This window comes from Molothrus aeneus, chromosome 15 (assembly GCF_037042795.1).
Source record: "Molothrus aeneus isolate 106 chromosome 15, BPBGC_Maene_1.0, whole genome shotgun sequence".
NCBI lineage: Eukaryota > Metazoa > Chordata > Aves > Passeriformes > Icteridae > Molothrus > Molothrus aeneus.
In genome coordinates this window covers 9,358,791-9,430,879 of record NC_089660.1, presented here as the reverse complement: position 1 = coordinate 9,430,879, position 72,089 = coordinate 9,358,791, and the positions used below count along the sequence as shown (strand labels likewise).

Genomic DNA, 72,089 nt, shown 5'->3' with positions numbered 1-72,089 from the left:
TCTGTGATTGCATGGCAAGGTCCCCTGGCCAGGCAGTGGCTGCTGTGTTTGCAGGATGCAGAGGGGGATGCTCTGCAGGAAATGTGGCTCTCAGTGGAATACAGCTCCAACCAGGATTTGACAGTGACTCTCCTGAGTGCTGCTGATTTCTCCTGGCCAGCATCACAGTATCCTGGCCCCAGTGCTTGGCCAAGAGTTTGGCACAGAGAGCTGCTCCCTAGGGCTGCCATGAACAGCCTGCAGGCTATGCCGAGCAACTGCTCTTTATCCTGGACTTCTTTATCCCAAAGACTCAAGCCAGAATCTTGAGTGCTCAGCTGGCTCCTGGGGACACCCTCTCCACTCCTCCAGAGCTGGGGAGCCACTGGTCTGCACGTGAACCTCTCTAAATCCTGGCTGCCTGCTCAGGAATGGAGATACCAGCTTGGCCCTGGGCTCATAAAGCAGATGAAGCCTTGCCTTGCATTTCAGAAAGAATGTCTTAACACCAGCAGGACTTTGCTGGATGCTTTTATGCAAAACCTCCTGTTTGTTTTGCAAAAGATGGGAGGATTCAGCTGACTTTAAACTGGGCTAAAGTATGTCACTGACTTTTTTCTTTTTTATTGTATTTTTTCAGTGTATGCTGGCTCCTAAATTTACAAAGTATTTTTAAAGGCCTCCTTACATAAGCATATTTAGATGGTTTAAATTTGTTCTTAATAAGTGGAAAGATTTACTAAAACAGGCCTGATGTGATGGCTTGGGAGGGATTATTCACCACTGATGCCAATATATTCCAGACAGCCTGAAGAATTAAGCACTCTGGGTGTCGAAAGCAAGCTGAGCATCACCAAAAACTTGTGCTAATGGAGCTCTGGTCTGCAAGGGGCAGGAGTGTCAGGAATGCAGTGCAAACCAAGGGACTGCATGGAGGGCAGAGGCAGGTAAGAACAAATTTTGCATTCTTATGGGAGCTTTTCAAATGATGATGTAGCCAAGCTCTGCAAAGAAATCTGTCTGATAAAGATGTGAGGCTCTGATAAATGATGGGCTACAACTGCATTCCTACCAGGTGCTTCTGTCACTCACTGAGCAAATTTATTGTGTTTTATTCTAAAGTGCATTGGATTCGAGGGTTAGGAATTTTCCTCTGACCCTCTTATCCTGCTTGTGGTTTCACTTTTCTTTAAGGAAACAGATTTAACCATTTATAAACAGAATTTACTAACAGTTTTTCATGACAGTCTCTCAGATGGGAAAGGATTCCCAAGGAACTGCAGACACTTCCATAGGGTCAGTCCATGCAGGTAGCACTGGCAGGATGGCACTCCCTGTGAGGAATGCTTTCCAGGGAGATCATTTGGGCATTGATGTGTGGAGAAAGAGCCAATAAATTATAATAAATTATTATATAAATTATTAACAATAAATTATAATTCCTTCTTTGGAATTCCAAAAGAAGGAATGATAGGAATGATTCCCCAGGATAAAGTATGGCCAAATATGAGCAGGATGTTTTTTTTGTAAAACAGACAGGCTCAGCTCCATCTGATGTACCTGCTTGGGTGAGTCTGAGTGCCCTGCAGAAGGCAGAGGTGTTGACTCATATCAGCCCTTCTCTCTGATCAATTTTCCTAAGTGAGTATTTTCCTAGATCATGTTCCCCTGACAGCTGTGGAGCAGCATGAAGGTTACAGTTCAGTAGCCCCAGCTTTCCTCCTTGTGGCCACCTGTTATAATGGAATATAGATTGTTAAATTCCTATTTAAAGGTGAGCTTGATATATGGGGTTTTTTTTCTGTAACAGTTATAAGGATGCTATATTTTTGTTAATGGAGAGAAAAAAGGCTCATTTAATTGCAAATTAATAAGCTCATCCAATGGCAGAGCCTTGAAAATCCTTTTTTAAACCCAACATGGATATTAATTTATTTCATTTATTCTATTTCCTGTTACCCTCTTTGGTCAACTACCATTTCCATTCCAGACCATGCATGACCCTCACTGTCACACCGACCCAAATCACACTAAACATTCAGTTCATCTGTTTTGTGCTAAAGTCATTACCAAAAATAGCTGACATTTCACTGGCAGTGAAAAGGTGTGTGGGTTCACTTCCTTTACCACGGTCACCTGCATGCTTTATTAACAAGCAGGTGAAAGCCAACATTTCAGGAAGATACTGCAACTGCAGGCACCAGACTTGGGGGATGACTGAAATATTTGTCTCCTGTTAAATGAGTGGGTCATAATAGGGGGCAGAAATGTGAGGAGGAGCCTCCCTGGGAGTCCTGAGCAAGGCCATCCAGCTGACTGCACATGAACAAGGCTGGGGATCAACAACATCCAAAAGTGCTGCTAGCAGAATTGCTTCTTTTTTATTTTTGAACTTCAGAAATCAGCAAGTCTGAAATGTGCCAGGCTGAGGTCCAGGTCTTTCTGGGATCTGTGCTAGGGTGTTTCTAAGAAGACTGTAGAAAGTTCCACTTGGCACATCCTGCTGTATGACATAACTAGTGATCAAAGCACAAATTCCAAACCTTAAGCTTAACATCTTTCCTTCCACAGCTATAAAAATCAAGAACAGCATGAGGTGCTAGAGGCCTTACCCCAGGAAAGTAGTTCTGCACACCAGAAACACTGATTTTTTTTTTTTTTTTGGCAGTTTTTGTTATTTTTGTTGCTGGTGTGTTTGTGAGGAATGGTTCAAAGATGTCTTGACCGCTCTGAGTAAGAGGTGACTGCAAGATAAACACTGACATAATTTTATTTCTATTTTTATCTATCAAATAGTCACCTTTGAAACCAAGGCATGGAAAGTTTTGGCTAGGGAAATGGCACCAATCTCAAGGCTGGAATCTCACTTTTGCTACACAAACAGTTCCCCCTATTCAAAATTAGCAGCTTGCTTGGGCTTCCCTACAGCTAAACACTAGCCAGGAAAGTTGGGATAGCAGATGCCCATTGGAGTACAATAATTTTTAACACCATACAGCATGCAAGAATGTCAAGATCCTGGTTTCAGTCTGGAGGACAGATACAGCTGAGGCAATTTTGTGCTGAGCTCCCATTCCCTGTGTTCCCATTGGCAAAGCAGCCTCATGGTGCATGGTGGAAGACAGGCTGCCAGGGCTGGGATCTTTGTGTTTCAGTGTCTCCCTCTTTGGGAGCTAAAGGCTTCAGTGGTACCTAGTGGGTCTGTCATAATTCTTGGATCTTCCTCTCTCCTTCTCTTGTGAGCATTAAAAACATTTATTACCTTAACCTAACAGCTAAATTACTTTATTTTACATTATTTCTTCATATAAAATTATTAAGTCAGAAGATCTGATTCACGTTTGTCTGCTATGTAAATCATCTCAGAAGGGAAGTAAATTGCACTGCTATTGTCAAGTCCCTGGTGGTAAGAGACATTCAGCCCAACCTTCCCTTAGGTATTCCTGTAACCCCTACATTGCAGGAAAATGAATTGGCCTGATCCATGTGAAGCAATTCTGGCAGGGAAAACACTCAGCTGAAAGATATGTTTTAGCCTTTTGGATATAATTTCAACTTTCAAGATAACTGTTCCTTTGAGGAGCTCTAACTATAAATTCCAAAGTGCCCGCAAGGAGTTGGGTAGGAGCCAAAAATGCCAAGTTAGGGGAAAATAATTGTTTTCAAATGGTGCCAAACCTGCAAGGTCAGCAGGGAACAGAGAGGCTGTGCTGCTGGATGGAGATAGCCCTGAAACTCAGGGCTGTGAACTCTGTACACTGAACAGAGCCTAACATCTCAACAGGGTGTTTGACTGCTGCAAAGGCAGAAGGGAACTGGCCTGCGCTGGTCTAACTCACATGGCAGAAATGATATTGAAAGAGAATCTAAAGATGTGGGGTACAGACACGGTGAGCAGTGCTAAAGCTTTGGCTTGTTCTGGTTTCATTTCTCTGAGGGTGAAGAAATGACAGATTTTGTATTTTTTAAATTATTGCAATGCAAATAATTTGACAGCTTGGTCTGGAGGTTTTTGAGTCGTGAAACGTTGTTTGAAATTGTGCAAGGCAATACAATAATTATACAGTCAAGCATGTCTAAGGATGAAGGATACTTTGTGTAGAGGCTGTGAATTTGCCACTGGTGTGGCTCCAGATTCCCCCCTGCCTTGGACAGATTCCTGCACAGTGTGGGAGGGGTACCCAGGCTTCAGGAACAGCACTGCTTTGAAACTGCAGTTGCAAGTCATGAGGAATCAGCTTGAGGGAGCCTGGTGATTACTTTCTAAGGATATCTACACATTAAAAAGTATGCCTGGGGGTATAAATCAGCATAGCTCTGCTGGCTGCAGCATAGCTGCATCCATCTCCTCCAGCTGAGGATCTGGACAAAAGTACTCCAGCAGCACAGAGGACTGAAAACTACCAGAACACCTTTAAAGCTCATGTGCCAGCACACAAGAGAGGCATTCAGCTGTGTGGAGTGGACTTCTTTCATCTGGGGCAGTTAAAGAAGAAAAGTGAACTTTAGATTCTCACAATTTTACTGCATCTGTTAAAGCAGTATTGGCTTTCAGCAATGAAATGAGTATTCAGGCCAAGTGTCTCTGCAGAATTTCGGGCACTCCATGAACGGATAAAATTTCAATTGCAGAAACAGGAGAAAGTACCAGACACAAATGTACCACGTATTACATTTAAGGGAAGACAGTGAAGGGCAGGTTATACCGTGGGAATAGGCAGCAGCTGGTGGCTGACTCTGGTGTTATGACTAAGTCATCGATGAGGCCACAAAAAAATGAAGAAAATTAGTAAGTGAGGGCAGGCTGCCCTTAGGAAATCCAGGAGGGCTGGTCTGCAGGCAGAGAGCAGCCCTGCCCTGGGCTCCACACTGGCTCCCTGCTCCCCGGCAGACGGAGCTGGCAGCAGCCTGGATCACTCTCTGGTGGCCCCTCGGGCCAGAAGGAGGAGGTCCATTGGCAGCCCAGCCAGGGGACAGAGCCAGCTCCCCGTGCCAGAGCTCAGGTTGCTCCATCAGTGCTGGGGAAAGCGGGAGCAGGGCCCCTGGAGCAGCACCCGGGGCTGCCAGGAGCCCCCAGCCAGAGCCACTCACCTGTCTGAGCATCCTGGGCTCCCAGGGCTGGGCACTGGCGTGGCTGTGATGTGGCTGTGTCACTGTCCCACCTGGCCAGAGCTCCTTCAGGCTCAGTGTGGAGAGTTCCTGGGCTCACCTGTGCTCCAGCAGCTCCTGTGTCTGCAGCAGCTCTGCCTCCCCCATGCTCAGGGCTCACTGCATGTTTCTTTTCTCTTCCCACTGCTGGTCTGGACAGGGCTCCTGCTCATCCTTTCAGTTCATTAAAAGGGCCTCAGCCCCTCCTCTAGCATCTTAGAACACCGGGCAGGGAAGGTCAGCAGTGGCAGGGCTGTCAGGCAGAACTGGAGTAGCCACTGCACCCTTGTGTTGACAATTACCTTCTGCCTAGGTGAGAATCTCTCAGTGATCATGGGCTCTTCTGATTTTCATCAGCTGGAGAGCTGCATCTTTGGGATTATCCTCTCAGCATCTTTGCCTACCCCTTAATGTCACAGGCTTTGGCCTGTTAGTCCACTTATAGCTTGTCTCAATTCCAGCCTTGTCCTCCTGCAAGGGTAACTCACAAATAAAGCAAAGTGGGAGTTGCCATGTTAATGTGCTTTCCTTGAGCCCTTGGGGAAAGGTCCTGAACATGATTTCTTCCGCTTGGATGGAAAGAGGAATTTCTGTTAGAGCCTCCATGAAATTACAGTCTTCTATTTTTATGAAATGTAAACCAAAGTAAATATTACCTTAGAGTCTCCTATTCGTGTTGCAATAAAATGAGACACTTCCTTGGAAATAAGTTTTAAGACATGAGTCTTGTAATGTTGGGGTTTATTGGAGTGGAGTTCACAGCTGACCTGAGGTCTGGAGGGTTTGGAAGCAATAGTCTGTGTGAACTTCCCCTTCTCCAGCACATGAGGTGCAAAACTGGCCAGTTATTCAGAGACTTCCCCACCCTTCGTAAGCTTGTGTGCTCATATATCTCTCATGGTACATAAAGAATGACATATTGCAGTGAATCTGCTAAGAATAGCTTGTAAAATACATCATTATATGAATCAGCCTCATTAGAAGTCTCCTTCTCTCATGATTTAAACCAGACACAGGAATGGAAACCAGTTAGTTTTTTTTTTTTTTTCTCTCCTGCTGGCATGTTGTACTCAACCAAATGTTGAAACAGAAGAAAACAATTCTCTGAACTCAAGGCCAGAAGTAGAAAGTAAGTACTGCATTACCCTGATGCCTTTCTGGCATAATTAAGGTCTGGGTGTTTCCCTGGATGTATGACTTTCCAGCTTCATTAATAAAATATTATGTTGCTCTTCTGAGCAGCACATAGCTGCATTCCTCACATACTCCCAATCCCCCTGACTCAGGACCCTGTAACACCTCACTTTCAGCATCCTCAGCCATTCCAGGCCTTTCTCCCACAGCTGCTGCTGTTTATGGAGGGGATTATACAACACGGTGCCTGTGATAGCAGGAGACAAGGCTGGGCGACCCAGGAGGCCTCTCCCAGCCCTTTTTTTCTGCAAGGACTTGTGCACCAGATGCCACGGCTGTGTGACTCAGACCTCATTCAGAGTGCTTGTCTGCTGGTGCAAGCACTTGCCAGTTAAGGCAGTGTTTGGCTCTGACAGGGCAGACGCAGCCCCAGCAAAGCCCCCGGGCTGGCTGCAGCTCTGGGCTAGTGGCCATGTCCTGCAGGACTCATGGAAACAAAGGGATGGCTCTGTGTTCCAAGGCACTGAAACAAAGTCTTTGTAGAGCTCACTGACAAACTGCAGGTACAGCAACTTTTTATTGTTTCTCTCTTGTCACTTCAGGGTTAGAGAATGTTGTGTTTCTTGCTGTTTTTTCTTTTAAACCATGCCAACACACGCCCTCCACAGCACACTGCCTTATAAACCTCTGGCTGCACTCCTCTGAATCACACTGATTTTTTAATTAACCATTGTAAGATCAATTACTCAGCTGCCCTTGGTTGCTCTGGCCTCCTATTGCTTCCAACCATGTAACCCTGGTTCTCTCTCCCTGGTTAGCTCTGCACTGTGGTCTTGTCACCACGGAGCCTTGTTGGCTGAACACCACCATGTGTTTGTCTCCCACCCAAGATTTTGGGCCAAGGACAACCCCAGGAGGCTTGTCAGAATCAAGACATTGTGACTTTGCAGGCAAGCTGTATTTGTCCTGAGCTTACTTGTTTGTTAGACTATGTTTTGACTTTTGCAGAAGTAGGTCAGAAACACAGTCTGGATGAATGTCACTTGCAGAGGTGATGAGCAGCTTCTGCTCAGGCCATGGAGGCTGCACAGAAAGCACCACTGCCTGTTCCAAAAGGCTTTAAACACTGACCTTCTATTGTATTTGCTGGGAAATGCCCCAAGGAAGGCAGGAATGATGAATCTGACTCCATGTTCTCAGAAGGCTAATTTATTATTTTAAGATACTGTATTATATTAAAGAATACTATACTAAACTATACTAAAGAATACAGAAAAGATACTTACTAAATGCTAAAAAGATAATAATGAAAACTCATTACTCTTTCCAGAGTCTTGACACAGCTTGGCCCTGATTGGCCAAAGAATCAAAACAACTCACAGCAGAATCCAATGCAACAATCACCCGTGGTAAACAATCTCCAAACACATTTCACATGTGAGAACAACACAGGAGAAGCAAATGAGATAAGAATTGTTTTTCTTTTCTCTGAGGCTCCTCAGCTTCCCAGGAGAAAAATCCTGGGCTAAGGAATTTTTTCAGAGAATGTGAATGTGACATCCTTCTATCCTGCAGTGTCCTCAGGCTGCTCTGGAGCTTGCAGTGCCTTTGGTTGCTGCCAGTGCAGTCACTTCAGTGCACCTGGAGCATCCTCAGGCTGGATTTCAGCACCACCTTTGCTTGGAGCTGATGGGCCTGCTGGGATGGCCACAAAATAACCCACAGAGAGACACAGGCTGGGAGTTCTGCCCTAGGGAAGGAAGATTCTTTGGCTCTCCTGTGCTCTGCATATCTGTATTTTTTGTCAGTATGAAATACAAATCCCTGATTTTCCTTCTGCCAGGGTTTGGATGCTCTAGTAGGTGATCAGTAGATGGTGCAGAGGGTTCAGCATGGCCCCAAGATGAAGCAGTGTTTGCAAATATCTGGGTTTTGTGCAACTGCACCTCGCCCAGTGGCATTTCAAGGCATAGAACAAGCACATTTTCTCTTTATTTGTAGACTTGGTCATCCTTATCCACACATTTGCCTATGTGTCATGATTTGAAGGAATTATTTTTAATAGCAATTTACATAACCTTCATGCCACGGCTGCTTTTGCTATGACAGAAATGGGTTTACTTTTGTCTCTCTCTCACTTTGTTCATCAATAACCATTTTACAAGGCCTGCTGTGATTTTTACCTTAGGGCTGTGCATCCTTTGCAATACAAGCCTTGTCTGCTGCCCCTCAGATTCAAAAGTGAGGATCTGGTTCCCAAAGCTGGGATTTCACAGCTGTGCTCTGACTGGTTTCCTATCAGCACATACAAAAGCAGTAAGCACACAGCAACAGCTCAATACCCACTTCAAACCTCAGCTGGAACAACTGCTGTGGTATGAAGTTGTTTTGTTAACTTCTCTGGCTAATTGATAACATCTGCACCTCACCACCCTTCCTTGCCTCTCGAGCTGCTTTCAAATAGATGGACAGATAATACTGTGGCAGGTCTCTGTTTCTGTACCAGTGATCTATTGTTACACTTTTAGAAAATTGGGTGAGAACTGGGGGGTGTCTTCGAATAAAGCCTCCTTTATCAAGGCTCCTTTCACACAGCCTCCCCTTTTTCTTTTTCACCTACCATGTTTTCTAAAGGTGGAAATTTACACTTGGGCTTTAAAATATTTGAATTAACATTTATTTCTCATTAGTTTTCATTTTCTTCATATTACAATAGAAGGATCAGGAACTGGTATATGTGGTATTTTAGTAAATAAAATCCTTGTATTCAGGATCACTCTTGAAGTCTGGTAATACAGATTGACACCATATAGGTCCCAAGGAGACATTATGGTTGTAATGGAAATATCATATATCTCATATCCCAGGTCTGATATATCAACTCAGCAATAAAAAGAAACAGGATATTTGCAACTATATTTTAAACAGGGATTTTGCTGTTACTATGAGAACATGGATTACTTAGAAATTTTGGTGAGAAAACTCCTTAATGGTTTCATCAAAGTCTAACCCCATGAGATTTCAGTTCTCTCACTGCTATTTAAAATAGCTGTTAATGCAGTGAAAATCAGAAATAAATGAGCATGGTTCATTGGTGCCTGCATGTACACCCCTGAGCAGGGTCTCAGTGCAGGTCAGATGGTCTCTTCTCTCAGGCTGCAGGATTGCCAGGATCATATCTGGGTCGTGTCTGGAGACATGTGTGCCCTGGGATATTGTATTTGTGGGGTGCCCCAATGAAGGCAGGAATGATGAATCTGACTCCATGTTTTCAGAAGGCTAATTTATTATTTTAAGATACTATATTATATTAAAGAATACTATACTAAACTATACTAAAGAATACAGAAAGGACACTTACTGAATGCTAAAAAGATAATAATGAAAACTTGTGACTCTTTCCAGAGTTTGGCACTGATTGGCCAATGAGTGAAAACAACTCACAGCAGAATCCAATGAAACAATCACCCGTGGTAAACAATCTCCAAACACATTCCACATGAGCAAAACAGAGGAGAAGCAAATCAGATAATTATTGTTTTCTTTTTTTTCTCTGAGGCTTCTCAGCTTCCCAGGAGCAAAATCCTGGGTGAAGGGATTTTCAGAGAATGTGAATGCCACATTGTGACCTCTCCCCACCTTGACACCTTTCCCTTTTGGCTGGGGAGAGGTTCCCTCCTCCCTGTCCCTGCTGGAGCTGGGGTGGCTGGTGGTTTTTATCAGCCCTGTGGTGCTGCTGAGCTGGCTCTGGAGATGTCTGTGGTGTGCAGGGAGCTGATGTCAGCCAAGCCTTGAAGGGTTGATGCTGCTCAGCCAGGCAGGAGAGCCTCGTGAACTTCCTTGTAAAAGGAATTTCTTAGGATTCAGGGAGACTTGTGTTACATAAGACTTTGAAAACAAGATTTGACATAGGATAGGGCTATCCCCTTTATGAAGTCCCCACCAGAACCCACATGCTGCCATGAGCACTGTTATTATTGCAATTCTTTTAGTTTGTGCCCTTTCAGCACCACCAGCACCTACGAAAAAGATAAAATCCCAAATACAGATATCATAACTTCACCTAATGCAAGCTCAACACATTTGGTCTCAATCTGAGTGCCTGGACTGGGATGAGTTCTGCAGGGCTGTAATAAAATAAATATTTTCCTGCACTGGGAACAGCTCAGGGAAAGGTTCAATGTCAGGTCAGCAAAGGGAGCTCTTTAACCATGTTTTGCTAGACATGGACCATATCCTTCTCTAGGAAACTGTCAGAGCTCCACAGGGGCTGGTGGATGGGAAGTGATTGAAAGAGGCACTCTTTCACACAAAATAAGCACCTCTTGCTTATTTTAAGTGTTGGATTTCGTTTTGAGCAAAGTTAGGCAGTGGGTACAGCCCCAGCTTGCAGCAATAAGAATGTTTCCACCACAAAAACAAAAATTATTAGTGAATGAACGACTTTTGGTTGGAATTCCCTTTCCTTCCCTGCTCAAATTGGATTACTTGCAGGAACAAAGGGAACAAGCAGCCCTGCTGCAGCAGATCAGTCCCAGGTGAGTGAGGCTGAGCTGCTTAACAACTGGCAGTATAGGGAGAGCTCCTTTAATTGTTTTTTCAAACAAACCTGACCCCCCTGTTCTGCCATTTTAATGCAGGAAGCAAGGGAAATGTGATCCACAGGTGCATTATAAAAGGGAAGGCAGAGGAGCTGGGGAAGGAAGCTTGCCTTTTTCTGCAGTGTGAGACAGTGCCTGAGTGCTTTGTGTCATTGCACATCTGGTGCAGAAATAACCTGAACATCAGAAGGATTTGTTAAGGTTAGTAGCTTTCTATTCCTTTGCAGACATGTTGTTTTTTGGTATACCACAGATGAGCAAAAAGCCCCTCTTGCTGCCAGGTCATTCAAAACCCATTCCTAAGAGATTGTGCCTCACCAAAATTCCTGGTGTCAGTACTGCTGCAAACTCAGGATAGTTTCCTTTCAATTTCCTGGGAACTGATTATGAACTCTGGAAATAAAATGCAGTTCTTTGGAAGGGGATTCCTTAGATCAAACTGGTTTATTGAGCAACTTTCCTAAAGGTTGATACTTTTCTAGCTTGAGACTAATTAATCTCCAACTTAAGCATGCATTTAATTATTGAATGTTCTCTCTTTTGTACTAGACAAGAACATTTTTTTTTCATTTCCAGGCTCATACCAGCCCATGCAAAGGTTTTGAACAAATTCAAAAAGAGGACTTTGAGCAGAGCTGGAAATGAGTGCAGGAGCTTTGGTTCAAGGTACCTCTGACTAATTAATTATCCACTGATGTGATTCAGTTTCCAGAGAGATCAGCCATACCCAGCATAAGCTAACCAAGCTCAAAGCAAAGGTATTGGATGCACAGTTGCAGACCTGGCCAGCAGGAAAGCCATTGTGGGCTCATGGAAGGGGATGATGCTCCACACCTGGGCTTAGCTATTTTGCTACTCATGTAAATTCAGCAAATACATTCCATGTGCTCTCCCACCACTTGGAAAAGCCTAATTCTCCTTGTTCAATGAAAGATGTATTTATTGAGACACTTCAGAGGCCACTCTAGGAAAAGCAGGTGGTTCTCATGGTTGGATCTGGATCACAAATGAAGAGTTTTGCAGTATTTTCAAGCAAAGATTGAGTTTTTCTGTTTTTGTTTGCTGACTGTCAGTGAGAAGGTGATGTGTCCTGGCCTTGCAGAAGTTGGTTAAGTGAAAGTATTTTTTATGACCATTGCCATTTTCCCTTTAATTTTGGAGCAGCACTAATCCCTCTCCTTTCAGGGTGTGTCAGTACACTTACAGACTATGATAAGTTGCCCAGCATTGAAGGTTTTACAACCTTATGTATATTTTTGAATTTTTTTTGGGACACATATAGATCATGTTAAAAACCAGAAGTCCATTGTTCAATCAATCAAGTTAATCCTGGTGCTCCTTGATAACTATAGCTATCACATTTCAGAGTGATTTTATTGGATATTACTGGGATTACTTGTAGTAGCCACTCAGTCTAGACAGGGGTTTCTATTACAGAGAACACAGACAAAAGGGTAAGAAATATTAATGCCCAACATCCATTAACCATGCACAAACTGCATATCAGAGAGTGGATCCTGTTCACTTGGCTGGGGGTCTCCCTCCCTTTTGTTTATCTCTCAGAAGACCACTGGCTTCTTAATTAAAAAGAAGTAAGTCATCTTAATAAAGGAGTAAAAAAGTAAGGAGCTGCTTTAAAAAATTACCTCTTAGAGCTAATAAAAATTAGAGACCTTTCAATCAACTGTCCCAATACTGAGAGGCCTGAGTATTTTGCCCCAAAATCTCTGGGATGTCTTTCTCTTCCCACCTTTTTGTGAGATGGAAGCAGTCATGGTGATCTTGCTTAGAAACTGGGATCTCCCACAGTCCTGTTGTGAGAATTATGATGGAATGAACCTCCACACTCACCAGAGCTGGGTAAAATCATGCTGCCCTGGTTTCTGGAACAAAGCCTGTGGAATGACAAGAACTCCAGGAATGCTGTGCCTTGAATAAATGTGATGGGGCAGTGATGTTGTTCCCACTATCCCTTGGAAGACAGCTCTGCTCAATTAGGACTGTTGGCTGATTAAAATTAGACCTAGTTAACGAGGCACTGAGTGAGGTAATGAAGTTAAACTCCAGAGCATTTAAAAATCTCATTTTATACTACTCCACATGTTCACAGAATCATAGCATATGGGCAAACATTGTACTTGCTGCCTAAACTACTTGTGTCACAGTGTATTTTGGATAGGACATATTTCAGATTGTTGTCAAATTGCCCACCATAACATGAGCTCCACCAGGTCTTTAAGAGAATTTTGGGAGTCAGGGGAACAGTAGAAAACTCAAACACTGCTTGCATATGGCTTGCTGTCCTGCATTCATGCACCCAAAGACCTTGATGTCCTTTTGTGCTTCACATCCTTTTGGGATCAAAAGTTAATGAGCCTGTTGTTGGCAAGGGTGTGGGATCATGTAGAAGCAGGAGTCAATTTTTTTTTTTGTTGGACGGCAGGAATGAAAAACAAATTCCCTAGTTATATAAGAAGCTTGCAATTATTTCAAGATCCCCTTAATTCCTGGGTCGTGAGGTCGGTTATGGACTATATAGAGACATAAATCAAGATTTCCCTTCAACGCTGTAGCTTGGTGTAGACTTGGAGAAAATGCTCTGCATGCCAGTGCTCTCAACCCCCTTTTCCATCTGACAGCTGATGTTGGTGTGTTTGAACATGCTCTGGGGGCACTGGGGGCTGAGTTAGGGTTGCTCTCACTATGTTTGTCATGCAGCTCCTGGGGCCCAGCCCTGCTCATCCCTGATCCTAAACCGGCCTGGGACCGGAAATCTCCTCTGCTGTTGGCAGGGCCCAGCCATGGCTTTGGTGGGTCCCCGTTGGTTTACATCCCCATTTTATAAATGGAAATGCATCATGAAGCTCCAGATTTATCCAAGTATGAATGCCTGATTCTCTGGGTTATTTTAAGCAGCAGTTATGCCCTTGATACACTTATGGCTATTACAATAAGTTACTTGTACTAAACCTATGGAGCTGGGCAAAGAGTTGGGGTCCCTCAGGTTTTAGACTCAGCTGTGAGCACTTTTTCCTCTGTTGATTGTATTTATCTTGATCCAGCAGCTACAGGTCAGCTTGCCCTGGCAGATCTCATCCCTTAAACTTTCATTTCATGGTAATAAACCATGAATTGCCAGGGTATTTCTCAATGTAGTGTCAGAAAGGAGAGAGCAGCATAAATTTCTGCCCTCGTTTCCAGGAACATTATCTTCCAAGAAGAATTATTGTTATAACTTCAAGATCACAGTATACAAATATATATATATATAATTTGAGGGAGGCTGTTTCTAATAAGCATTGTCTCTAGCCTGTGGTTCACTATGGTTTAAAAGTTCTCAACTTTTTGGTCAAACAACAGCCTAGAACAATATTTTTAGGCAAAGATAATGCTGGGCAATGGCTGGGAGTTTTGTGGCTTTCACCACCCTTCAGAGGGCTTGGGATAATGTGTGTACTTTTCAAGAAAACAAAAAACCCCACCCCCAACATGGAAAAGCTTTAACTAAAACATCATCCAAGATAACTTACAACTTTCACTTTGATTGTGTTTGATTGTGTTGCTGATGTGAGGGTTCTTCTTTTCTGAATATAACTGGACTTTCTGAATCTCTGTTTGCTTAGTTTCTTTTCTTCTTTTTTCATACTTTCTTCTGGTACTTTCCTGAATGCCACTCAGGTTCTTGCACTGATTGCAAACTGAGCAATCAGTGGTGCTACACCAGTGTCATTGATTTTGGATCAAGCATTTTTCTTTAAACTTTGTCGGAGATGTGAATGTTTTGGAAGTTAGTGAAGGAGGCATTTATCCATGGGAAAGGCTGGCTGCTGCTGTTTCAGCCATCTGGCTGGGAGATCCTGATTGTCTTCCTTTGACAGGTTTTGGATGGCTGTTGAAGATGGAGATGTTTAAATGATAATTGATAACATTATTCATCTCAGCGATTCTCTTGGCTATGCTCTTGCTTTAACATTAGTTTTTAATAAAACTTGCCACTTTAAATTTCATTTTAAGCAGAAAAAAAGTTTTTAAAGTTTCAGATTTGGAAGCTTTTACAGAGCTTAATAAAAATTTGCTTGGGCAAAGCACAGTGGAGAACTGCATTGGTACTGATGGTTTCCATTTAAAAAACACATCTCTTTTGTTTGCTGCATCTTGCAGCTGCTGAGATTCTTTGTCTTGCTTCCTCTAAGTCTTTCTCTTGGCATCTCACAGGCATCAGAGAGGGGGAAAGTGCCTCCAACACTGCCATTGCAGAGAGCTTGATTTTCTTCTCTCTTGTGTGACTCAGACCTTTGTATTGGTGTGGGGACAATCTGGACAACAAGAAGGGAAGCTGGGGAGAAGGAGATGCTCTCAGTGAATTGGGATGGTCGAACACCCCACCATGCTTTATAAACTCTTGTTAGATATTTAGGCAGCAGGATGGACAAGTGCAGCAGTTTTTCATGTAGGAGAAACAGACCCTTAATCCTCACTGCTGCTCCATGACCCTCCTGTCAGGTAATGGGCAAAGAGCTCCCAGGAAAGCTGGTTGGGACAGAGATTGTGTGTGTTGGGCTGTCTGTGAGGTTCTGTAGAGACAGGAATGACAGTGCTCTGGGAATCCTGCCCTGCTTTTGGATTTGGTATTCAAAGGACAGAAAAGCAACAGCAAAACAACTCAGAGAGTAACACAGACTACTCCAGGAAAATGATTTAAGGGAAAAAATAATTCACATGTAAATGTTCTGGATAAAACATCTGTCTGGGGAGTCTGGGATCTGACTCATCCTGCTGTCACATTCCTGGATGTCCCTTGCATCTCTAGGAAGAAGGAAGGGAAATAAATAAAGTTAATCTCTTGCCTAGCTAGTAGCTGTATCTCTTTACCAGCTTAGCACTTCTGGGCTGCATATCCATGTAGGAACGCCAGTTGTACTTCTTTTTATGTGTATTGACTTAGTGAAGTGCAAACATGTTAAAAAGTTCACTTTCTCCTTTATACGAGTCTATAAAAAAGCTCTTAAAAACGGACTCATAGTGTTTCAATGAGACAAATGAGTGATCAGCTGAGACCCAGCAGTGCTTTCCAATGGATTAGGTGCTTGTGTGAGAAATTCTAGGATGCTAATCAGCCTGGAGAATTTTCATGCCTCCAGCACTATGTAATGACACAAAATATTGCAGTGCCTCCAAGTTATAATGGGACAGGCAAGGGGGATGCAGTCATAGGTATCATTCCTGATATTTGATTCCAGCTAGAAGGAGGCTTTCAGAAGTCTCTAGGCAGCAGAGATTTCTTATGCATTTATGGACACTGGGGTAAAACTAAACATATCCACACTAGCCTGGAATTTTTTCTAGCAGCTATTTGGACACAGTAATGTACAAAAATAATTATAAACACATGCACAAGTAGATCAGTGTGTGTATTCTGTGCCTGCCTTTTGGAGGAATCACACATTAACATATTTTCTGCATTTTGCAAATGCACTGCAAAATTGCAGCTCAATAAATGGAACTTTATATGTTTGCCTAAACTGATGACACCAGTATAAAATAAAGATATTTTCCAGTTGGGATTTAGGAAGCTGTAAGACATGACAGAAGTGTTCATAATTAGACATTTCAGCACAAATTTGAATTCTCATGGAGTTGATCCAAAACCAGTTCTCCAGCAAAGCATGTCTCTGTTTAAACACTTACTGTGGAAGGGATCGATCCCACTGCCAGAGCAGTAAAACACAGATTTGCTGTGATAGCACAGAAGTGGGTCACAGTTTACCAGAAGGAATCACTTACTGTACAGAGCTGTTAGACTTTATTTCTGTACATTTGGAATTTCTGAGTTATGTCCTGTCACAGCTGCAGGCGTGCAAGTGCTGTGTTTATATTCTGTGTTAGTCACTGAGAAAATAAAGAAGAAAAAAAGAGGGTATTTCTTCAGCATGAGGGTGCTGAGGCCCTGGCACAGGGTCCACAGAGAAGCTGTGGCTGCCCCATCCCTGGCTGTGTTCAAGGCCAGGCTGGGCAGGGATTGGAGCAGCCTGGTCTGGTGGAAGGGGTCCCTGCTCATGGCAGGCTGTGGAATGGGATATCTTTAAGGTCCTTTCCAGCCCAAGCCATTCTATGATTTATTCCTTTCTAGGTGTGGTATTGTTATTTTGGGAGATAAAGAGTAAAACTGAGGCTTTTCCAAACAGCCCTCAGGATGGTTGGCTCTTTACAGGCTTCACTGCATTAAAGGATGCACCTGAGTTGGTGCTGAAATGGTTAATTAATAGCACAGGGCTGGGAAATCAGCTTTCTGCCTGGCACAACTGCTTCAGGAATCCTGCCAGGAGCCAGTAGCTGAAAGCCTCACTAAAACCAACAGGACAACACTATTAAATGCCTGGAGTCTTAAATGATTTGTGGTTTGTCAGGGTGACACGCTTGTGGTCTTCATGGAAGTGCAACCTGAGAGACATCCCTGCTATGGAGAGAAATGTGTAAATAATGCAGCTTGTGAGTGTTCATGTTGTCATTACAAGAACAAAATTTTATCTGCATAATTACAAAATTATATTCTGGTAGGGATTCTTATTTAAGCCTGTTACATGCTCCAGTAAAGCAGAAAATCCCTTCCTGAGCACCGTTAATAATGGAGCATTAAGAATACACTGTTTTCTTTTCTTGCTTTATATACATCTATTTATTTTTAAAACAACTGTTTTCTGGTGCTTTCTAGGATTTCTTTCCTGGGTGCTGGAGGGAGCATTTCCCTGGAGCTGGCTGCAAGAAGGAATGTCTGTGCAGCCATATCTGGTAATGTTCCTGTGCTTACTGGGACCAGCCCTTTCATCCACAGTCTGCAGCAGGGCCTGGCACAGGGAATTTAGGTGAGCAGTGGAGTGGGCAAGGTTTGTCAGCTCTGAGGAAAGTGCATGGCCCAGGAGAGGTTGATCATATTCATGGATTTCTTTCTGTAAAGATTAAACTGAACTTTATTATGGAAAAATTAATGATATTTAGTGGTGGGCCTGGCAGTGTTAGGTTAATGGTTGGACTTGATCATCTTACTTTTTTTTCAAACTTATAATATGTGGTTCTGTAAGATGCCAGAGGACTAAAATATCTCTCATTTTCCACCCTAACAATCTTATTAGCAGAATTCAGCAAAGTGAACATGTCCTGAGGGATGCCCCAAGCATTAACTCACACCTGGGCAGTTCCACCTTCAGGATGGAGGGCACTGGGAATCCTTCCTGGGGGCTGTGGGGGCTTTTCAGGACGTGCTGTTATGCAGGGTCCTTGCAGCTGCTGGGGAGTGGCTCCTCAGGAGGCCCCACCAGCCATTTCTGATGCTCAGAGATCCAGCCCTGCCCTCTCCACACCTGGGCAACAAAGGTGCTTCATCATCCTGCACAGTCCTGTGATTGGGAAATATTAAATAATGGGTTTGGGAAATATTAAATAATGTTCTTTGAAAAGAAAAGGGAAGGAAAGGAGTGGGAACCCCTCAAGGGGAAGCAGGTGAGGAGGGAGGGAGGAGCAGAGAGGGTAACTCCTGGCAGTGAAGCCTTCCTGGGGGCAGCCCCACACTCTGGGCAGAACCTGCCTGGCTTGCTCCTTCCACTGGTCCTGCTTGTGCACAACAGGACAAACAGCCAATGATGATAAGAAAAGGTCACTATCAATCAGGTTTTGCTTGTTGAGTCACTGGGAATTTGTGTCTGGAAGGGCTGAGGAGCCTCCTCTGTTCAGTGCTGCCTGCAGCTGAGAGGGGCTGGCTGGACAGGGAACAGGGAGCGTGCTGCCATGGCTCAGCAGGATAACCCAGACCTGCTCCATGGATGTATCACCCAGGAAATGCAGAAATGAGCTGGGATTGCCAGCTGTGTTAAGGCACAGCAGTAAATTAAACAGTGGTAAAAAGAACCAGGGTTGACCCCTTTCTGGGTGCTTGCAGGACTGGAAGTGTAACACCAGTGTTAGTGCCTTGTTATGGACGTGTGCATGCTTGGATTCCAGGCCAGTGGCTGCACTGAGCAAACATTGGTGTGGGTGGGAGCAGGGAAAACATCTATTTTCTTGTGACAGTACAAAGGATGACTAATTACACCAGGAACAGCTGCAGTGCACTTGAAACTACAGAAGATCAGCTGATCCCTACCATGCTTCCCCAGCCAACTGGCAACACCTGAGCCCTGCCAGGTAAAAACCAGGCTCTGTGCTTTGTCCAACTCATTAGAGCTCCACTTGGAGAGAAGTGAGCAAGAAACAAGCTTTGCTTCACTGCTTAATGTTGCTCAAAAAGAAAAAAAAATACCTGGAATAAATATTTCAGTCCAAAGCAATATTTACTTGGGTGCTTAAAACTTTGTAAAATGCCCCGAAGGTCACAAGACATTCATCCTGCTGTGTATTTCTCTTTAAGAAGGTGCTTGTAAGTACTACTGGAGCACATGTGTGATGAGGGGTTGCCATGGCAAACAGGTTTTGGCACTATTTAAGAGAGAGTTTTATTGCACAGCAGAATAAATAAGCATGTTAAAGCCACATACAGTAACTTGTTGGCACATACATTAATGCTCCCAAGGGCTGCAATAACTTAAGCACCCTCCCTTTAAACATTTTTCAGTGTTTTTTCTTTTTTATTGACTACATGCATTTAGTATTAGGGCTAGGAATGTCCCATTTCCACCCTCTTTTGAAGTGAGTAATTGAGGCAAAAAAAGAGGACTGTCTAATAAATCATAAAGGGGCATTGTGCACAGACAAGAGGGGCAATTTTCCCATTCCTAGCATACATGAGGATAAGCCAGTGTGAGACCTGTCTGTGAGCTAAATCCTGACTTTCTCCCTCTAGACACAGGAGTAGATTGGCGTGTTTATATTTCTGATGGAGCCTGAATAATCAGGAATAGTTTCACACTGTTTTCTGAGTTTCTGTCGTGCCAACCCAGTCTGCTCCCACATCACAGCAGCAAACTCATTACTTTGGCTTTACTCTTTTAGGAACCACCTGCTCTGCTCCCAGTTTGGCTCCCAGTTCCCACCAGTGAGGAAGGCTCATTGCTCCCAGTGCTGAGGAAGTGCTGCAGGGAGGCAAGAGGCAAATCTGTGCCTGTGAGAGGGCTCAGGTTTGCGGTGCTCTTAAAGGTGAGCATAAATTACATTTATAATGAAAGCTCTGGTTTAAGAAGAGTTATTAGTGCATTAGTCCGGGCTGTATTAGCTCGGAGGGCTGGCAGCCATGCCGGAGGTGTGACACTGGCTCCCTCTTCTGTGGGAACCAGAAACTTTTCTGGGTTGGAGAACTTCGGAGCCGCCAAAAGCAGATGAAGCCCCCAAACCTCCCCCATCCCTCCCACCTCGGGACGTTGCTATAAATCACATTATTGCAGATGTGATCAGCTGTGAGGCTGGGCACGGCTGCCTCCTCCCCTGGGGAGGGAAGGATGGCCAGGGAGCTGCTGGGAGCTGTGCCTTGTTCAAAACTGGGAGCTTGGTGACTGTGATGGACCCAATTCCCCCTCGTTTATTGGGGAAGAGGGGCAGAAATTACATCTCGCCCTAAAAGGAGAGTGCAGGCAGTGCTGACTCCCATTATAGTCAGAGGAAAAATCTGGATTACATATTCCCTATGGTTTTAGGATGACAGCTGTAACATATTTTACTCTTTTTGCCTCCTGCCTCATCACCAAGATTACTAGAGACCCTTCAGTAAGGCTTGGACTGATCATCAGAGCCACTTGTTTCTCAGGGCCAGGCTGGATGGGGCTCTGAACAACCCGGTCTAGTGAAAGGTGTCCCTGCCCATGGCAGGGGGTTGGAACCAGGTGATCTTCCAGGTCCCTTCCAACAGAAACCATTCTGTGATTCTCCTCTATGATTCTAAACTTTCCTGTGCACTCAGCAATCGCTGAAGCATGCTCAAGCCTCGGGAAACAGGGGAGGAAAAAAGAGAGTTCATTATTGTATGAAAGGTACATGTTTGTAATATTGCATACTGATGGGTGCATTATGAATTGCAATTTGCTGAATAGGAGGATTCCTGCGGGAGGGACAGTGCACAACGAAAAAAGAAAGGCAAAGGGAGGGAGGTGATTTTTATGCCTGTAAAGGTGTCTCCTGGGCCTACCCAGAGTGGAAGATATAGCATTTCCTTCTAGCTGTTTGGATTTGTTTGCAATTAAAGTCTAGTGGAGCTGTCAGGGGCTGTTGACAAATATATTATAACCAACTTAGGTTAAGCGAGTTACTTAAAATTAATCCATCCCTGCACAACACTCCTGTTTCCCTTCACAAGAATGTGCCAGGAGGAAGGAGTGCAATCCTGACCACATTGGGAGAACCTCCTCAAGGTGGAAATTTGCAAATAGGGCTACTGTAGTATGTAATGAGAAGCTGCAGGGCTTTCAATTATCCCACATAGTCTGTCTCTTTGCAACTTGACTGACAGCTAATTATGCTGGTGCCATTTTTTTGGCAGTGGAATTTAATCTCCCAGATGGAAAGCAAATCAATCTGCCCATTGCTGCAGCTGAGGCATACTTTGACTCAACTTTAATTTATTCTCCTAAGCCTAAGAAGGTTAGTCATTTCAAGGTACAAAAATATCAAATTTCTTCCGTTAACCAGGCTGGTGAAAAAGTGGGGAAGAGTTGGGATTTTATGGGCTGTGCTGTGAAACGTCGTCGCTCCTTCCTTTGTATTAGGAAACAGCAGCATCATCTCCCCTTGATTCCTGCTTGTGGAATCTAACAAGGAAGAAGCATTTATGAGCAGGTTGCTAGTGATAATGGTTAAACATGAATTGTGGAGGCATTAAGTGGGATTCTATGGAGGAGCAAACTAAATCTCTGAAGAACTCGACACAAAAAGGGATCGGTGGCAATTTTCAAGCGCTTTAGCCAGTGTGCAATAGCCTGGCTCCCTTTGGGTTTCATGCCAGGGATATAAATACAATCCTCCTACTTACCTGCACTCTTCAGGCCTATCAATTATGCTGCTCCTTCTGAGTTGCAGTTACAACTTGAGGTATTACTGTCCTCTGTAAAACCAGCACAGAGCAGAGTGTGTGACTGGTTAGCACAGGCTGCAGACCTCATCTTTGAGAACCAGCACCTGCAGCTCCTGCCAGTGCTGTTTCTCAGGCTAGAAACCCCGATTTTAGCTAGGATCAAGGGGAAGGGAGCTCACAAAAACTTGGTGCTAATGAATGTTGGAAACCTAGAGCCTTATTTTTCTGTAAACTTTTGCCTCTCTGGTTGTTTCAGTCTGAGTATGGTTCTGATGTCTTATCTGTGTGTAATTGTTTTCCCTTTTGGACTGCTTTCACTGAATTCTCTGGAGATGTTTAAGGCCAGATTGGGCTCAGCAACCTGGTCTAGTGCAAAGTGTCCCTCCCCAGCACAGAGAGTTGGAAAGAGATGATCTTTAAGGTCCCTCTTAGGACCTTAGTCCCATCCTAGGACTCTGATTCTACTCTGGTTTTTGGATTTTATACAAACAGGAAGGTTTCTGATTCCTCTTCTTACTGAAAAAAGCATTTCTAAAAGTGCTTTGCTTACACCTAATGACTTCAGTTCCAGTCTTCCTCACATTTTTACAGAACTACAGTCACTTCAGTGACTTCCTTAGTACGCTTGGTGGCTGAAGGATTGCACAATCCTACCTAGCTATTAACACCTATCTTTTTGTATTTCCATATTATCCTTATGATTATGTTGTATGAGTATGATACTGCTCCCAATGGACTCTTAAATTGCATTTCCCAGTTGTGATAAAATCTTGTACATGGAAGCATTTTTGGTGACAAATCTCTGGGATTGTTGTCCCATTGGTGCATTTGTTTACCCTGCTGCACACCACTTCTCCAATATTATGGTTATGAGGGCTTCAGTTATTAATCTAAAACTATTTTTTTAATCCATGATTCATTAAACAATTAGAACAATTATTTGTTCTCAGCTATGCTGTAAGTTTAAGTGCTGATGATAAAATGTAGTGTCAGACCTGAAATCTCTGAGTCAAGCACATGGAAGCAATGCAGTCCCACCTATTCTTTGCCTGATTGCCTGAAAATAGGGAGCAGTGGGATCTCCAGGATGCAACAGGGATCAGGACAGGCAAAGTCTCTGCCATGTGTCCATACCTCCTGTCAGGGCATCCTTGCTCAGCCACCTGACTTCTACTGACATGAATTGAAAATGCTATTGGCCACAAAATGCTTTAAACTCTTTTACCTTTTTACTTTGAAAGTATTGGAAAGTTAGAGAATGTCTATTTTAACTGATGTGCTCAGGTAAAACACAGAATGAACTTACCAGTAAGAGAAGAAGCTGTAAAGGCACCTCACTGACACTTTTTCCATGTGTTGTCTTCCCAAAGTGTGATTTTTATTTTGGATTGTTTTTTTTTTTTGGCAAGTGAAGCTTGCGTGTTTAGCTCCAACAAGCAAAATGCCACAGAGATTCCCAAAGTAAAGTCCTGGCCCCAGTGCACATGTTAGCAGGAATTTCTCCTCTTGTTTTCCTTGTTATGAATGTAACCTGATATGTTACTTTTTAGGTTCTTGAATAGGTGCCATAATCTACTCAGGCTGCCTGAGGTCAAGACTGTTCTGGGATCTCTGGCTCTCCTGATAGAGCCTGCTGGATTTTGGGACCTTGGAGCAGCACTCCTTGGGCTGTGGGAGAGGTGGGTGAACACAGATGGCTCTGGGCTCTTGGAGGAGGAAGAAGAAGAGGATGCTCTGGTGTTTGTATGGAGAGAGAATATGGCAATGCCCCACATGAGACCAGCTCCAACACTGCAAATGATTCTGGTTTTGCTTTTTCCTTACAAAGGCACCAAAATCCCAGCAAATAAAGATGGCACATCACAGGTGAGCCCAATGAAGTCAGCCAAGCTTCTTATGGAGCCCACACCTAAATAAGGAGCTGAGATGTGAGAACAGAAGAAGCAAGTCCATGTGATTTTAATTACAATTTGATTTCCTTTAGGATTTTCTAGTTGAAAGGCAAAAGTTGGCCCTCATGGCCTGGTGCAGTGTGAGTGAGATCTGTTAAATGCCACTGGAGGTTGTACTTTCAACCACCTAGAAAATAAATTGGATAAACACTTTAGTTGACATTAAAACCTTCAGAGTTTAAAATAGTGAGATCTTATACAGCATAGTAAATTCTACACTGCTACCAGCTCAGGATTTTTGTTATCTGAATGGTCAGTGTGATGTGTGCTCTCCTGTGTTAAAAATCCCCTCCTGTACTGAAAAAAATCAAGGCCCATTTCACTCCCAAGTTAGCTGCTCATGAGAGTTTTTTGATATTTTTCAATTCTTTTAGTGACATCTAGTGAATCTTGGGGAAAGTGCAAGTTCAGCTGAACTCCGGGGATCGATCCAACTGCAGTAGCAGATGCTTCACAATTAAATGCCCACAGTATTGCACCTTATTTCATTTACTGTCCCTTAAGCTGCTGTCTAAGAAATGCACAAAGTGCATTTTGGCCATTAAAAATTTTAAAGTTTGAGCTCATATTCTGATCAAACACTTTATGCATTTGAAGCACAAAAATAATTTACTCTGTTCCTTTTAACTTTGGGTATGTATTTAATATAACTTTTATTTTATATTTTTAATTTTCCCTTCTGTTATTGGTGCCATTGCTCCTCTACACTTGAAGGCTTCTACAAAAAACACCCCAAGCTTTTGCAGGAGTTCAAGCTACACATTTTCAATATTTGGTATTTCTGAACTTATTGAAAAGTCAGATTTGGTCTGCTTGTTGTTCTGGGCCAATCCAGACTGGATGTGAAATACTCTTTCATCAGCAAATGAAGTTTTCAACAGAGATGGAAAACGTATGCCTCCTACCTAGAAATCAGCTAAAAACTTCAAAGGAGGAGCTGCCTCCCTCAGAGCAGCATCCACATGCAATAGCTTTTAACAGTGTAACTTCTTTTTCTCAAAGTACAAACCCAAGTGGCTTCCATAAAGTGTATGTTGGTATGGATTTCAGCTGTGCAAAGGACAGGGCCACCACTACAAACAGGGCTCATAAATATTTGGAAAAAATACAAAGTAGCTTCAAACAGGCCAGCATTAGATGACTGGAAAGAGTTCAAAAAATCTTGTGCCTTGCTTGATCTAAAAGGCTTCAGCCTCCCAAACTAAAAAGGCAATTAGAGCAGATTCTGAACGGGATCTGAAGTAACAACTGGGAAGGGTGAACACTATCTGGAAAAATCCCAGGTGTGAGTGTCACTGAGCACACTGGGAAGATGCCCAACATATCCAAACAAACTTCCAGGTCACTGATTCTGGTTTGCTCTCATCCCTCTCACAGCTAACTTTTCAGAACTTAAAAAATAAAGATTTAAAGGAAAAATCAATCCAAGTACACCAAGAGCAACAGTTCAAACATTTTACTAAATCAATTCACACAGTTTCAAAATTGTAAATATAATTAAGGACAACAGGGTTTCTGTATTTTTTTTCTTCCAGAATCATTAAGACAATAAACAAACACAAATTAGGTTTATAGCATCTGTTCTTTTAAAAAATGAAAGGAACGCCACTTGATGTATTGATAAAGCACCACAACACAGTTACAAAATAGGGTTGGCCTGTTTCTTTCACAAGTAAAAGACTACATACTCCTAACAGCTTCCTGCTTCAATTCATACTTCATTAAAATAAAACTATAAAATCTTCTAGATTACACTAACTTCAGACAATGCCTGGTATAACAGTGCATTAACAGCAGTAATGCCAACTATCAGTGCCAACATAAAACAGTTTAGAGAGGAAAAACAAAACAAACAAAAAAATCCAAAATAAAACAACAAAACCCCCACCTTTATTTTTCCTAGATGAGCAAAATTTAAAATAAGGGATGCTCTGCCTCACAATGATTTAAGGATTTGGGGATGCTGATGGGTGGAAGAGGGGGCTGGTACTGTAGCTTTCTAGGCTTAGTTGGCATCTAGCTTGGCCATTTCCTGCACGTATATCCCTATACTCTCGCTGTCGAAGAGCACGAAGTACACCGTCTTGATTGAAGAGGACATTGTAGACACAAAATAGCTGGAGATGGCTTTCAGGATCAGCTGAGCAGCTGTTTGCTTTGGGAAGCCATTTCTAGAAGGAGAGAGAGAAAAAAAAAAAAAAGAAAATCAAGACTTGCTGAACCAACTTTTGATGGTTTAACCTCCCAGGGAAGGCTCCAGCTTTTCTCCAACACCTCACAGCAAATAAAGCTGCAAAGCCAGTGTTTACAGTGTGAATTAGAAGTTGTTGATTTAGGCAAGACTTAAAATGCTTAAGCAGAAGAGAAGCATTCCTAAAATATGAATACAGAGTCTACTACACACACTGTTGGGTTGAACCTCATGATACCTGATGGGTCAATTATTCTTATTTAACAGGTAAGTAAACCAAGAGCCTGCTGTGTTCCAGAAAGCAGTGCATGTGTTGGAGCTGCAAAATTAAACATGTCCTGAAAGCAAAGCAACTGTTAAAGAAAAGTAAAAAGGGACAGAGAACTTGATATAGAATATGAAACATAAAAAAAAACCCAAAGTACAATATGGTCTTAACACTACTGAAGGTAACTAAGCACAGGATTTTACAGGACCTAACCTGACAACCTTTCTTAAAACTTCTTCACATTTTTATGTAGGAATCTTTGTCTGAAAGATTCATCTATTCTTAAAACAAGTCAAGCACAAGCAGAATGCTATGAACAAAACTATCACCTGAACTTTATGATCTGAATTTTATACACCAAGGCAAACTCCTGGAATTACAGCTGGTAACTGCTTGGAACCTGACCTGAACTTTGTTGCTGTGTTACTCCTGAAGTACTGCTACTCACCCAGACCATGGCTTTACCCTGCCAAATCCTGAGCCCTCCCCCAGCCTCGTGATATGCACTCCATAGTCAGTCTGAAGGTGATGGGACATGACCACTCTCTTAGGGGTAGCACCCAAAAGGAACCTGAAAGAGCCTGTTGAACATCACCTGGTTCCTTGATGTGCACTTACAGATATCTGGTAGTTAATACTCCCCATTATGAAGTGTGCACTATTAATACTACAAATAATGTACAGATTACACAGATGGATGAGTTTCTCAGCATTTCCTGAGCAGTTCAAGGAAGGTGGGCTAAATCCACCTCTGGCACTAACAGGTGAACATTTCTCAGCACTCGCTCACTGAAGCACCACACTGGTAGTAAAATGCTGCTGTAATCTCTCTCTTATTTCGTGCTGCAACACACCAAATGTGAAGGGCAACTGCCTGTGTCCTGGCCCACTTGCTGCACATTGCCTTATCAAAAAAACGTTCTCAGAGAGCGATTCTATGCCAGTCCTGCCTGTAATGTGATATTATATGTGCTGTCTTGAAGATAATGTTTGTGGTATCTCAAAAACGGTAGCATGAAATAGCTCACACTGTTTTTTCTTTTTTGAAAATGCCTGATTTTTTCTTCTATTGAAAAGGAGAAAAAAAAAAGGAAAAAGCATTGTGAGGAAAGCCAGTACTATTCCAAAGCCAAATGAGCTGGTCAGGGATAATCAGCTGTGTGGGAAGCTAATCATCTGAGAGCAGTTTTGACACAGGAGCTGCTTAGGAGTGAGCAGCTTCCACACCTGGGTACTTGCAGGTTACTTTTGAGAGCTGCATCCTGGCATACAGTGCAGAAATCTCCCAGGAACTTTGCTCCTGAACTGTCATGCAGGGCAGCATCAAACCAGGGACACACACAGCTTCTGAACTGTTCTCAGGAGCCTCTGAAGTCACACAAATTCCAAGTGTTCTGGCAGGGTGGTCACACCAGGGCACATGAAAGAAGAGTGGCCTGGTGAAAGGAAGGCACAGTGCCAGGCAAGCTGATAACAATCTATTGCTCAGGACACCTCTCCCAAAAGAAACAAGAGAGAGCAGAAAAATCAGCAGGAAGGTGCTGGCCTGATGGCCATGTGTGGGCTGCAAGAAACAGAAGCCTGATGCATTGATCTATGGGTCTGAGTTAAATTCTTGTGAAAAGGCAGTTTGGGACTTTAGCCAAACCAGTGTCAATTCAGATCAAAGTCAGAGCATCAGAATGAAATCCCTTCTCAGAGGATGAGTTCATGTTCAATCCCTAACTCTCCCTTCCCTTTTCTCCTGCTGGCCCTACCAGACTGAACTCCAGGCTACCTCTGAACAGAACCCAAGTTGTGCTTTCCATAAGTTGGCTGTAGCTGAGCATCTGGCCCAATGAATGCTACAAGTATGCTATTTTATTTCCCCTCGTGATTTATTTGAACTGCCCTCATGTAATCCCATTCCTCAACTATAAAAGAGAATGAAACTGTTTATGTGGGTTTATTGGGTGATGTCTGCTTGACAGATGCCTGTACTAGAACAGCTGCATACATGTGGTGTCTTTGGCATTTGTTATCTTTTAAAGCTTTACTTTTTTCTTTTTTAATGCTTTTGACTTCATAAAAACAAGTAGAGAGTATTGTCAGAATATATTATGTTCTCTCCAAAATTAACTTACACTTGGAGTATCTCTAATTAAGGAGAAAAAAAAAAGGAAAAATACATAACCTCATATATTACTCAAGGCCTTTTGATTCCTCTCCATGTTTTAAAAGCACCACTTTAACTGGCTCAAGTAAGAATGACATGTATATGCCAAGGGGAGGACTTGCCCCAGATCCTGCCTGTCAGTAACCAAATTTCAGAACAGAATATGAATCCTGAGGATTGTTTAAGACTTCATCATCTTCCAGTACCAATCATCTACTTCACAACAAGGGCTGGGAATGGTTCTTTGCTGGGAGCTATCCAGAAAAGACAGGGCTGTGTGAAAGATACTTTACAAGGTCCCACTTTTACATAACCAATTCCACAGACACTCTGCACTCTCCACATTATTCCATGGAGGAATAGAGTTTCTCTCAGAGAGTGATTCAGAGCTTCTCTTTGTACTGACCAGCCTGTGACCCTGACAGCTAATCTAGTAAGTTAACATGAACCCCCTGCTGTATTTCTCTACTGTTCTGCAAAGTTTGCTCAAGTTATCTCCTTAAAATGATACCTATGCAAATTAACCTTAGCTAGAGAGTTCTATCATGCAAGTTGCTTAAATTTAGCATCCTCATGAAACTTTTATTTCTTGTCATTCACCCAAAACCTCAAACACTGTTTTCTGCCTTAGCCCACAGAATATGCAAGAATTAATTTAGTGTTGCAACACAGCACAATGGGAAGAATATTCTTGTTGTACACCAGCCAACTTCTTTTGTGGTAAACTCAAGAGGGTCAGTTGCTCAGGGTTAAGAGACACAACTGTGTAATTCAGCCTAGATTTGGCCCTTGGCCTTCCTACTGAGCCATCAATGAGGGCCAGGTGTTCCCAACCTCCCTCTGCACCCCAAACCCAGGAGCCTCAGACTAAAGGTGCAGTCAGTCTGGACTGAGACTCTGAGACTCTTAAGAACATGATCTGACTTTCAAAGGCACTGAGCACACAGAGCCAGAGGACCTGAACTTTAGACTGAGGCTTTCAAAGACCTTGGCAAGGGTTTTTAAGGTCCTTTTTTTAAATGAAATAGTCCCATGATGTAAACTCTATGGAATTCAGCTTATGGATTTTGGATAAAAGCTTGAAGTGACTTTGCAAATCCTGAGAATCAAGGCACTTTAGGTTTGCTGCTTAAACAAACACTAAGCCATGTCTTCAGGCCATTGTAAGACAGGTAAGTTTCATTATGCACTAAAATCAGGCAAAAGAGACCCCTTTTCTTCATGTTCTTTTCCACATCTCCAATTTATATGAATGAATTGATTGTCTGAAAGAAGTCTTTTAACATTCTCTTGAAAGTTCAGTTTATGCTCTTTATCCCATTTGCATGCTTTAAGATTTGCAGGGATCACTATGAGATCTGCCAACACTCAACTGGTACTCAGGAAAACACTGCAGGCTCCAAGCACTGCCTGAACAAACCTAGAAGAAATTCTTCTTTTAGGGAACTGATTCAAACAAGGAAGAAAAAAGCCAGCATTGTAGCAATGTGTTTTGTACATGGGAAGGGACTGGAATACCAGATGGCACTTAGAGAATGGGACCTATTTGGCATCAGGTTTGCCTGACAATCTTACCTGCCACTGCCAATGGAAGGAAATGCAATTGATTTCAGCTTCTTTTCATCAGCCAGAGCCAGGCAGTTCTTCACTGTCTTCTCCAGCAGCTCCTCACATTTGTCTGAGCCCCAGCCTGGGCTATTACAGTGGATCACAAATTTTGCAGGCAGTCCATGGCCAGCACTGACAACAGCTAGGAAGAATTGAAAATGAAACATAATTACCTTCCTCTCTTTAGGATTAAAGAAAGGAGTGTACATGTGATTACAACAGCAAACAATCAACAGACATTCCCTTAGCCCTTGAGAATGTTTTAGATTATAAATCACAAATCACACAGCCTTAAAATATAACATGATTACAGAGATTTTGTGTTTTTCATTTCCAGCTGCATTTTGCTGTGATAATTTATAAATCATAGCTAGGATCAAGCTTATTTGAGAGAGAGCAAGAATTCGTGGCTGACATCAAAGGAAGCACATTTATACTTAGGATTGGGTAAGGAGAAGGGCAGTATCTGATGGAACCCAAACCCAGACAAGGGATGGTCTTGCTTTGGTTGGGTTTACTGCAGAGATAGAGTAAATACCAGGATGCTGGACAGGCACAAGGAGTTACACTCCGGTGACCTTCAGCTACTCCTGCTAAATGTACAGAGTGTTCAGCTGGCTTCTGATCATACCCCAGCCCAAAGTGGAGCAGTTCAGAGCTCCTAGTGCTCTGCAAACCCCAAAGGAAGGAGGGAAAAGAGGTGAATTAAGATTCTGGCATTATTTCCAGCTTTGTCTCTGAATAACTATAATGAAGACATTTTGTGTGATTTCAAGACTTCAGGCCTGGCCTTATTTTAGCTTTTCTGTGTATGGGTCATACAAGATCACTTGAACAATGCTGAGCTTAGTTTCCCTCTTTCATCACATTCTTGACAGAGAGGGGTGTAGAGGATGCATTTACAGATTTGCCATGTTTGATTCACATTGTTTGTGTAACAACAGGCCAAGCCTTGTATGTACAAAGAAATGAAAAAGAATTTTACTATGCTAATCATATCTTATCACCACAATATTACCATGAACATGTGGGGACTAAGAAGATGCAGCAGACCCTGCCTACAAACTGCTGACAGGCAGGGATTCTCCAGATGAGAGGCGTCAGTCTCTGCAGGAGAACACACTCTGCCTGCCAGAAGCCAGGGGAGGAGGATCTCTGTCACTTCCGAACTCACTGGGCTGTGGTTGCAAATAAAAAGTTGTAACTTTGGTTTGTATAAAAAAAAAAAAAGGTGGGGGGAAGCAAGCCACTCTAATCACAAGCTGAGGGAAGAAAAACATCTATCTGAAATCTCACAAGAACATACAGTGAGCCTTCACAGAGAGTCAGCCCCTAAAATACCCCACAAAAGTGTTGGTATAAAATGGTAACTTATGGCTTCACAAAACCATAATAAAAATACCAGCAAGTTTAAAAAAAAAAAAAATTGAAAAATCAGGTTTACAGAGATGCTTAGAGAAAACCTCTATTCGATTCTGGAATGTTTATGAGGCATTTTGCTATTTAAGTATAGTAGAGGTAACTCTTGGCACATGATCATCACATGTGGATACTATCTCATGGCTCCTGCAGGAAAGAGAAAATCGACTTTGTCATATGGATCCTGACCAGGGGGTGACCAGAACATTTTGAAGGACAATGGTAGCACAAGCATTTATGTTCTTATGACTTTGCAGAGTCCCAACATGTTGAATAGCCTCAGTGTTAGGCAATGTTAATTTGTCATAATGTGCAACTAAAATGTTGGCAGATTCAGAATGCATCATAAATCCAAGAAAAATCTATTAAAAGCAGCTGACATATCTCTAGTCAGATGTGAAATGTGGATATCATCCTCACCCTGAGAGAATAAAATACTGTATTGATACACATGACCAACTTCAATATTTCTCAGGGAGTGTTTTCCAGGGTAGTCATTAATTAACTCATTAGGATTCTGATGAGGACAACTGTTCATTACCAAGAGCAGCTGTCCTTTACTTCAAATGCAAATGCACTGAAATGGGAAGTAAGAACGATAAAGCCAACTACGGACTTAGCCTGTGTCACGTTCCAGGTAAGCATTCTGGTTATGGGGAGATTAAAGGGATGCCAATAGAATTGAGAAATCTGAACCCTGGCTACATTTAGGATTGAAAAATTGATGTATTAGCTCTGTTCTAGAGTCCTTCAACAAGTCCCTAACAGCGAGTTTATCCCAGTGCAGTGCAGAGCTGCCCTGGAGTAAGACTGGAGCAACCCCCAGATCTGAGGGATGCACTAACAGCTGAGAAAAAGAAACTTTTCTTTTCAACTTCCCACCTATTTGGAGCAGTTTGGTCTGGGCTGGTAAGCAATCTTGTACAGAAGTTAGTAAAAAGAAAAAAGTGAGTAATTGATTCTGCATATTTTTGCAGAGCAAAAATTCCAAGAAAAACTTATTAAAATTTTTAAAAAGCAAGGGAGAACCCCCCAAAGTATTAAGCTCCAGAAGTAAACAGTTGTAATTTTTCCTGTCAGAGCTGAATTCTTACATCTCCCCTTCGGCTGTAGTTAGGATTCGTTTACAAAACTGTGCACACTGTATTTATTTTTATAGCATAAACACAGATGGCAGAATCAGCCTTCTATATGAACAACATGGATCAGCAATTTCACAGATGGTGTAAAATTATATATTGCCATTATCAAACTTTATTACTCACATAGTAGATTTTTCTCTGAGATTACATAAATTTTGATAACTAGGCATCAAAAAGTCATAAGCTTTTATAGTGATGATTTTGGCACTGATTGAACTAAGTACCCAAGCAGATGCTGAACTTTAGGCACATGCTTAAGTTCAGTGAAAGTCAGCGGCATTTCAGCAAAGCAGATGTTTAACAGAGTTGGACTCAAAAATAAGCATCTCATTAATTGCTTTTCTGAACTGTGCCCTTAATGATCAACACTGAGTGTGCATGCACATACCTGTGAACAGCCTGGCTCTACTGTAACACTACAGCACTGCCCATTTCCCAGGTGCTTAGGTAAGGGTTACTTAAGATGCAGTGTGTGCAGTTTAACTGTGGAGAATACAAACACACAGCCCTTGGGAGCTGCCTGCAGACAGCAGAGCCCAGCAGTGCTGCAGGGGGAGCTGGGCTGGCTGAGCTCCCACAGGGCTCTGGGTGGGGGTCCCGAAGCGCAGCCTCACCTCCGGCTATGTCCAGCGGCCCGTTCTTTTTGCGGAGCTCAATGACGGCTTCCACAAACTCCTTGCCACCTTTCTTTTCCAAAGTGCTCCCTGAACAGAGAATTGTTAGTTTACTCCTCTGATTTCAGCAGACACGTGACTCATCGTTCGCTTTTGTTACAACACTCTAGAGTTTTCTGCCCAAACATTTTTTGGGGACTGCAAAGTAAGATCTAAACCTTTTGGGACTTGAGAATTAGCTAGTCATTAACAACAACAACAACAACAACAGAAAGAACAAAAAGACAACCCTAACAACCCAAAAACCTCACACTGGTATCCCTTGCTAACATTCTCAGACTTGAATTTACTGTCAAGAAACATCTGACATGACATCCCTACCTCCTTCCTTTTCATGAGCATCTCTTAGTGTGAAATGTTCCAGAAGAATGTGCTAGCTCAACAGTGGTTGAAGGTTTGTAATTCCTTCCCCTAGGATTCATTTCCCCTCTTCTCTTACAAATTGTTTTAAAGAGCCATTTGCCACAATAAGAATTTGAAACTCACCTGATCTTGGTCCCTGACCCCAACAGGTGGCCCCAGGAATGAAACAGTCTCGTGAGTGCAGCGGGCTGCTTTACTTGGTAACTGCCCAGCTTGTTGAGCCACCTTTAACCAAGAGGAAGAGCCTCAGAAATAAGGAGAATCTCTAAGGAACACATTCCTCCAATGAACTTCTCTAACTACAACTAAGGAGCTGGACAAAGTTATTCTGGGAGGAGAAGAGCTGTGCAGTGTGTCAGGGCAACCAAAAGGTATGCTGTTTACAAAGGCAGTCCATCACTAAATGGTTTAGATCTTATTTTGCAGCTCTAGTTTTAAATATTAATGAAAGAAAAAACAGCCCAAGAAAGCATTTTCCTAACTACATAAGCATCCCACATAATTTTGCACTGTGCATATTAATTATAAAGGTAGATAAATAAAAAGCAGTGATATCATAAAGGCTCTGATTTGAGATATTGCTTTGAAAACTGATTTCCAAAAGTTCAGAACTAGGATCTCTAAAGATCTAGACATTTATTTGGTGACACCCCTTACTTCCACTGATGAAGAAAGAAAAAAAATGCAATTTCTGATGGAAGTGCACATACTATATGCTCTAGGAAGCAGAGTCCCTCCTCCAAGATTCCCGTTACTAAATCAGGTTATATAGCTCTAGGAACCAAGAAGACTGCAAGATGCTTTTGTTTGGTTTTGCTAAATTTCTTCCAAACTGAAAAGTTGAAAACAATGCATTTGTTTTCCATTCAAAAACTGACTCTGTGACCCTGAGTCTATTTTGTTTGTGGGAGTTTATTGCTTTTGGGGTACAAAAGCTGAGGACAATTAAAAAAGCTATGCCTTTTCTTTGGCTTTTTCATAACCAGTTCACAACAGGGTTTGCCAAAAACTGGATTGCAAGGTCAGACTGTGTAGGTCAGAGTGTAATTTGCTGTTTGTGCTCATTTAAGCTTTTAAATATAAATACTTCAGCCAAACTCCTAAAGATTTCCTGAACTTCAGGTTGCCTATCCCAGTGCAACTGAGTGGGAGGATCACCTTACAAATCTCTTACAAAAGACAGTAATGGCTTTATTGGTAGCAGCAAGGTGTCTTAGGAGAGTGCTGGGAAAGGAGATCCAGAGCAGCACTCAGGTGCATGGAAGCACTCTGCCCTTCAAAGGCAGTGAGTAAAGCACAACAGCCTGTGCCCTTTGCTGAGCCCATCCAGCAGATGTGGCTGACTCCAGGGTCTTATAAAATCACTCTGACTGAGAGGGGATGGGGAGGGAATGAACAGCCTTCCATTCTAGTTATGTTTTTGTTGCATATATTTCCATATCATTCCTATTTATATTTATATATATGCCAGTTATATTCCCCATGAGTCCATGGACTCTGATCAGTCCTAAAACCATAACATTCATAATCCTTAATTTCTCTTGTTTCAACGGGAAACATAATTAAGCCTTGTGCAGAACCTAGGAACAGCAAACTTCTATTAAGTAGGTCATTTCTTTGCCATTGCAAAGCTGTTGTACATTTAATGGAATTTAGCCTAGTTTGGTTTAATTCAATCCAGAAGGATCAGCTTTTTCCCTTCTAGTGGGAATTAATTTATAATTAAAAGCAATGAACAACCATGTCAGTTTATTCCACTGAGTTCTCTTCTTGCAGATCTGGTACAAAGAAGAGAAAAAGTAATATTTGGTATGAATGAGTGAAATATTCTGCATTTACTCCTCAATTATGCTCTTTTTCTGATTAATAGTGAGGGATTATATTGAAATCATACTTGACATCTATATTGTAAATTAGCTTAATCTGGCAAAGGACAGACTGTATTTAACTATTTTCCACTACACTAGCAAGTTTCTTGAGGGAAGTCTTGCTTCACAGCTTCAAGGTTAGTAGCTTATTTGCTCACAAGCATAAATATGTGTCACTCCCATGAGAATAAGATCATTATCTCATGCTTTCCAAGCAGGCATTGGTATCAGTGTTGAAAACAGCGTTAGCAGAAATTTAGGCTCTAAAATTCTCAGGATAAGCCCCCAATACACTTAAATTGTTAGGGAAAAAAACCAACAAAAAATTAAAAAAAAATTTAGATGGGTAAAAGTTAATCATTGGAAGCTAAGCATTTGTGCACTTCTATTCTTTCTTACAGCAGTCAGAGGCAACAGGAACCTACACTAAGGAATGAGCAGTCCAACTTCAAGAGACAATTTTCTTTGCAGAGTAGCAAAGCATTTCTTTGTCATGGGGTAGGAGACAGGCACATTGGCTAAATGGGTCTGACAGACTTTGGAAGCATATTCTTCAGGTACAGGCTACTATGACACTCTGCATATTATTTAGCCAGCAAAGTCACAGTGCTTCTGCCCCAGCAGGTCAACCAGAGCTATATTTCTCTGCTTGTTACTCAGAATACAGCCCTTTCAGAAAAAACAGGTGGTGCAGGACATGTGTTCCTCCAAGTCAGTACTGAAAACAAGGCCTCAGGTATGGGGGGGAGCACATTCTCACAGCGATGGTGAGGTCAAGATGAGATGCAGAACAGAGGCTGGGATCAGCTGACTTGTTCTTAAGCACTGCCAGCCAGCAACTTCTACATTTGGCCCAAGTTCTGATTTGCCTTCTCAAATTACCAAGGCAGTTCAATCAAAGTACTCCTATCCTTTTATAAAATCCTTCAAAATTCTGTATATGAGAGGGTTAAGAGAAGGGCTAGGAGAAGAGTTACTCAAGGGACAGTTAAGATGGCTGAATTAAGAGGTCTGTCCTGTTTCCTGTCATGCCTTCTCTCATCCTTGTAGCTCAGGTGACCGATGTGTGTGCGGCCCGAGCCCGGGCTTGTGGGTGTGAGGACCATGGAGCAGGGCTAGGAAGGTCATCGGTCCGTAAGGATAAACTTAAGAGTTTGGAAAATACAAATAGGTTAGATCCAGCCTGTGAATCCAGATATGAACATCTGAAACTTGGCATAGAGAGGGTGCACTGGAACTGGTTAAAATCTAAAGATCAAGACTCAAACCACATTCAAACCAGGCACTTGTCAGACCAACAATGTCGTAATTCATTTTCCTTGGTCACGTGCCTGCATTTAACGCACTGTTCCTGCACTTCAATTTTGGTGGTGCACTCCATGATTACTTCTGAAAGGCTGATTTGGCAACAAAAACCAAAAATGCCCACTAGGTTTGTAAAAGTTCATTTCTTGTTAGGATCAGTGGGGACTGCTGGAAGTGAGAAATGAATGCAGATCTGCATAGCTACAACAAGCTGGTGGCTGCTGACCATGCACACACATACGAACTGCAGCACTGAACTTGCCATTACCTACTTCACCACCGGTGTAGAAGTCAGAGTTTGTCGGGTGAACGACAGCATCACTGTCGATCGTGGCAATGTCAGCCTGTACAACTTGCAACTACAACAGGTAAACAGATGTATATCAACCACGTTGGACAGAGACCCAGCACAGGCTCTACATTTACACATGTACCAACGTCCATATTTTCCTACCTTTACATCTCCAAACCTTGCGCCAAAGGAGTATGCTGAGTTGTGTGTGCAGGTGTGTGTAGAGAAAGGGGTGTAGGGAGCAGGAGGAGGAATATTGAGTATGACATGATCAAATAAATGTTAAAATGACAGGTCAGAGCAATCACATGAGATCATTTCCAAAGTTTTAAAATCAGCTAATGCCCCATTTCACTTTGCAGAAACCTAGAACAACCAGTTCCCCACAGAGCATGACATTAAAATATGGAATCTGTTTCAAAAAGAGAAATTCAGGATCATCAAGACAAAATAATTAGTTTCTCCATTTTGTCAGCACTAATAAGCTGACAGCCATTGATTTTCATATGTAAAGCCATTCATCATTTTGTTTCTAAAAATGCCAGTTTCCTTCACATGTAGGAAACTATGCATTTGCAGCCAGGGTTGTACAGAATTTGCTTTAAGAATACAAATAATTGTTTGTTAAAGTTTAAAAGTAAGGCATATTTTTAATTATGTGCTGGAATGGCTAAGATAGTTGCAGAAATATATGTATTTCCAAGAAAGACTGATATAAAAATTAGCCTTCTTAGACCTTTTTTCTTGTGAAGTTACTTCTCTACATTCCCATAGGAAATGCAGCAGTATTAGAATTATGGGTTGTATTCCATTAAGAAAGTTTCAAAAAAAGACAGCAACAGGTCTACTCAAATAAGAAGGGAATGCAGACATAATGCATGAAAGGCAATTTTTGTTTTGTTGAAGAATAAACTTCTATTAAAGAAGGATTTTTTGATTTCTTATCAATCTGAAACAAGAGAAAAGCTTCAAAAGTGATTCTCCACCCACGATAGTTCACTCTTGGTAGAATATCAGTATTTGTTTCCAGCTGAATGTAAAAGTGACAGGGAAGAATTGAAACATAATGGAAACAAATTCTTGACTAAATTAAACATCAAATCAAGGTATGGAAGATTTGGGGACAACTAATAAAGTAATAAGCCCTTTCCAAAATTTTTAAGCCTACTCTAAGTATTGAAATAAAACCCCTCAGATTGCAGGTAGAATGGAGAAACTGCTTATTTTGAGAAAAACCTGACAAAAAAGTATTTTAGGCCTCAAAGTATCCAAATAAGAAACCCCCCAAAATAGCTAACAGTCACATATGATAATTATGGAAAAGAATTTAAAATTTTTGAACTGAAATCAGCTTGAAGACTAGCAATAGCTGCAAGTGTTCAGAATTGGTCAAAAAGTGTTTTGAATATAGTTCTTCAACAAAGCAGGACCTGCAAGATTTGAATTTCTGCTCTGATTAAAGGTATGAAGCCCTAGAGAGTAAATTCTGGGTTCCATAATTTCCATGTGACCGTTAGTTGTGTCAACCCATGCCCCATTTACCTAGGTCATCTTTAAGGTCAATGTCAGCATTGGTAGGATTGATAATGGCCTCCACCTCGAAGCCGGCTAAATTACTGATTTCACTGTGAATAAGGTTCAGCTGAAAAGAAAAGCATGAGGTGGGAAATAACAGGACAGCTGGGAAATCACAGAGAAGCTGCAGAAAAGTGAGCTTTGCAACACAGATGGAGATAGCATCACTGCAAACAAATATGCAAAATAAAAGGCAGGTCATCAAGGGGTATTAGCCCAAACACATTCAAACACAAGACTCAAACATTGTTCATACTGGGAGAATATGAATATACCAACTAGTAAGCTCTCTTTTGGTTTTACACTGATCACTATTTGGGATTCTTATTATTATCCAGTATCTAAAGAGGGCTTACAAGAAGTCTGAATAGGGACTTTTCATGAGGGCATTGAGTGACAGGACAAAGGGAATGGCCTTAAACTGAAGGAGGGGAGGTTAAGATTAGATATTAGGAAGAAATTGTTCCCTGTGAGGGTGCTGAGGCCCTGGCACAGATTGCCCAGAGAAGCTGTGGGTGCCCCATCCCTGGAAGTGTTCAAGACCAGGTTGGATGGGGCTTGGAGCAACCTGGTCTGGTGGAAGGTGTCCCTGCCCATGGCAGGGGGGTGGATTGAGATGAGCTTTTAGGTCCCTTCCAAACTATTCTGTGATTCTAATTTTGCCATCAAATGAGGGTATTTGTTTTTTCCCAAGTATAGAGATGAAGGACACCCTAAGCATCCCTTAAGCATCAATTACAGGGATGTGCTGGGACTATTCTGCACTGAAACAGGATCAAAGCTGCTGCTGCTCCTTCTTTAAGCCAGCAAACACGAGCCTATCTCTGAGAAAGCAGACACTTGTCTCCAGCAATTCCTCCATCCCAACAAGGGGATGTGGTTTTTTTTTCTTTCCTTATCAGTGGTCACCATGTTCTGTATTACAGCACTTCAGTCCTCATTACAGTTCTGCAGCCTTTGGCAATGTCTGGTGAGGTACCAGAAGCAGGCACATGGTATTACATGCTTATTGCTTCTAGTTTTTAGTTTGTTTGCTTTACTTCCTTTTGTCCCTTATGAAAACAGAGATTTTTAAACCCAGCCATTAATGCTCATTTACTCCTCTAAGTATCCCCATATATTTCAAGCATGTCTTTCAATTTCTTTCTTGTTCTAAATCAGGAGGAAGTCACAGGAAGATTGCTCCTCTCTCCTGAGGCACACAGGGAACTGCAGAAGGCAGCACAGAGCTCTAGAGACTGACCTCACATCTGCACTATGTGTTCTGAAGAGAGTTTGGGGGTCTCCTCATAGGATGTTACCCACAACACAAAACCAACTCTACAATTTGATGCAACCTAATGGGAATGCTAAACTTGGCAAAGGTCAAAACTGCAGGTATGGGAAGTTTTTAACCAGGGTTTGAGCAGGTTTGACACTGCTTCATAGCTTCTGTTGGAAGTCTGATTTCACAGGAACCAGTTTACTACTGACAAACTTTAAATACTTTAAAAGTACAAAAGATTTTCCGGACTTTTTCATTTGGGGAAATACATTAGCTACAGCATAATCAATGCCTGAGTTTACAATATGTATTTTAAGTTATTTTTCCAGTAGCTGTTTGGGTGATACAGAGAGCAACCATGAAGGAGAAAGCTCTCATTTATTTATGCAATTCCTGCAACCAGCTGCAGTTAGGCCAGGCTTGCCTTTTAATCCAAAGCCCTCAGCCTACAAAGCATAATATTCATCTTCAGGCATGGCACTTTAGATCATCCATATCAGAATTTTATCTCCTGTTTGTTGTAGCCCACATTCTTAAAGTTAACTCTTCAAATAATTTCTTTGTGTATGTTAATTTATTAACAGGGAATATGAGCCAGTCCATGAAATCCATACAAGTGAATGGGACATTTAAGGAGGCCACCATCCCTATATTTAAATTTTCTGAAAAAAATATTTCCATTTCATTCATTTGATTCTATGAATTGACCTTCTTTCTCTTTTTAAAAGCCTGCAATTTCATATAATTTGCATATGTTCCTTGAGTAAACTATGTTACCTCAAACTAGGGTGACTGACTAAAAATGAGTGTAATTCAGCCCTGTTTAAAGTATGTGTCTGTTCAGGAATTTGTAATAAAATCTAAGAAAGCTTCCTTTCCAAATAGCTTGGAATCCTTTAATACTTCACACGTGGTGAGTTATTCATACTGGAGTTTGAGTCTTGAGTTTGACTACAAGCAACTGCTGTTTAAAAAAACAGTCAAATCAAATCAAACCAAAATGTTAAAAAAACTTAATGAATTTTTAAATTAAAAAAAAACAACAGCAAAACACATGCACACACCACGACTGTTTTGTGGAGATTAATGTATGTTCCTAAACATATTTTGCTCATTCTGTAAGTGATTTTTTTGATTCCTAATTCTATGCTTTACAAGTTTTTACCCCAGATCTATCAGCTGCAGACTGTTTTTGTTTTGGACCTTAAATCTATCCCTGAGCCTACTCATATATGGGATTTACATAACAGCCAGCTGGTAATTAAAGTTTCAATTTAGCAACAACAAGAAAATGCTTAAAAAGCTGCCCATGACTGATAGCATGTGTTGGCAGCTAAGTATTATTTTACTAAATTCTGCATTTACTGCTCAATGCACTGTTAGCTATTCAATTGCCAAAAACAAATAAAAAATTAATCAGAATTTTTCCTGTGGAATTAAATCCACCAATGAGTAATTGCTCAATTTCACTACCCAACAGTATGAAGATTGGTATTAGGGAGAAGTGATCCCCTAAAGGGCCACTTTGAAAAAAATAAATAGACACAACTTGCATATACATATGCAACAAAGAATGGACATAACTTGAGGTAACATTTCAATTAAATATTAATTAGATAAAATGCAGATGGCACTTAGCACATCCACGAATATTTTCTAAGCTAAGCCTGGCATTTCTAATTGCAGACAAAACTACCTTAAAAGCCTTGAAGCTTTTTCTGGTATGAGTCTCATACTGAAAACTGAAGATGCCTAGTGCAGACCAAAAGCTGAGGTCTTTTGGAAAGTCCAAACCTTAAAGCTTAGGTTTGAGTTCCTACAACTCTGCCTCTACTTTGTAATACTCTCAGGAAAAACAAACTACTCAATGTGCACAATGCCACATTTCCACTGGGATGTCACTTGTGGATGTGCAATCATTTACATATTTATTAACTAGATTTTAATAATTAATGTGGCACTAATAAACTTTTACAGGTATAACTGAAGGATTCTTTGCCATTTCATGACCTCTAAGAATTTCCAGCTGAATGTCAGCAGTTACCTAAACATTTAATGCAATAATTGTAATTTTAAAAACTGAACAATACCCTGATTTGCAACATTCTCATTGTGGTTTTTGCATCAAATTAAATTTAGGGTTATTAGAAGGATGAAGAGCTGCTCTTGCAAATAAGTTCCTTACCTTCCATAAACATGGAGCTAAGAACAACATTTTTTCCATTAAACACTTATGAATGGTGTGATATCAAAACCAAGATGGTTTTCTTTCTTCTCTGCACTTAGCAAAGGATTTTCTGATCTGGCAGATAATGGTTTTGCAAACCAAAGAGATGTACTGGAAAGGTGTTCAAGAATGACACAGAAGGTTTGAAAGATCCTGATTGATTTATCTCAGCAGCAATTCTTCAAATGCCTTCTCTAACCCTCAGAACATAATCTGTTTGATTTGGAGTGTTCCCTCACAGGAGACAAACAGGTTTGCATTTTCTTTTAATTTCTCTTTTCATTATGTGTTACAACAAAATGCTGACACCTGGTCCCTCTCATGTGCAGGGCTAACTGACAAGGACCCAGTGCAGGGATGGAAGTGTCACACCAGCAATTTTCTCTGGAGGCTGGACTCAAGTGAATGAGAAAGGCAGAAAGTCCATTCCCCAGTATTGGGACTCACTGGGAAGCTGTACAACAGACACTGGCTTTGCCCACCACAGCTTAAGGCAGTCCTGGAGTTCATGATTTTCTTCCACTGAGCCCAACAGCAAAGCCCCACTGATTTGCTGGGTCAATCTTGCTGGAACACAACACTAGGTCTTATTACAGGTTTGGTAACTAAAATGAGCTCAAAATCAGCTCCAGAGGTCTGACATTACATGCTTTCTTGAAACAGTAATGCAGACTATAAATTTTGGGTTCTAATTTAGTCATCAAAATGTCTTTGAAAAACCACTCCCTTAATAGGAGTAAAATAAAAACCAACCCTACCAAACCAGCCACCTAGCTGTAGCTGTAAAATTAAATGTGGAAAATCAGAGGTATTGAAAAAAATGTTACTCTCATGCATGTTACTTGGCAAACAAACAGGAGGATAAATGGAGAACAACCTCATTATGAAATAAAAATGAGTCAGAGGAGTTACATTCCACAATGGACAATGGCTCATCTTTTATGGCTTACAACACAATGATTGGATTATTGAATGACAGCAGAAAGATGCAGTTTTACTTAAGAAAATTTTGCATCACATATTAAAGGCAGGTATCAGGATAAAAGACCAAATTAATTTAATGACTCATCTCTTTAAATGGATCCTCTTTAAGCAGATATGTATTTGTATTAAACCAACCCACATCCCAAATCATATTCACAGAGAAAAAAAGAATTGTTGATCTCTAGCTTTTCATAAAAGCATCATTCATTATTACACGACATTAACTTCTGTAAATCACAAAGCAGAACACAGCATAAGAACATTATTATGAACAAATGTCTAAAATAGGTTTTGATAAAAACCTGTAAATCATTTACATCAGCAATGAAGTGGGCTGACTGTTGGAAAAAATACATTTTATGCTTAGAATAATCTCTTTGGCAGATCCTTATCTGTAACAATTACGTTGTTTATGAAAGAGATAGATTACAAGCACACAGGCTTTCCTTCTAATTAAGTATTTAATTATGTAGCCACATGAAGACTTATTTATGTACTGTTTAAAATGCTCTAGAAGTTGTTTCAGAGAATTTCTTTGATGAGAAAAACTGATATCACACATCTCCTCGATTGCTCAGTGGGGAAATGTCCATTGTACCTAGATGTTTTGTGGAAAAGGGGGGGGGAGGAGGGGGCTGTTCCCTAAGCAGCACAGAAAAATAGGTATTAATTTATAAAAATGCAGGATCATACCTTCTGGCCAAGAAACAGGCTTTTGGTGGACAGGACTGTGAAACCATCTGCAGGAGTTCCCTCTGTTGTACTGTCAGCACTGGCTGATTTGCTCACTTCTCCCTGCTTCTTCTTCCAGAAATATAGTTAATTAGTTAACTCAAGGCTCTGAGAAAAACAGTTAATTGACACTAAGATATATGACATGCACTAAATGCTTAGCAGGCAATAAAATGCCTGTACAAACAGTGGTGTTGGATTTTATCCTGTAGTCCAACCAAAGTGCCTGATAAGAGCTGAAGGGATCAATAGGAAAAACGACCTCAACGTCTGCAGATCTCCAGGCGTCTCCTCTTGCCCACAACAGCACACACTTGAGATGACAGTTGTCTTAAATGTTGCAGGAAAACATATAAACAGGCCCAAACTTTTAACAGCTTTCTAATGGCTTGTGTGGACAAAGCTTACAGATCTCTATGTGTGGGCAGACACTCATTGTAAGCAAGAAACTGACTTGTCAGAGAATAAATTTTATCTGTGAAGGGAGGTGCTCCCAGATTTCACAGACTTATTTTTAGAAATTCTCCTTTGTAATGTGGCTGTCCTTAGAAGCAGTGTCAAGAGAATACATCTAGTTTCTATCTGCCTGCTTGTAGGAAATGGGCTGAACATTTTTCCATCATCACCTACTTTCATTCCCAGTGAAACTGCTGGAGGAGAGAGGAGTTCCCCTCAACCACCATTTCTTTTTTCCACTTTATTACTGCAGTGAAATAACAGGTTTCAGGAATTAATTGGCTTACTGAACAAAAAGAAGGAATCAAACATTTTGAAAAGGAAATAAATTCACAAAGGCTGTGGTTATAAACTCAATTGGTACCAATTGCATTTTCAATAAAATTATTGCTTACAATTTCATATAAATATTTGGTGCCTCAGCAATATCTATGTTGAAGCAGAAAAAGGACACCTGGAACACTGAACAAGCCACTGTTCTCCTAGTGTCCCTTTCCAAAGTATATAAACTAAGTCTGAGGCTGAACAACTAAAAAAGACTTTGATGCAAGGGTACATTGTGCTTTTAGAAGCTGTAACTATGCTTTACTTTACACAAGTGTTTTGAAAATTAGATTTTCATGGGTCTTATTTCAATTCCCTAGGAGTTTACTGTTAGCCAAATACCAATATAGTAAGCAGACAATACAGTTTATTGTGTGGAAGAAAAACAGAACCCCACAACAGACTTCCTGCTTTTGTAATCAAGCAGGGCAAAAAAATTCCAGATTTAGGGGAATTATTAGTGCATGGTTATTGGAAGCACTGTATTTGAAATGTCCACTAATAGGTGTTCTGAGGGAGAAAACTAAATTCAACAGCTCAAAAAAACCAAAAGAGTAAAATAATCGGAAGAGAGACCAAGTAAACGGTAACAGGATAAATAAAGAAGCTTTGCTTGACCTAGAGGGAACTTTCACATTCCTTGTCCATTTCATGTGAAATTCCTGTACTTTTCTTCCTACTTGCCAAATTTATTGCTTAACTGTAGTTGCTTTGCAAAAGAAAAAACATCCTTGGCTACACATGTACACATTAGAAAGATCTCCTACTCCTACAAACTGAAACCTGTAAGGCATGACCAGCACAGCCCCCAGACGCTTTCCTCTTGTCTCCTGGAACACCCTCTGCCCACCTCAGAATGTTTCTTACAAAGAACAGAGTATTTATGTCTGTGCTGCACACCTGGGCCATTCCTGAGGGTGTTCAGGCTCCAGGTGCACCAGGGTGAGGGCAGAGCTCATCCTCCCCTGCTCACACTGTGACTGAAATCACCATTGGTAACAACACATGCAATGGAGAGATGACCCAGGGTGAAGCTCCCTGCAGCTACTGCTGACAAGCTTTGGGTTTAAAATAAACACATTACCTTGGATTTCCTTGCTCCTTTCTTGCCACCTGTTTTCTTTGATACAGTTTTTTTCTGTGATGGAGACTTTGCCTTCTTTGCAGGGGGTGGAGTGATGATGGCTTCCAGTTTTCCTTTTGATCCCCGCTTCTTTGCCAACAGCTCTGGGTGAATATTGGGTAACACTCCACCACTGGCTATGGTGACCCCTTTCAATAGCTAATCAAAAATAAATAAAAAAAATTGTACATGACAAATTCCAGTATTTACTCACTGATAAATAGAAAATAGGATTTACTGTAAATTTTGTATACTGCCATCAATTTCTCCACCATTATCCTTGAGGAAGAGATGAGAAATTCATGAAATGGAGCTGACCACATACTTGATTTTAACTATAAATGGAGCATGTGTTCTTCTTGCACACATGCTTGTCACTTTCAGCATCCCTAGGGCTCACCTGAGATCTGTTTCTCTGAATCCATGCCATGAAGGCTGTTACCCAATGAGGAAAGACAAGACAGTCCCAGGCACACACCTGAGGGCCCAGCAGGGCAGTCTGTCAGAGAAAAATGGGACCCCAAAGTCCAGGGTGTGAGACTACATCAGTGCCACACTGTGAAGAACCCAGTATATGTCCCAAGTGCTGCATTTTCCTGCAACTGTATCATGAAAAAGATTTTTTTTCCTTAGAAAAAGAAACTTCAAAATGGAGGTCAACATTTATACAAATCTCTATACCTGTCTTTCTTCAAAAAATATGCAGTTGAAGGTCAATATTCAAAAGTGTGCAGTTTATTCCAGCCTTTAAAAGCAGAAGTGAAATACATCATATTCTGTATTTAAAACCACTTTAACTCATTTTTATACATCTAACTGGGACTAATTCACAATTCAGGAGGATACAGACAGTGACATCAAAGTCCCACCTTCTGATTCGTGTTTACTGCTCCCCAATCTCAACTCAGTGAGACTCCAAGCTTACAAAGGGATAATGAATGGAAAGTATTACCAAATTTCAGACAGAACCAGAAGGAGGGTGTTGGGGGAATATTATTTTTTCCTGCTCCGTCATGATACACAGATTTGGAAAAAGTATCTTTTCAGAGGGGTTTTTACAGCACCTCACACAAAGGTACATTAATCCCAGCCACTGCCTCTGGCTGACACCACAGCACTGTAATAATAATGCCAAATATTTTATGGCCAGGTTAAAGGCATCTTTAAGTCTGCAAAGGACACAGACTTGCAAGAGTTTAGAGCTCTTCTGTGGTCACAATAACAGACTTCAGTGAGAACAGGATAGGTCCCACTGAGTCCTCAGCTGTCTAAGGGGGAAACTAAAAACAAACAAAAAATCAGCATCTGCAGGATTTTCTCTGCATCCTTGAAGAATTTATGACAACACCCCAGTCCAACAGAAGTGGTTGTAATAGTGTTAGCAAACACCATTTTACATGTCCATTGCATTTTTACACATTTTAGGAGTGCTGAAATACATAATTAAGCTTAGTGCTGTAGTTAGTTACACAGCCAGCACGCTAGTGAGTGTTTCCTAGTGTGCTGCTCAACAAGCAGAGGTCTTGAGTTACAAGTCAGCTATATGAAAAGACAATTTAAGAAGCCCGAAAAGGAAATCCTGGCCTTCACATGGCAGAGGTTTTTCTTACCTGATTTAATTCTTCATCATTTGCTACAGCCAACAGGATGTGTCTAGGAGTGACTCGACCCTTCTTGTTGTCCCTTGCAGCATTTCCAGCCAATTCCAGAATTTCCGCTGGGGAAAAAGTAAACTCCTTTTAATTACAGTGTGGTCATTAAGAAAAGTCAATGTGTTATTCAGCATCCATGCAAAAAGGCATGGGAATTACATCATGTTACTCCTAACTGCTGTAGATACCTGCAATAGATTAACTCTAAAATGATCATTTTGTTTTTATATGTCCAATCACTGAAGAACAAATGCACACTTAAGTCCTGTGCTTTAAACTAGAATTATTTTCTTTATTCTTTTGAAGCAGTTTCCCTAGATTCCTCACTTTTCAGTGTTCTTCTCAAGGCTTCTGTGTGCTCATCTCTTAGGACCCCTCTCCTATCAGAGGACAGAATACAGCATAAACACAAATTCTACAGGTCTTTTTCTCAAATCTGTCAAATGTGAGTTCTGGCTTGTATCACTTCTACTTTTTTATTACTGGAAAAAACACTATTCTCAATGACTCATTTTTAGCATTAGGGAACCATGTAAGCACACATCCAAGTTAGGACACTAAAAATACAAATTCTGCTGCTACACTCATTTAAAGATTTTTTCTCTATCTGAGAAGAAGTTTTGAACCAGAAAAAGTAATTGATGAATCATGTTTGTTTGCTTCTCATAAATTATTCCTTAGAAGATATTTCCAGCGCTGACAAAATAATGTTTAACAGCCAGGCATTTAATGGCTTTTATTGAATTCAGAAAGATGAACTTGCTCACCATGCAAAGATCTTTGAAGAGAAAGACTAGAGCATTACCCGCTAACTGATTTATCTGCAGCTCAACAAACCTTGGGCAAGGATGCAATTAATTACAAGAAAGTCTAGGGAACAATTAAAAAAAATGACATAACATGTTTATCAGACTCAGCAATTATGTGCTACTGCTGTCTCCATTACACCTAACCTTTCATCTCCCTCTCTACAATCTGCATCTCACTGTTGCACTTGGTAGATTTCCTTTTGCATATCTGGTAACGTGTGGAGAAAAAGAGGAAAAAAAAAGGGAAATGTCTTTTTTTTACATCTATTACACACTAATATTAAAATGTAACATTAGAGTAATAGATGAGCTTGATTTTACATTTAAGAACTGACTACACCATGAGAGCTCTCCTGTAAGTTTGATTTTGAGGCAAAGAGAGCCGAATTAAGGCATTAACCTGGAAACAAAAAAGACTAAAATCAAAGTTCATGTGACCACATGCCTTTACCATAGGATACAGTAAATCTTCAGTAATAATATACAGCTTAGACTATGGCCTCTCATTTGACTGAATTTAACATGATTCACCAATTATTTTTCATCCTAAGTCCCATAACAAGTAAGCTATGATGCTTACTGGAAAACTTTCAGCTGCTTCTGGATATTCTACAGTTCAACTTCATTGAGGATTTTGGTATGTTTTCACCATTTTTGTGTTCTTCAAAGCACACAATTAACTTTATTATAGCATGAGGCAGAATATTAAATCTAAATCCTAAAGTAACTCAACATTTCATGCTGACAACAAATGCTTTAATTTATTTTTAAAGCCGGATTAGCAGGGTAAGGTCAACCTGCCCATGCTTTCCACACCTCCAAAAAAGTGAATTAGGTTGGCATAATCCCTTTCACATACTTCTGGCAAGCCCAGCTCAGACATGTGAGGTTTTGCTGCCTGCAGCCTGTGGTGGCAAAGCCCTGCATCACCTCACAGTGGACACAGTGAAACCCTGGGTGCACCCCAGGCATCCCCACTGACCTCAGCAAGGCTCTGTCACTGAGTAACACCACCACCTCCACCTCTTCACACCAGGAATGCAACTGTACCTCAGACCTAATCCCAGCTGAAAAGCAAGGGAAGGCTTTGCTGTTTTTTGGTTTGTCTCTGCTCCCCCACCTCTCCTGCTTTCCAGCCCTGCAGAACAGTCAGGCCGTGTTACTCTCTGTGACTGATCAGCACAGCTATGCAGACAGGGCATTCTGGAACTAAAGACTCTAAGAAAGTGTTATGCCTGTAAAGCACACAGGAATGTTTTATTTGTTCCTCATAAAACTAAAATGTCTGCCTCGTACAGTGGAGAACTGTTCTTGTAAGTGCTAAGCCCTCTTCCTTGGACAGGAAACTCGTTTTGAAATTACAGTTTTCTAATGGTCCTTTAGGGAAGTTGAGGTACCCCACTTCCTCTTCAGGAAGAGGACGCTTTGCACTGGTGTTGAGGACCACAAAAGAGGAGCCTGGGGAGAGGGAGAGAGGAGGAGGCCATGGAGGGTGGAATTTCTCTTCTGGCCTTCTCCTCAGCGCTCCGACAACAATCAAGTATTGCTTGTACATGCAGAGGGACCCACAGCACTGAGAACTGCCAAACTCAGCTATGTACACAAGTCTGGTCAGAGGGGGACTCTCCCATCTACAAAGAGGATTAGGAGGTATTCAAACTGAAGCCAACATAGGCAACAGCTTTTTGATTTAGAACTGACAAGAGACAAACCTAATCCAAATCCAACAGATCAGAGCGCTTAGAAAAGCTGGAAATGAAGACTTTCTGGATGCAGACAGGATTCAGACTACTTGCCTGGATTTTTCTTGCAGACAGCACTACTTTCACATCTGTTTAATGCTGGTTTAATTCTGGAGATTTAAATGGTGTATTGCCCATTTTTAAAATCAATTTTAAATTAGAGGAAAATCTATATCTCTCCAATTTTCAGAAGAGTAACTGTGGATTTACCTGGAAAAATGAGTAGGTGGGAAAAAGTATTTAAAAGTGATGCTGGACTTGAACTCTTAGGTCAACCCATCACTTTGGAAGTGTCATTCTACCAGGTTCAAAGGTCTGAGTCATTGAGAAGTTCTGTTTCATTAAAAGCCATCTTCCCACAGTAGGAGAAAACAGATATTTAAAAATCAACTCCAGCAACCAAGCAGGGTCAAGAGAGAAAGCTTTGCTTAGAATTGTTGAGGTAAATGAAAGTGTTAAGAGCTTTCATGACATCAGGTTTCACTCAGCTTGTATTTATCCAGCCAGAAGACCAAAACAAAACTGTTTTACAAAAATGAGGCCTCACAAAAAGGATGGAAGTTGCATAATGTCTATTCCATTCGTTTCATATATTTACTCAAGGCATTTCCCCCCTAGAGAACAATTACATCACTACCACTCAGGCAGCAGGCAACTGCAAGACTCACTTTACTGAACTACAGAACATGAAGAGCTCTAGTTTTTAAAAAATGAAGAAAAATCCCAAGTTTTTCAATATAGGGTTTGGAAGATATCCTTCAACTACTACATACTGAAATCAGCTTAATATGAAGAGAAACTCCATCTGCACAAATGACTTTTACTGTGCTTTTGAATAATTTCAAACAAAAATGCAAACCAACATTTACTGCTTTAAGTATGGATATTAAAAAAAAACAAAAACAGAAAAAGGTATGAGAGCTGTGTAATTAGAAGAAGAAAATTAATTAGGAATGCAATGCCAGCATGTGATACATTCATGTATGGACAGCTGTTTGATAGCAAAAAAAGCTGCCTCAGAAATCTGACTATACTGTGAGCACATCAATTTGATTTCAAAGACATAGTTATGATTAATATTTTTCTTCTTTTCAGTCATTATTAAAGTAGAAGTGTTGAGTGGGAAACCCTAAAAGTTATGAAATTTTCTTTAAAATTTATCACCAAGGCAGTTTTTATTTAGATCACTTGAAAAACATCTTGGTAATAGTTAGAACTGGGATATGGGTAGTGAAAACTGGTCTAAGCTTGTTCTCAGCACTTGGACAAAACTGTGTTTCTTCAGCTGAGGTTTTTAAGTTCAGTTAAATATTTTTAAAGGAGAAAAGCAAACCGGTTGTGTATCTTCATATTTAAGCTTGAGATAAGACCACAGGAAAAGCTGTTCTCAAGACATTTCCTACTCAAACACAACCAAAAAGTGTCAGAAGTCTCCACAGAAACCTCATCCTGGATGAAGTTTTCAGGATTCAGGACTCAGATTTCAGTTTTCTTCATCCTTTGCTTTCAGAGACCCTGGTCATCTCTTGGATGCCCTACTAACTTCCCAATTTCACTACTTGCATTTCCCTGTTTCACAGGGGGCTGCTCTCTGCCCTGAGTATTGTTACATTGGTATTTCACAACACTTGCAATTTCTATTCTCTATTCTGGAATAGAACACAACACATGGTTAAAATGAAACTAATTACTATTAGGCCAGAACAGAGGCACAGTAGAAACTGCAGACCTGGAAGCTACAAAAGCAAATACATTCTCCTCCCACTCCTGGAGAGTGCTCTAGTTCATTTATCACTAGTTTTCAAACAAAATATTACTGGTCATTATTGACTAAAACTCCTCTCAAGCCTAAATAACAAAGCCTTTAGTTTATCATGCATTCCATGCTGTAATCTTTCTCAATGTAAACAGTAAATTTAATTGGTCTGACTTCATCCCCAACATGTTTTTTTTCTCTTTTTTCTTTTTTTTGATTTACATCGCAAGCTAAATCATTGCTGTTGCACTGAATCTCTTTGTCCACCTTGTCTTCAGGGAGATGAAATCATATCTTTGAAAATTAAACTCTTAACAACTAACAGGTGATGTGCTGATACAAGGCCAATTTCTGAACATGCAAATTCCAACAGGAACAAGGCAGGGATTTCTTAAAAAATTGTGAAGCCACTCCTCAAAAGAAAATTTAAAACAATATCCAGAAATCAAAGAAAAATGAATGCTGATATAATTCCACTGAGAAAAATACATATTTGCTACAGATTCAACCAAATGACAAAGAGTCTGCTTATTGTACTTCAAACTAATCATCTTTCCCATCAGCATTTTATTGACTTGAGATTAATTTTACATGATTCCATAAGGTTTTAACCCAATCAACCCCAATCAACCAAGGCTGTTAAGAGTTTCCTGCATTCTTCTCTCTGTGTATTCCACCCAATCCCCCTGGAATCTGCAGTTGCAAGATTGAAGGTAGAATCATTTAACAACACTTTCCCTCTTATGCATTCCAATAAAACAGTTCTCAGCCTTGGTTCAAAGTCGTGGAAATCTGATGCAGTGAAAATCAGTTCAAGAAACTTTACTGCTTTGAACAAGCCTTGATGAAACCTTAACTCCCAGCAGGGCAATCGTTCTCTTAGGATGTGATAAAAACCCCAATCCTTTCAGTCTTGAGTGTCTGTGCTGTATCAAAACTAGGCCTCTTAAAGGAAAAACTGTTAACTTTGCCAAGTTATTATAAGTTTTGCATTTCTGTGAGGCAGATGACAGACTGCTGTTTACATAAAACACAAATTCAGGCCACAAAAGCCACTTCCACTTAGAGCCTTCTGATCTGACTTACATGTCTCCTCAGTTTTTTTCTACACTTTAATACCATCCATTATTTTTTTTGTAAGAGATCCAATGTTATTTAACTTCCTTTTTTATTTTTTTAGATTTTAAGTTCTTGTTTATTATTGATCTGTAAAAGATATGAGAGCTCAATTTTCAGGGAAACCTGAATTTCAACTCAGCTGTTATTTATAACAATGGCCACACCCTGAGTACTAATTTAAAGAGATAGCCTCGCTCTTCTCCACAAGAATCACAAGAACCTTGCTCTAACTCAAATCAGCCTTTATTCTTTTTCAGTGGAGCTTCCTCTACCTGGCAGTACACTTTGCTGTTCCTCATAACAGCTTACATATGTTTTAGAAATGCACTCAAACATGATTAAAGTAACTGCTGCCAGACGTTACCTGATCAAGTGCAGCATGTGGCACTTGGGGACATGGTTTAGTGCTGGACTTGGCAGCACCAGGTTAACAGTTGGACTTGATGATCTTGGAGGGCTTTTCCAATCTAAATGATTCCATGTATGCTTTGGTCTGGCTGTTAAAGAATACAAGAGACTACTCACATCCTGAGACCAGGTCCTGGCTTAGTCTTTAATGCTGCATTTCTAAACATTAAAGAAATCAAGAGGACTTGCTGTAACTCCCTTGGAGCAAAGCCCACATCCAGCCTGATCTCCAGTCCTCAGCCAAGTGCCCAAGCGCAAGTGGGCTGGAGCACTAAAGGAGAAAGCAAATTTTCCAGAACATTCCCTCTGATTTCAGCCATGTGCAGCTGAGTGGTTGCCCAAGTTAGAAATGCTGTCTTTTTGTTTAGTTCCCCAACAGATTTTACTTCTATGGATGTGTCTAATTGTTTTCTGAGCCCATTCAGAAAGGTTTAGCACCATTTTTAGTAACCATAACATCATGCACTAACAAAGCCTACTATATCACAGATATTTTTGCAATTTGGGAGAAAAGTATCTCCTGTATGGTTTAGAAATATTGTATTTCTCTGTATATCCCCTAAATTTATATTTCCCCAGTGAAGTTTATACTGAGAATTGAGCATTTCATCTGACGGCACCAAAGAATCCACATGGAATTTCATTTCTAAAGGTAATTCAGGGAAAAATATACTTTGGAAAAATACTGAAGACCAAAGACAGAACATTATCTGAACTCAGGCATTCTAAATAATACTAATGGAAAAAAGGTGAAAAAAAATTACGCTTACAATACTTGATGCAAGAACTTCTAGAATTTGAGAATATCTGAGGAAAGAAACTACTTGGCAAATACACTTAGAGTCAGTCACAGACAGTCCTACAACTGTCATTCCAAGAATAAAGGGCCAAAGAATAAAAGACTTCAGCTTTATAGATTCTTTTATTCTTCTCAACAAGGATTTCCATGTAAGACAAAGGTATGGGTAGGAAAAAACTGTGTAACAAAATCAGCCACAGTTTTGTTTTACACTACTCTTACACTCCATTCCTCCAAACAAGGCTGATAGCAGTATTAAATTGAGCAGCAATATATAGACAGAGTCATTACTCTGTTGTAACTTAGCCACATAAACAGATGAAATTACTTACTAGAATAAGAAGTATTTCATGCTAGTTAAAATATAACTGAAATATTGCAAAAATGTTAACATTTTCAAAGGAGAAAATATTCACTGACCATGCCATAAAAACTAAACCAGCCCCATTCAGCATTTTGTACATTCTTGCAATAAAAATAAAATAAAAAAAAATTGTGACACATGTCACAATGTTGCATATTTACCCCTTTGAACTATGCTGACATAGCAGTATGCACTGTTAGAGCTTTTATTACAAGAAAACACACTTGGTGGTTCTTTCAGTTTTTCATCAAACCTGACCTGTGCAGCTTGGAGAATACATCAGGACTGTAATCAGGTGAGGAATTTTGTACTGAGTGAGCTTTTGTAACTCAGAGATCCATGGAAGTTTATGGGACTACACAATAAGACAGACACACATACCTAAATGCTTATAGGGCTGGCTTATCAGTGAAAGAAAACTCTTAATTTATATACATTCAAAAGACACTGATTCATGCATTTATATTTCAGAAAGTTGGTCATTCAGTAGATAACAGTGCAAAGTTTTATATCTGAAGTTGCACTTCTTACAAGTAGAGCAATTTTAGATTGTGATAATGACACTTGAGAGCATGACACAAGTCTTATGTAGAAATAATGTCACAAAGGAGTTTTCCTATGCTGATACAGTCAAAAGGTCTCTGCTTGTGAGGTTATTGCCATAAACAACCCTGCTGTATTTTAGGTGCAGTACTAATCCATACTGAAAGCACCCTACATACAAAGAGGTATTTTCATGCTTGCTCAGGGAAGGCACAGGTCCTATGAGCCCCTAACTTATCTCTGGTGTCTTTGGGACAGAGTTTGTGGTACGCCACCATAAAATGAAGTAGTGTTTCTAAAGCTGCCTGTTTAAATAGGAGAAATGTATCTTGGTAGTGAATGCACATTTCAATGGTATCAAAAAGACATGGTCAATTAATTATCCTCTTAAATTTCATTACTCTCCAAGGATGGTTATTTACAGGAGTCTCAGACTGCCTGGAACTTGAATCTGCTTTTAACCTAATGCTTTTTTACTGTGGACCCCTGAGCTCCCCTCTGCTTCCAAGCAGGAGTTCAGTGGAACATCTGCTTTGATAGAAAGGGCAAATCATTGTTTTCCTCTGTGACCCTGTGAAGATTTTGGCCAGTGAGCAGAACACAAGAGGTGAAAAGCAGTTCAATCTGCTCAGCTTGGACATTGCAAGGCGAGCATCTGAAGTGAGCAGTTAAACCTACTGTTCTCAGGAAGGACTTTTCTTTTGCAGCCAATCAGCAACTGGATCAAAAATGTCTCCCACATTGAAATTTCATCAAGATAAAAATGCAATTAATTGAGCTCCAGCACATGAACTCCCATTATTTGATTCTGGTGACATCAGAAAGCCTGCAAACTAAAACTCGGGTAAACATGGGAATGCCTCAGATGCAATTCTAACCACGGGGTTCAAGAAGTGCTTATTTTACATTTCAAGAAAATATATGATCAACAGTACCCCTGTGCAAAAAAAAAACCCCAAAAACACAGCTGAGAAAAAGATCTAATGGAGAAAACAGGTATTTAACATTTTCTCCTACCTTCATATATACGTAACAAGTATAAATCAGTCTCATTTCTTCTGTATTCCTGTGCTCCTGCTGTTTTATAAACTTCTCCTTCTCCTCATTTGCTATGACATTTTGGCAATTGAAAATAATTTACAGTGTAGAACAGATGATGGGGGAGGGGGGAGCAGAAATCACTTGCAGGCCTGGCTCTTTCTGCCTTTAAATATGCTCAAGAGATTTCTGTTTTTCAAGGGCAAAGGAGTATCTTTTTCCATTAGTAAGAAAGGTTGAATAATGTATTGTAACTTGTGCAAGCTCTACACCTGCAAAGACCACACTTGATGAGATGTATGGCAGGACCAGTTCTGACAAACACAAACCACTGAAATTCATGTGAGTGGCTGCAATGCCCCAGATGAAGTCTGTGGCCATTCTCTTGACTGACCTAGAGCTCTTTTTTAACATAAACTGATACTGATGCACTACTTTGCAGAGAAATTATGGAGGGGATTGCAGTTTTCTGAAGTCCACATTTGGAAAGACAAATAGGCAAGGAACCACTAGAAAATAAGTGCAATAAGGAAAGAAGACAATAGGAATCACCAACACAGAATGTGCCAGCTGAAAACTGTTGATAATGGTTAAAATTAATTTCTGCTTATGCTGCAGAACTGGTCCACTATTCTGACTATTCCCTGCAAGGCAAGAAGCACTGCCTGAACTGCTGCTTCAAAGAAGGAAAAGAAAGAACTGTGCATTTATAGTTCTTTGGCATCCATACACTCTATTCCTCCAGTGTAAAGAAAGGAAGCACAGCTACCTACTTCAATATTGGTAACACTCAAAGGTACTTTCTGCACTTTTACTCATGAAAGACACACTTGTATTCTATTTGCAGTGGACATAACACATTATTTCCATAGATAAAAACAGGAAACAATAAGCAACTGGGCTTAAGAAACCAAACTGAATACACTGCTTGCGCTAATGAGAGAATTAGTTTCTGATGTTACTTCTAGGTAACAAGAACCTTTAGTGAGTAAGTAAGAAAAGGAGGATACTCACTGTGCAACTTGTTTAAATGTGAAGTATATTGAAATGTAAGGACATACAAAATCACAGAATGTTCCCTCTTACTTTCTGATGAGGAGTTGTAGATAAATGATAAAAATAAGCTACTTTCAAAGTGCAAAATGGTAAGTCGTAACTCCAGATGAATCCGGAACAGACCTTCAAGTTTGAACAGCTGGAAGCATTTCAGAATTTCAAATCAAACAAAAAATCCCAGATCTGACCACATTATGGGCTAATTTCAGATTTACATTGAAGTTAAACCTCAGAAAAGACCAGCAAAATTTAGCACCTCACCTTCTAAACAAATACAGTTGGTTCCATATTCTGCACACTGATGAACCAGTTTTTAAACCTTCGTAGGTTCCTTTCTATTAGGTCATGTCTCTGTCATTTCCACTCCTGTTTTTGTTTCTGAAGTTTCTCTTTCCTATGACTCCTTTTGATATTTTATACTTCTTCTTCCTGGATACACAGGATTGCTTTTTGATTTAGTCAATTTATTAGCATGCCAGTTCACATGGTCTCCTTCCTATTATGTCACGTTCCTGGTTTTACTTTGAAATGGTTGAAATGCTTTGGTCTCAGACCATGTGCTAACATAAGGATCTTTAAAAACTCTCCTGGAGAGAAGTCAGGATTTCTCTGGTTTTGTGAAGTAATAACTGCCAAGAGGTAAAAAGAACACAAACCAAAAATCTCCAAGCATTCCATTTCAAGGGGCTGTTTCTGAATTACACTGAAAAAGATGAATGACCTGAAGTTCAGAAAACATACTGAGCACTAAAGGCTTAAAAATTATACTATACATTGTGTGAAAAACTTAGAGAAAGGAAAAAAAATACCCACCAGACTGAAACAGTAAGGGGTCTACAAGAAAGCTGGAGAGGGAAGGACTTGTAGTGATGGGACTACAAGGGGGAATCACTTCAAACTGAAACAGGATAGACTTAGATTAGATATTAGGAAGAAATTCTTCCCTGTGAGTGTGCTGAGGCTCTGGCACATTTGCCTAGAGCAGCTGTGGCTGCCCCATCCCTGGAAATGGCCAAGATGGTTCAAAGCCTGGATGTGGTTTGGAGCAACCTGGTGTAGTGGGAGGTATCTCTGTCCATGGAAAAGGGATTAGAAAAAGATGAACTTCAAGGTCCCTTCCAACCCAAATAATTCTATGATAAAACCAGTACCAACTGTGGAAAGAAAGGTGAATCTGTGCTTTTGAGACACATCTGTGTACAGGAATGAAAGAAAGCTATGAGATACCTGACAGGTTACTAGGATTATCTATACCTAGCCTTCCAAAGGAGACAGAAAAACCACAGCAAAACTGCCTAAAAATAGTTAAAGGGATAAAGAAGGAAAGTACTTTTTCCTTTAGCTAATCTTTCCTCCTGCCTTTTGTTTTTCCTAAAGTGATATATGTTATTTTTCTTGGGTTTTTTTTTTTTCTTATTGTTGGTAATGTCCTCAGACAAGTTCCCAAGATGCACAGCAGTTAACAAAACAACTTTATTTCCCCAGCCAATTCTTAACTGCCTAAACTATCACTGCCTCAGTCAACACTTTAAATCATTTAACCCATAACATGTGCTGCTCATTAGCAGAGCCTTAAGCTCACCTGTATTGCTCTGTTTCTTTAAAAGGACAGCATTCAAAGCACCCTTCACCCTAAGAAGCCTTTTATTTGAATTGTTATTGCTGTAAGCAGCAACCTAGGTAAAGGAAATATTAATTTTTAAGGCCATCTATGAAGTTTAAAAGCATTCTTTTAAAGAAAAGGCCCAAATAAATAATACTGAATGTTGACAAGTGAAGGTGAAAAAAAATATATTTGATGGTATGAATACCCTACAGAAAACAAGCACTCTATTAATTATTTGGTAATATTACCAATCTTCTTCATCTTTAAGGGAAGAAGAAACTTTATAGGAAGAAATCTTCTGTCCTTCAACATCAAGAGCCATTATAAAACATATCTAATGTTGTGGTAAGGTCAGGCTGCTTCAGTTTTAAATACTCCCAGAAAAGTCAATGCTTTATAAGTTTGTGCTTGAGTCAAAGAAAAACCTGTACCTTTTAGAGGCTCAGCACACCAATACAGCTTAAAGTCTCCTGTCCATTGAAACACTTGAACCTATGGCAAGAACACCGACACAAGCAGATGCACTGGAAAAAGAAACACTGCTTTGAGAAATAAGATCCAATTTAAACTTTTCCTTAGTCATGCTAATAGAATCTGGCTCCAAACACTCATCTATCTGGCACTTGTGCTTTTTGCTAGATCCCTACACTACAGGTATAAACTTAGACATCAGTCTGGCCACATGAAGGAGACTGAACCTTCTTATCCAATTTTATTTTAAGCAAACCATTATTGCAAAAAGCCCATATATTGATGCTATTACAGGTGGGGTTTTCTGTCAAAAGACTGCTTTTGCAATGTTGTTTGGAGTGGGTAAACTTGCAATGTCTTAAGTTTTGTTTGAGACAAAACAGCTATGTAAAGATCTTTACTTGCACGTCTGGTTGTTTATGTCATTGGGCAAAACATTTTATTCCTTTGAAGCTTATTTCTAAATGGAGGAAAAATAATACTTTTGTCCTGTGAGAAAATGAAATAGTTATTTAAAGTATTCTTATTCTGATATGATGAAGGGAACAGAACAAGAACTACAACTGTATGCAAACAAGCTACACAGATCCAGGGCAGATGAAGAGTTTGCATGTATACACAGACTCAATCAAACAAATTGCAATTGCAAACAGTCTGAAAAGAAATCTGCAAATTGAACAAAAATGTTTAAACAAGGCTGTAAGCAGTCTCAGCCCTGTGTAAACATGGAGAAACTCTCTATTTAAAATTAATGTATATGCTTAACAGACAATTATAACCCAAACAAACTCATCAGGCACAAAATCAAAGCAAGGAGAAGTACAACAATGTAGTCCATAAACACTGATAGCAGTGGGAACTCTGACTATGTGGAAAGGGTATGTTTACAAGTGGTGAAAGCAAATTCTATGCTAGAATGAACAAGTCATCAAGGCTCTGAGGCAGGGGTGAGGGTACCTTGATTTTGGCTTAGATGTGTGATGCAAAACACACACTTCAGCTGTAACTTTTTTTGCTTGTTTGGGTTTTTTTCTGTTTAAATTCAGTTTGTCTTTAACTTTTACTGCTACTATTTCACATAATTCAGCAAAACCTACCAGTTAGATATTCCAGTACAGCAGCCATGTACACAGGAGCACCAACACCAATTCTGTACTTCGGGTGGCCTTTCTTAATGTAGCGGAGCATTCTTCCAACAGGGAATATGACCCCAGCCTTTGCGGAGCGGGAAGTCTTGGTTGACTTCTTCTTTCCACCCCTGCTGGACATCTTGTCTGTATCAGGTCTGAAACAGCACTCTATATTTAGAAAGAAATAAAAAAAGGAACAAAAGATAAAAGGTTATTAGTAAGGACTGATACTATAAGACTACACACTGAATTCCAAGGCAAATCAGCATTTTGGGGTAGGCAATGCATTACAGTGTTTAAAACATACAGACAGGCCTTTTTAGAGTATACACAACGAGAACCTAAAATAATTTCCCCCAGAATGTTTACTTCCCATTGTAATTTGGTGTAACTTTATACAGAAAATATATAAAACAAGTTATTTCCTAAGAATCTACTTTTGTGAAACTCTTAACAGATTAAACCCAGTACCACTAATGGAGCAGAGAGTGATAGGTACTGGATTTAAAATAGAACTCCTGCATTGAAGCAGAGGATGCTTTCTGCAAGGAGACTGACACAGCCCCCTTATCTCCATGAAAACCTTTTGGTAGGGCATTTGAACAGCTGTGGTAGGGCAGTTAGGTTCATGCATAATTACATTCCAAACTAGGAGAAACCACATCCACTAAAGCTTTCATAAAGTATATTCACTTCCTTTAAAAAACTCGATTTTCCATATGTGTGAGAATTAACAGAACAAAGGCCTATGGATGGCAAAATACATCTCCTGTACAGTAGATGCTCTATTTTTAGAAAGATCTAAAATAACCCCCTTGAGATTTGAACCTAGAAACTCAGCCATCTTTACATTGAAGACCATATTGCTTCAACATTCCCTCCAGGAACCTGACAATCTTCTATCTGCCACCTTTCCCTGACAGCATAGTGCTCTGAACACCCAGCACGTATCTGACAACTGTATCTCAGTTTATCTCGCTGAGGGAACCTACTGCTGATACAGCTGTCAAACATATTCTGTCCTCTCTTTGATTTCTGCTCCAGCTGTAAATAGAAACTGACAAATCCAAAGAGGTGGAGGGTTCACAGGCTCTCAAGGTGTCTTTGAAGGTTTAGGCAACTCACTGGGTTTTGAAATTACCTCAGAGGAAAGGAGACAGAGCCCATCTCTCCATCTCTCCCCTCCCTCAGATCTGAACTCCAGGGAAACCAACACAATGCATCAGTGATACAGACACACCTCTGTGCACCCCACTTCTTCCTTCACTGCACAATTCCTACCTAACACACATGGCAAATTCACTGATGTGTTTATACACTCCACAATGAAACTCCCTTGAGTCCTTTCACACCATTTCCCATCACACCATTTCTCTACTTCCTCTATTTTTCACTTCTTTATCCTGAATTCTCTTCTTGCCCTCATGAACCTAACTGTATTTCTCACACACCTGAATCCACAATGAAGTGATCTCAGAATTAGGCAAAACAGGTTCATCAACCCCACTTCTAGGTTTTGCAATTTCTGTTCTGTGCTGATACATCCTGCAGGCCTTCAATTCTCAATGAGCCAATAAGATTCAGGCTACATAACTGCCAAACAAATACCAGTCAGAATAGCTAAAGGAACGTGAGTATCAGAGGTTTCTTCTCCTTTCCACTCCCACATTCCATCCACCAGAATCTACACCTGCACGGCACATTAAGTCAATTAAATGCAATGAGTTTACTGGTTTTTAAAGCTAAACAAAACAATCCCATCTTCATAGATCAGATGAAAGTCACACTATGTTAGGAAACTCATGTCCAGAAACAGATAGGAATCTTTGGAAAGGGGAAGCCATCAAAAGGGCTCCTTCTCCTTTCATCTGCTGTGGACTCAGCTCTGTAACAGCCATTATTCTGTGAAGAAGAGGACAAAAGCCAATTTTCTTGCCTTGAGAAATGACCCAAATGCAGCTCACCAATGATTTAAAAAAACATCCATTTAACTGCATTTTCTCATCTAGCTAGCTCTGTCTTTGTTAGCAGGAAGGCTGGGTGGGGCTTTGACTTGTCTATAAACCTTCTGCCAGCAATTATTTTCAAATTTCATAATCCATTGTCATCAACAGTACTAGAGATGTTTAACCTCAAATGTTAAGAGGTTCATTGAATCAAACACCATGGAAAGTGGCATAAGAAATATCTGTGCTGCCCTGCAAGATATTTGGTTTGTAACTGAGAGGTCAGTGATGAAAACCGTAATTTTTCTAGAGAAAGCCTGCAAGCCTTAAGCAGTAAATTTCTATTAATCATTTAGTGAGTTTATGGGATATCAGAACAGCTGGAAGAGAATATGGAAATCCTTACTTCCTAATGTTTTCTCTCTTTGGGAGAATATAATTTTAGCTATCAGCTGCTGCAACAATTGCACCAAAGCATTAGTAAAGTAGGCAGTAATACAGAATAACACCAACCCATATATAAAATGATATATTTTTTTTCTTTCATAAACTTACTTTATCACCTCTGCAAATTCTACAGCTAATTTCTCTCTTTATTTTATGCACTTAGGTCCAGGGTATCCTAAATATTAATGTGAGTAATGTGACCATCTTGACAATGCACCTGATGCCCTTATATTGAATATTAAAGATCTTTCTAGCTGTAAGTTTATTTCTGAGGAGAAACTTTACCTGAGTCTGAAAGGTGCTGTTGCATAGGGCTGCATAATGAAAAAAACCAAGAACTTCTGAAACTTTCAGTATTAAAGGTGAAATGTGATACAGATGAGTTTCAGACCTTCCCATCTCAAGGATCCCATTGCTACATGTATGTTCAGATTGCTTAGATGTTGGGGGGTGGAGGGAGGAAAACTGCAATTAGGTTTCAAGTGCCACTTTTACTGTTACCAACCATGTAACCATTTGGAAGGTGAAAGTGAGAGCCTGGCATGGAAACCTTTTCCAGAGCTTAATTGGGTATTCAGGATCATTACTTTGCAGAACCTGTTTGTCCTGCCTTTGAGCTGCAGGATGGCCCAACCAACTCTCAAATGCCTCTTCCCTATTTCCAGCTCTCCACCAAAAAAGACAACAGAAAGAGATTTCACTTGCAAAAGCCATAAGAAAATGTATTGAGGTGAAATGCAAAGAGCATGGCAACAGATCAAAACCCAAAGCAAGCTATATGCCTTACATGTTCTGAAATGGTTTATCTTTGTAACACCAGAAATTCTGGAATGCTGCCAGCACTAATGAACTAGAGCTGTTTGCTGAGTCACTGGGAGCCCACAGATCAGAGAGGCAACCGAAGGCAACCTTATCACATGCATCATAGTTCAGACAAGATTTGAGCAGTATAATAAAAGTAAGTAAATATATTTTTAAATAAATCACAGTCAATGGACCAGTACTTTCCTTTCTTTCTTCTGTCCTGCCTTTGTAATGGAATTTTTGAGAATTTTACCAAATAGGTTGCAAAGTCTCTCCAAATATTTGATGATAAAATGATTTTGTTTCAATGTGAGAGTTCACAAAATTATCACTGTGATAATTAGGGGATATCATTGAGGCGTCAAGTATCTGAGTTCACCTTTGACTTCAAATCAAATTTAATAATACATTCTTCAGTGCTCTGCCATGCTTGGATGCAGATCACCCTACATCCAGAATTTAGCACTTGATTCACAGCCTTTTGAAACTCCTTAAAGACTGTGGCAAGATTCACACTGCTTTCTAAGATCTCCAAATGCAAAAATAAGATTTGATGATGTATTAATTTGGTCACAGCAAGGATTCAAGCTACAAGGCTCCTCTGCTGTCACGTCTTTGCGAGCCAGAAATTCATTTCCTAAGAAACAACCTTAAGGTGCAGTGGTCAAATCACCATTAACATTTTTGCCTTTGAAATTGGCTGGAGTGACTCTGGTTGGCCATATTTTTCTGTGTGAAGACAGATACTCTGCAGAACCACACTTTCAAGTACCATCTTCTTCAAATGCACAAAGGCATCTGCTTTTCTGAAAGGTTTAACATCACATAATTTTTAAAGTACAGCCTGAAGATCCTGGTAAAGCGATACCCAAATTCCAAATACCAGCACTTCATTAGTTCAGTTGGTTTGACACCTTGATTAAACAGCAGTAATAAACCCAGTCTGTTATTAACAGTTTTCAGGTACTGGTTCTTAATGACTAAACAAATTACTATGACTCTTACTGCTGTCAGATAGAGACTGTTCTGATTGTGGGCTTACACTGGTGTATTAACTGCACTTAGCAAAGAGATGATTCAATTTAGGTCTACATCATCATATCAGTAAGTAGTGGAATCCAGAAGATCATTACTACAATAGGAATAATACTAAGATGTAATAATTATTTTTCTTTCAGTACAAAGACTAGACTGGAAAGTTCATTTTTGTATCACAAGAGATTAACTGCAATACTATTTTCTTTCCATTATTTCAAAAGATTAACAATGTAAGTGCTGCCATTCTCTCTTAAATCTATTTGTGTCCCATAATAATTGCCACTCACTGAACTCTTGCTGAAAACGTGCATTTAACTTTGCTCTGACAAAGAACTTGCTCTGTTCTTAGCTAATCAGAAGCTACTCTGGCATGGTTATAAAATGGTATAGAATGGTCTCTAATAGTACTTGCCTGGCACAACAGTGTCTCTGCCTGGGACTGTGGTTTCTAGGACTAAAAAGAGCCAATCATTCAGTTATTACTTGATCTGATGTGATTTCAAACTTTAGCTCAAGCTCTTTATCAAAGCAGTAACTCTGAGGTCTGAAACAGACAAGAGAGTGAAAAACACCTGTAAAACAGTTGTTCCAAAACTCCATTAACTTCTCATCTGAGAAGGTAGCACCATACATTTATTTTCATTTGGAAAACCCAGAGAACACTCCCAATCTAGGGATGCACAATAGGTGTTACTTTCTGTTGAAGATTAAGACAATTAAAATTCCTATAGCAGTAACATAAAGGATGAAACAAAGAGGAATAACGTTTTCACAAAATGTGTCTGCTAAACAAAATACTGCTGCACAATTGTATTCAACTGGCAGAAGTCCCTCCCTCCCACAGTGGGTCTGAAACACCAAAACAAATACCCCTTAATGTGCAAACTTCCACTAAGAACAGGGCTGGGAGTGTGACAAGAGTTTCTGCTGGGCATCCTGCCACCAATAGCCAGGAAAACGTAAATACAATTGTCTTCACTGACCACTGCTGGGAGAACTGGCCTGAAATAAGCATTATACACTACAGGTTTTTGTATGCTAGATAGAAAGCATACAAATTTACAGAGGGCCTTAAGTCATTGGACCATTTGTGAAATCAATGTAGAAAAACTGCTTTAAATAACACTTTGAAAACAACTTTGTCCCTTAACATTTTTGTAGGAAAATAAAAACATAATAAAGAATTAATGTGGATGCTTCCAAGGCAAAATTCAGATGCAGAACACAATTTAAAATAGATAATATACTGCTGAGAGAAGGGATTGCAAGAACTTGATCCATCAAGGAGGTCATGAATGGTGTGATTCTTGCATCACTCCTGGAACAAGGACCATGAGCTGAATCCTGACCATCCTGTCTTTAGAATGGGCCTGGGTAAGGAACTATGGCTTCTTTGTGTGTTCTCAGCATCCTTCCCAAGCAAGCAAACAAGCCAGCCCTGCAGTCTTTCTACAAGAGCTGCATTTTTCTTTTCCAGTTTTACCTCTTGAGATGACAAAACCTAATGCTCAGCACTACCCATGGGGCCAACATTTCCTCTCCCAATGGAGGATCTATCTGCAGGCTCTTTTCTCCACTTGTGGCATCAGTTACAGATTTCTGCTCCTTTATTCCTACTTTATAACCTTGCTGGGGTAGGAGTACCTTTTCTGTGCAACAGACAGCAGGCTTTGATCCTAGCTGGCAGAGTTGCACAAAAATATGTCTGTACTTCTCTGAGAGCAAAGGTACATGATTATTCTTCCAGACTGTGATTATATCACCTACCTTATCAAGAGAGTATCTTTTATCAAAGCTCATTGCTATGTATTGGCAGAACTAGGCAACACCTAAGAACAAATTTAAACACACTGGTTTCTTTTAAGAGTAAGCCTGCAGTGGTGGACTTCTCTTTTTGTTCATGCTGATCTACAAAATAAGCAGTGCTTAAGCACTTTACTGTCATTAAGCCAAGTTCTAGTCCTGCCACTAGTTTTTATATCAGTTATGGCTTAATCTACACTGTCAACATTTGGCTTTACTGGCAATCAGAAGGGTAACACAGCAAAACAAAGTTCCTCTTCAGAAACCCAGAAGGCCTAGATTTCAGTGTGAAAGGTTACAAAACATAATGTAGCAAAATAACCTGCAACCATTACTAAGTAAACAATGTAATGCCTTTCTTTCACAACACTTAAAAAAAAAAGCCCCAAACTCCCAAATACACTGGGTAGTTTTCTAATGATACAAAATCTTTCATACCCAACTGCATTGAAACATAATTTTCAAAGCAACTGTAATTGTCTTGTTCCAACATAAGTCTTTCAACTCTGGGCTGTCCCTGAGAACCCAGGTACTGTTTTTATTAATGGCACTCTTGATCCTTCGCTAATTTATTTCTTTTACTTTTCAGAATGGGGGAGGCAGTGGATCTGCCAAGTTCTCTACAGACCTGTTGCTAAGTGACAGCCACACACAGTCCTGGGGAAAAAATGGTTGTTCACTTGCATGGTCAAGAGATAAATAACAAGTCTCATCCAAGTATATTTCAAAAACGAGTCTCTTTCCATCTCTACAAATGAAGCAACCTCAGCTTTACACCATCCTGCTTGCATAGGAGCTAGATCCAACTGCTGGCTTCAGACACAATTTCATGGGCCTCCTACAACTTACTTTTAAAGATTACAGAAGAAACAAAAGGATTAGAGGGAGATGCGAGTCACAGAATGGGTCCGTTGCCCTCACCGTCTCCTGCACGCACAAACACGTCAGCCTCGAGTCTGAGTCCCAGCGCTGCTGTGCTGGAGCCGGTGCGGAGCCCCAGGAACCTGCATTCACCTGCAGCACTCGCAGTCCCCTTGGAGAACACCCACACCCAGCCAGTCCGTATGGGCTGCTCAAATCCCGCAGGCAGACATATTGCAGCCTCTACAAGAAGTGACAGTCCTAAAAGAATAAGGAGCCCTGTTTCCAGACAAACATTTATTTTTACTACTCTCAGCAGCCTCTACTTACGGTTTAAAATACATCATTAGGCTTTTTTAAATCAAGTCATTCACACGAGGCAGGTAACTTTTACCGGGTTCCTCATCCCGAAGTGAAACACACGGAAAACGAGTCCTGCTGTTTTTTGCCTTGTGCTTTTCGCAGTCTCCCTCGATTATCCTCCCCTGCTCGGCGACCCGCGGTGGGAACGACAAGGACGGAGCCCGTCCGTGCGTGTAACAGCGGGGACACGGGGGACCGCGGCTCCACACCCCCGGCCGCTCCTGCACCCCCGCCGGGCTCCTTCCAGCCCCACACCGTCATTCCATAGCGGATTCCAGGGAAATACAGCCCCGCTGCCACCATTTCGCGGGGCGCGGGTGGATCCCCCGGCTTCACCCGAGGCACAGCAAGGAGCAGCTGAACCGACTCCCGGTTTCTCTCAGGGGAGGGGACCGGCACCCCTCCGTCCCATGGCGCGCCCGGCCGGCTCGCGGCCCCCCCGCCGCCGCCGCCGCCGGGTGTCACCGCGCCGCGACAGAGCCCCCCGCGCCCCCTCCTTCCCGCACGGCGGGCGCACCACGGCGGTGACTTACGGTGCGGGCAAGATGTCTCCGGTCGGCCGGCGGCGGCCCCGCTCCCGTTCCCGCTGCCGTCCCCGCTGCCGCTCCCGCTGCTCCGCTCCGCCCGCGGGGCCACCGGGATCGGCTGGACGGGCTGGCGGAGCTCCCACAATGCCCCGCGCGCCCGCGCGTCACATCCACCGCCCGCCCCTCGCGGCGCGGCCGCCTCACGATGCCGCACGATCCAGCGCGCTCCCTCCCCGGCCCCTCGCCGTCTCCCCACGCTCCACTCACAATCCTTCACGATCCCCTCATGGATCCCCTCACGATCCTTCACGGCTGGGTCACGGGTGCCGCGATCCCGGAGGTTGCCGGGGCTCTCCTGGCTGTCCTCCCGCCCGCACGGCCCCAGGCGCCGCTGGCCCGGCCCGGCTGTTGTAAAGCCCGGTCCCTGCGTGGGGCTGGGCTTTGGCACCGCGGCCTCCGCAGCTGCTGCCGGCCGAGCCATTGTGTACAAACCTGTTCGCTCCCAAATTTTCAGGACGAGAAAGTCAGAACGAGGGACTCGCGTTGTGTTCTCCGAAGAATGACGTTTATGGAGGGAAGCGGATGAGCAGCTGGGTTGTTCTGTAAGGGGCACACATCTTCTTTCTCATGCTATACAAAAATGGCTCAGTGCCATTTTAGCAAGGCCCCAGATGGAGCCTTTGGAGGCCTTTGTGCATGGGCCCCATGGTTGTCCTTGAGCTCACCTTGTCAGATTGCTGTCACTGGGTGGCTGCTGCCCCTTGCCCCCACGTCCTGTGCCAGACCGAGGGTTCATTCCCTTTTCCACCTCTCCGCTCCTGCCTCCCCCAGTTGCCTCGCCCGGCGGCTGCCAGTGGAAAAGAGGAGCTGCCACAGCGGATCTTGGCTGCAGGACAGACAAGTCACAACAGACTGCCTCTGTGTTTACAATGGTGGGACTAGAGGCAGCTGGAGTTTTGAATGTCCTGGAAGATTCCTGGCTTGCTAATGCTCCCAGACTCTTGTGCCACTGCCATTTGAATGGAGCATCCTATTTCTTCAGTACCCAAAGGAGAATGCCAGCCCCTAGCCTCCTCCCCAGTGTCCCTTGCTGTTCTTTCATGGGTAGAGCTGTACTAGGTGACAAGTGGCATAATGCCATTACTACTAAATTACAAGGAGTTTCTCCCCTGCTCTTCTCATCAACCAGTCTGAGCTCCAGCTCTCCTTATTTTGCTGAATATCAGCATATCATCACAGGGCCTTTGTCATACAAAATAGAAAGCAGAAAGGAAGAAGGGAGTTAAAAAGAAAAAACAGGAAAGTGGGAACAGCCTATGTAAAATGTGTGGTTGGTCTGAGAAAATCCTTTCAAAAAATCAAAAAAATTATAATTGCGGCACTCTCATCCATCCAAATGGCCAGGCCTGGTCTGGTTTTTAACATAGCTAAACTCAGTGTCTCCTGAGCCATCTCTCATTGCCTCTCAGTGCACCACACGGTCAAATGCAGCCTAGTCCTGCCTGCCCTCCCTGAGTGCTGATTGTCCCCTGCCTGTCCTGCAGTGGGGCAGTTTTGCCTAACAAAGGCTCCCTGCTGGGTGAGGAGCCTGATTGCCCTTAACCCAAGGATATAGATACAGTCCTTACTAGGCCATCTGCCATGGCTCTTCTTAGGAAGCTGAGGACACACTCTGCTTTCCCTGTGTTCTATCCACACACATCATCTACTTCCCACCTCCCCCTCCTCCTCCTCTTCCTCCCCCATGCTGCCCTGCTCCCTTTTCTCTTGCTGGTAGTGCTGCCCACACAGTAACCTTTCCCTATGCTGTGCAGAGCACCCAACAGAGCTGGTCCTCCAGTGCTTGGCTCTTCACATTTTGTTTTCCTGGCACCCACACAAGCTTTATTTAAATAAAGAAAAAATCCAACAAAACAAAAAACAAACCCAAACCACAAAACCAACCCTCCCCCAATTACCTCTGTTGATATGAGCTGCAAAGGCCTGTGTAAAATTAAAGAACACACAACATTGTCTAATGGGATTGATGGAAGGCTGCAAGGGGCAGGGACTTGTGGGTTATAGCTAGATGATCTTTAAGGTCCCTTACAACCCAAAGGCTGCTTTCTATGCTCTTCTACTATCATTGTTCATCTAGTCTGGTTTGAAAGGGAGCCTATGGATTTTACGCTTTTGAAGAAAGCCTTCAGAACTTTCAATTTTATCTTTCAAAACCTTCTCATTGGGGAGAATTTCGGGAGTGGGAGCTGCCTGAGTTTGCAGAGGGCCTGAACAATTGGTCCGTGGAATAGGATGCTAGCATGAAGACTGCTGTTGATAATGTGTAATGTTAGCATTGACTGGCTCACCTCCCACCAAAACACAGATTTATTATATGGAACATCTGCTGGATTTACAAAGAGTGTCTATTTTGAAGGCACACAATATATCATGACTGTCTAGAAGTTTCTACAAAAGCCTGTGAAACTACTCTACATGAACTATATCACTAAAATAAACCTTGGCTTAGATTTTGTTCTCTTTGCCAGTTGTGATCTATTTATTTATCTATAGAATGATAAAAAGCACCTTTCTGGAGTTCCACTGCCTTTATTTCTAATATAAACAGTTCATATTCTTACATTTATTTACTCTTATTTTATTTTGACACTCTGATTTGATAATCAATTCTAAGAACCTCAAGGGACTATTTGCAGTTCTGAGTGATTGAGAATACAAACACTTAACTTGTTTATGCAGCAGAGGTGTGGAGAAGGAAATATCACCTGGGAGGGGGCAGACCAGCGTAGGAATGGCTGTGGTTGGGGGTAATCCTCTTAAATTTAGGTAAGCATTTTCACTTTGGGATAGCTATCCTAATTCTAAATGTGTCACATCTTTTGGCACTGCTATTTGTTGTATATTTATTGGCTAGTGAGAATGCATGTCCTAGGTTACTGCAGGTTGCTGAAATATCCCTTCAGGGTGTTGTGTGCCTAACCAGTGGATCCCTGCTGTTTTCCTTCAACCTTCACATGGTGAAAAGAAAGTACAGATTCCTCAGCCATGACCTGCTTCTCAGAAAGGGTTATCTGAACCTCCTTCAACTGCTCAGCCTCCTCTCTCTTTGCAGACCGTGTGACTAATCCATGCATCTTAACTTCAGGTTACAGTGACACAGATAAATATACCTGTACTGTGCATCATGCTAGTGCCATTCTTGCCTTCACCATCAGAGGGGCACAGTCACTTTGTACTGAATCCACTCAGTGCTCACGCTCCTGATGTGACCCACAGACCTACTCCCTAGGGAGTGTTAGCTGTGACTGCCAGAGGGCTGACCCTGGCCTTCCAGCAGATTGCTGTAATCCACTGGTGTTGTTACCATCCCGAGGAGTGACGCATCACAGGGCTTGAATGTGTGTGGGCCAGGCCTTTGCTTTCACTTCCCTCTATTTTCCAGCCACTCTGAGGAAACTCAGCTTCCCTGTTATTCAAAATTAGCCCATCAAGATCAGGAAGTTCTGCAAACTAAGGTTGCCCACAAATTGGTGCTGGAAGCATGGTATGTTTGCTACCTGTTTGGTTCAGGGTCAGAGCCATTGATCTTTGTGATCCCTTTTTATCTCCTCTATCTAGACCACCAGAGAATTGCAGTTTGGTTTCAGCACAGTTCAAAACCTGAGATCTGACTGTTGAACTAAGCTGCTGTTTTACACTCAGCCTTTCTTTATCTGCCACAGGTGAACAGGATTAATTCCATTTTCAAACAGTCAATCTTTATTTTGACATCCAAGTCATGACAATTGGGATATCCTCCCTCTTCAGAACATTTCTTCCTGCCTTGACATTGTCAAGGCACTGGTGACTCTATTAATTTGCCAGGCTGTTGTTCTGTAGCAGAAGTGCTGACTGGTGCTGATATGTTATGGTGAGATTAATACTTCCAGGGCACAAAAAGTGGATGTCTAGGATTTCTTTCCTAGGCTGGTAGACAGAGATAAGTTAGTACCAATAATTTACTTTGTTCCAAATCTTTTTAGGCAGGTGATCT

The 72,089-nt window shown here is 41.3% G+C and overlaps 1 protein-coding gene across 4 annotated transcripts; it reads right to left on the bottom strand.

The window, feature by feature from the left end:
- Positions 1-25,245: 25,245 nt before the first annotated feature.
- On the bottom strand, positions 25,246-68,189 carry MACROH2A1 (macroH2A.1 histone). 4 transcript variants are annotated; one of them, XM_066559860.1, is made up of 9 exons: positions 68,063-68,189; positions 60,235-60,435; positions 47,385-47,491; positions 45,736-45,933; positions 43,833-43,943; positions 38,632-38,731; positions 33,202-33,291; positions 29,994-30,168; positions 25,246-25,975 (listed from the first exon to the last, which is right to left on the bottom strand). In XM_066559860.1, exons 2-9 carry the CDS (start codon positions 60,404-60,406, stop codon positions 25,810-25,812), a joined length of 1,119 nt encoding a protein of 372 aa, XP_066415957.1. In that variant the 5' UTR covers positions 60,407-60,435; positions 68,063-68,189; the 3' UTR covers positions 25,246-25,809. The 4 variants fall into 4 exon arrangements, with proteins under 4 accessions (XP_066415957.1, XP_066415959.1, XP_066415958.1 ...); XM_066559862.1 differs by lacking the exon at positions 38,632-38,731 and adding an exon at positions 37,066-37,156; XM_066559861.1 differs by having other exon boundaries at positions 43,833-43,940.
- Between the last annotated feature and the right edge of the window lie 3,900 nt (positions 68,190-72,089).

What these genes read in the sequence shown, in the direction of transcription:
- MACROH2A1 (XM_066559860.1), bottom strand. Translation starts at nt 60,406, where the DNA reads ATGTCCAGCAGGGGTGGAAAGAAGAAGTCAACCAAGACTTCCCGCTCC. An exon ending in TGTACTGGAATATCTAACTG is followed by an intron (nt 47,492 to 60,234) that starts GTAGGTTTTGCT and finishes CTTTTTCCCCAG; the next exon opens with CGGAAATTCTGGAATTGGCT. An exon ending in AAGGAGCAAGGAAATCCAAG is followed by an intron (nt 43,944 to 45,735) that starts GTAATGTGTTTA and finishes TATTTCTGGAAG; the next exon opens with AAGAAGCAGGGAGAAGTGAG.